Below are 59,769 nucleotides of genomic sequence, written 5' to 3'. Positions count from 1 at the left end.
GATTTGCAGGATTATAGTCTCGCCAGAGACAGGGTGAGACGGACGAATATAAAGCCTCCGAACAGATTGGGTTTTGAAGACTTTGTATCTTTTGCACTTACTGTTAGCAGTGATGATCCAGTTACTTTTCATGATGCCGTTACTAGTCAGGAAAACGACAAGTGGATGGCAGCCATGGTTGAGGAGATGGAGTCTTTGAATCACAATCGCACATGGGAGTTAGTTCCCCTTCCTGAGGGTAAGAAGCCGATTGGTTGCAAATGGGTGTATAAGAAGAAACCAGCAGTAACAGAAAAAGAGGGGGAGAAGTTCAAGGCTCGTTTGGTAGAGAAGGGTTTTTCACAGCAGAAAGGAGTTGATTATGATGAAATCTTTTCTCCTGTGGTCAGGCACACTTCAATCCGAGCAGTACTTGCATTGGTGGCTAGTTGGGATTTGCATTTAGAGCAGATGGATGTTAAAACTGCTTTTTTGCATGGTGATTTAGAGGAGCAGATCTACATGCGGCAACCTGAAGGTTTCACTCAACCTGGAAACGAGCATTTAGTTTGCAGATTGAAGAAATCTTTGTACGGGTTAAAACAGTCTCCGAGACAGTGGTATAAACGGTTTGACTCCTATATGATCAAGATTGGCTACAACCGATGTGAGTATGATTGTTGTGTCTATGTTAAGAGCCTTGATGATGGTTCTTTTATTTTTCTATTACTGTATGTTGATGATATGTTGATTGCTGCGAAGAACATGGATGATGTTATCGGTTTGAAAACTTTATTGAGTCAGGAATTTGATATGAAAGATTTAGGTGCTGCAAAGAAAATTCTTGGAATGGAAATTTGCAGGGACAGAGACTCAAGGAAACTGCGGCTATCTCAACGGGGTTATGTTGAGAAAATGCTAGAAAGGTTTGCGATGAGCAGCGCAAAACCAGTTAGCACTCCATTGGCGAATCACTTTAAGCTCTCATCAGAACAGTGCCCCAAGACAGATAAGGAAGCTGAAGATATGGCAAAGGTTCCGTATTCTAATGCTGTTGGCTGCTTGATGTATGCGATGGTATGTACTCGTCCTGATTTAGCTCATGTTGTTAGTCAAGTTTGTAAGTACATGTCTAAACCTGGTAAGCAACATTGGGAAGCAGTCAAGTGGATCTTTCGGTACTTAAAGGGTACTGTGGGACATGGAATTGTTTTTGGGAGTCAGCGGGATAACCCTTTGGTTGTAGGATATGTGGATTCAGATTATGCAGGTGACTTGGATAATAGAAGATCTACGACAGGGTATGTGTTTACTCTTGGTGGAGGGCCTATTTGCTGGAAGTCTACTGTTCAATCTGTCGTGGCACTATCTACAACTGAAGCTGAATACATGGCAGCGGCTGAAGCTGCAAAAGAAGCTTTATGGCTTACTGGTTTAGTGAAGGAGTTGGGTGTTCAACAAGGTGGAGTTCAGTTGCTTTGTGATAATCAAAGTGCTATTCACTTGGCTAAGAATCAGGTGTATCGTGCTAGAACTAAACATATTGATGTAAGGTTCCACAAGATCAGAGAGTTGGTTGCATCTGGAGAGGTTTTGTTTCAGAAGGTACATACTGATGAGAATGCCGCTGATATGTTCACCAAGCCAGTTACGACAGACAAGTTCAATCATTGCTTGGACTTGTTGAATGTTTCGAGTTGTTAAAGAAGCAAGGTAACCCAACCCACATTGAAGTTTCCAAGGGGCAGGATATTCGCCAAGGTGGAGATTTGTTATGTATGGCTCATAAAAAGTCTCGTTGTGGGGTTACGAATTATGTGGGTTGGGGGTGTGGGGGCGCAGCCCCCGCGGTACGGTACAGGGTTGATTTTGTAATTATGTACCAGGGTTTTCTATTATAAATAGAGATGTAACCTAGACCTAAAATATCATTGAATAAAACTTCTAGCGCCGCCTAGGCACCGAGGACGTAAGCACATTGCCGAACCTCGTAAAATTCTCGTGTTCTTTCGTTTTCTTTACCCGTTTTCGTCAACACATACAATAACACCAATTTATTAAGTAGACTCAAATATCAAGTATACTTCAGATGATTGATTCAGGTGGAATTGCCAATCGGTCAGTAACGTACGTAGATTGGTCTGAAAGTAAGTGGCATCCCATATCGCTCAGGCTGAAGATATAGCATTCGAGTTCCTCAAACACCTTGCAGTACGATCCCTAGTAGTTCCACTTTGTTTGTTATCATTAATAGTAGATTTTGATTTGTGCAGTTCATTGATGACGGCGTACATTACACAAGTGATCCGAAGGTAAAAGAAAAAGGTCAATTATATAAAATGGGTTAAATTATAGAGTAACAAAGAGCTGTTTGTGTTTCATGGTTTGGTTGGCAGAGGAGAATGCTCACCGGGCCATGCTTGTGGAATAATGTGACGAGGCCCTGTTATTTGTTCGCTAGAAAATTTCATTCAGAAAACTTAAACAGATTGTTAATCAATCTCTCTAATTATACAGTGGCATAGCCGTCGGCAAGAGGCCTTTGCTGTAAAATCCCCTCCCATGCCATTGTCAAGTAATCAACACAAAATCCCCCCATGGTTTTCCCAAACCCAATGGTAAGTTTTGAAGATATTATTATTGTTATTATATGGAGATTTTCTGCATAAGTTTTTCCAACTATACCCCTGAGATTATGTAATGTGGAAGTAGGATTAAAGTTTGTTATGCAAAATAGTATATGTTTTTTGTCCACCCTTATTAAGGATTAAAATGTATTTCTCTGTACTTATTCTAAAATCTTGAATCAGTGTCGTAGAAAATATTTAAAAAACATTAATTAATATATAGTTATGTTTTAGGATAAACTATGTGAATTGTCCCATTTTATTTGTATCACCGACTTTGATCATCATTTTTTTTAAAATATAGAAATATTTTATATTATTTTAAATTAGAAATATATATATATATATATATATATATATATATATTAAAGGAACTCAGGCATGACGAGTTTCAAGAAATATATTAAACAATTAGACCCCACGGTATCATAGACCTTGATCCATTCAAAAATAATTTTCGAGAAATTCACCAGGTGAGCATAGCGAGTTTGGCCTATTGGGTTAAATAAATAATCCAGGTGGATTATTGAGCCATTTTTTCCTATATGATATATTATAAATGTAAAAAAAATAAAAAAGATAAGGTGAAAAATGTTAAAGGAATACTCTTTTGTTCTTTATCTCACATTGTTTACAAATAAAGCTTAACACTCCACTTATGACTATGTAAATTAACCCATTAGCTTTCTAGGTCATGTAGGTAAAATGTATCAAATTACATCCAAACTAAAGAGTGTATTATATTAAACGTGCTTTACATGTACGAAGAAATATTGTCACATGTCTCGATAAAATCTCCTATCTTAGTAGAAAGAAAGGAAAACACGTGACAATATTATATAAGAGAGCAAACCAATTACAACCAGAAAACAAACGAAATCATCACCCAAAAAGCAAGCTGAAACCAAAGCCATTATACACGAGCAATATCAGCATTCAGCGGAGCATCAATGAAGGCTGGAGTAGTAAAAAACTGCAGGAGCTAAGCTACTATGGTTAGCATTCTTGGCAAGAGTATCAGCCACCATGTCACCATTAGAATATGCTGAACCTGGACAACCCATTTACGTTGCCCAAGTTCCCACTAGTACGATTGCAATAAATGAGAGCCATCGTATTTATTTTTGAGGATCCGAACTACTTCAAGCCATTGTAATAGCTTATAATTAGGGGTGAGCATTCGATCTACTCGAGTTAAAAATTTTCTAGTTATTTGAGTTGACGAGTCATATTTTACAATTCGGGCTTGATTTGAAATTTTTCGAGTCCATTCGAGTCGATTTTTCAAGTTATTGTTTAAATTTAATTGTAAATATTTATAATATTATTTAATTTCAATTTAAGTGAATTTCTATAACCATATATATAATACAAATATATTTTTTCATTTTTTTATATGTAACATACATGTATCATACAAAGTCCAAAGACTCGACTTAAACTTGAAAACAAATCCACTAATTACTAAAAATTTTGAGTTTTTCGAGTTGCATTTTATAACTCGATTTGAACTTGAAAATTTTTCGAGTTCAGTTGGGTTTATGAAATTATAATTCGAGTCGAATCAAGTCGAAAAATTGATTTTTCGAGTCTAGTTGAATTTTGGTCACCCCTACTTTTAATAGAAAAATCAGATTTTATTATTTTTCTTTAATAACATGAGAGGACTATAAGATACTAATATTTATTTTTAAAAAATTAATTTATAATAACACACAAATATTATAAATACAATAAAATTTGAATTGTTAAAAAAAATTATTTTACTGTATTATTAGATGAACAGTGACCATAAATATTTTTTTAATTTTAGAAGAAAAAGTTAAAACGATATTCATAAAAAATAATTAATGAATTATTTGAGAAGAGACAAGTAGTATGGGCAGGTAGCACGAAGGGCCAGGATGGTCGTCGATTCAATCTATCTTGATGGGATTTTTGCTTTTGTTGAGTGGTATAGAAGGGATTCCTCTAGTAAGTAGCGACAAGAAGCTACATCAATAGCTGAAACTTGTTTTTGGAGAACCTTGGCGCCTATGACTTATCCTGAGGAAACTTAAAAAATATATATATCGAGTTAAAATTCATCATGTGAAGAGGGAAGCGACTCATTTAGCTGACCGTCAGGCTAACTTGGGTGTTAGGCTACACTCTTGTAGTCAGTGGATGGGGGGTCTTCCATTCCAGAAGATATTTTTTTTTCACTTGGCGAACTGATCGTCCGTTCAAATCACCAATTTATGTAAAGCGGGAAAATAATATCAGCCGTTTTTATTGCCAAAATACATGTAAACCAAACCACAACGAAGAGAAAGAGAGAACAGAAAATGGCGCCGAGGGTCTCGAAACGAAAGACGACGGAAGGGGAGGAGGAGCAAGCCAAGCCTCATGTTGTAGAGGCTGTGAAAAGAGTTACTAGAAGCATGACAAGTCAGCCGGTAACCAAAACTCAACCCATCAAGGAGAAACCAAAAGCAGAAGCAAAGGCTAAGACGAAGTCCAGTCCCAAGAGTCGAAAAGAATCTGTGGAGGATGCTGCTAACACAGCCAAAGCTTCGCCTGAGGGTTTGACTTCTGCTGACGGTGGATCCTCCAACAAGACTGTAGTAATAGAACACTGGTAAGTTTCTCTTCACTGTTCCCCCACCCAAATGGAAGATTAAAATCTAAGGGTTTTTTTTTTGCGAGGAAAGAAACGAACACGACACGAGTAGTTGAGGGTGTAATGTTGCCAATATTTTTATTATTCTGATGGCCATTTTGGATTTCTCTAGGTTTAGGGTTTTGAAACGGTTGTCAAACTTTTGGCTAACGTTAAATCATCATTGTTCATAGTATAGTGCTCCTCAAGCAAACAAATAACTGTGCCGTAGCTTGTAAACTTCCCGTGACGATGAAAATATAAATGTCAAATAAGAACATAACGTTTTGAAACTAAACTCTAATTTTGTTGTATCGTTGCCTAGTTATGTCCCTTGTTACTAATAACTGTCCCCTGTTTACTTGTCCCTGTTAGGTCAAGTTGATGGAGCTTGATTCTTCTTAAGTAAGGTCAATGGAGAATATACTACTGGTAGAGTTTCCTTCATTTAGGGGTCAGACACGAGCAGCATGGCTCGAATCCAAACATGTTGGGTCCAAAATTAATAGGTCTAGAATGTTTCCCCCTTCAATTTTGTAACAATAAGGAACATGAAATGAAGTAGCAAGTATCTGTGTGAAAAGAGCAGCAAACCATTTTCCCCTTTTGTTTCGGTTATTTTGACATAGTTTTATTTTAATGGATTGGGTTGAATGAAATTTGTTTGAAATATTTCCTTCTTTATGCTGCTGCTTCAAATCCTTTGTCTTATGATTCCTTTTCTCTAGCAAGCAATGCAATTCATTCAAGACAAGGGCCTTTCAAGTCAAAGATGGTTTGGAGAAAGGTGTTCCTGGCGTCAAAGTGTCGCTCAACCCTGAAAAGGTTAAACCTCATATACCTGGTTTGCAGTGAAAACGTCCTCTTTTTTCCCAAAAAAAAAAATCTTTCAATTATCTATTGTCTGAAGGCATTCATGTTGTGTTATTTCAACTCTATTGAAGCATACATTAGAGGGTTGTTTAATACCTGTAAAAAGTGTGCATACAGTTGTGCTTTTAGATGCATATGCACCATGAAGACATCAACTGTTGATGCTTTTTCTGTTTTACAATTGGTTTTATTAAAAAAAGAAGATGAATGAGTATACTAGTTCATGTTTGAATTCGAATTTGTTTAGCTCCCGTCAGATTCAAAGATACTTCTTATTCAAGATAAAAGACCATTTTGTTTTTGTTGTGTGTTGAAATCGTATTCATACATAATGTTTGCAGTTGGACTGCATTTCTAACCACATTTTGAGCTACTATTTTCAATGTTTAACTTTACTTAACTCCAAACAGATATGTACATGATAGAATGTTGCTTTTAGTTTTTGATCGATTTTACTGGTGTCTAGTTCAATATGTTAAAAGGGGAGATGCCTTGATCATGATCTATGTATGGTTTCTTGAGTTTCATGTCTTTGGCTACCAGTGTTCTTATAGTTTTTGATTTCTTATATGTGCCTGTTTCATGGTCGATCTATCCTCTCATTTGTTTTTCCAAATTTCCAACAGCCAAGAAGAGGATGCTTTGAAATACGAGAGGAACGCGGAGAGACGTTCATCAGTCTGCTGGTAAAACTACATCTTGCAGTATTTATGAGCAGCTAATTTATTTTTGTCTCGCTTAATGTATAGTTGGAGAAATCTTATCTGTGAGAAAAATTAGAGTTTTCATATGAATCAGTTTTCTATAGGATAATAAATCGACTTTCTGCGTCATGGTTCTTGACAGAAAATAGACACAATAGCCTGGTTGTTTTCTGTGAATAGAGACTAATATCTGTTTTGCAGGACATGAAGAGACCATTTAAACCGATGAAGGATCTCGACATGGAGAAGGTGATCTTGGACATCGTCGAAAAGATTAAATGAAGAGACCGTGGTGTATGAAGTTGGGCCTGTTGTAATTGTTTTGCCTGATTCAGTAACGTGTTGGTGAAAACAGAACAGCATTTTGTCTGATCTTCATCTTAATTTTGTTGACCATTAATGTAATGCATTGCTGCCTGAGTGAATGATGTTCTTAGACATGGTTACATTTGACAACATTGGCAGGCTGTGCTTGTAGTCGTGGCCAAGCTACTTCAAGTCTCGCTTTTATTAAATGTGTCGTAGGCCATGTTTGTGTGGAAGCAGGGTTACATCATCTTTTGTTTTGTTTTGTTTTGTTGTTTTTTCTAAGAAAGGAATTCATTATATTCTAATGGCATAGTCAATTACAATCGATTTGATATATTCCGGTTTGTCATAATAAAACCACACCGGATTGAAATTCGACAAAGTCCATTATGGGCAACCCTATTTGTCTCTTGATTTACATAATTTTAACATAGAATTGTAAGCGAGTGGCCCTCAAAGCTCTTTGAGTAACAATCCGATGATTGTAGACACGTCTTCTTTGTTATTAGCATGCCATGTGGACGAAGCTTGTTCTACCTCTGGTAAGGTCGCTGGTGCATCAGCGTTTGTTATGCCATGCGCCTATTGGCATTTTCTACTGCTATTGCTATTACACATGCTATTGATTTCATTAAATCATCAATCCAATTGTGATTTTTTCGCTTCAAAAATTTAAAAAGTTACTTATAGCTACATTTAGCAAGGATTTTTATGAAGGTAAAATACACCTTATATTTATTAGTTCGATTACAAACGATTATTTTTTCAAGTTATAATTTAATAATTCAATTAAAATATTATTATAATCATTGGTTGCTTAATATTAAACAAAATGGTGATAAAATTAATAATAATTTTAGTTTTTAAAATTTATACATTTTATCATTTTAAAATAATTTAATAAATTTAACCCTTTATATCTAATTTTTTTTTATCAATTTAGGGCTTGTTTGCCTCTTAATAGAATCATTCAGCGCTGAATGCTGAACCGTTCAACATTCAGCGCGTTTGTTTCGCACCTATGAATGATTCAGTGCTGACTGATTCAGCACAGAAGTACACTGAATGATTGTCATTCAAACAACAGTCACATTCAGAGCTAATTCATACAAAGCCTCATCAACATTTGAATCATTCAACGCTTAATCATTCTGAAGTAAACAAACAACCCCTTAGTTTTTGTTTTTCTTCTAGAAATGTTATAATATTATTTTCATGTTACTTCTTGGTATAATAACAGTCTAATAATAATTTATTATTATTTTTGTTATAAAATGTATTTGTTGTTTTGATCTGATTAATAGAATGTATAAATTTTAGAGACTAAATTATTATTGTACTATATTATACACATGTTTAAATTCTAACGAAATGAACTATTGTAATAATATATTAATTAAGCAATTAAATTATAACTTAGAAAACAATCTATTATAATAAACTAATAGTACTCCTCTTTTCCTTTTTTTTTATTTATAATTTGTGTTAATTTTATTCATCAGTCTAATCTTTTTTTCTTTAATTTTATTTAACTGACAGTGACACCAATTTTAATGCTAATTGCCGCTCGTCAATTACCTCTCTTTCTTTGTTTATTTTAGTTTTATAATAAGAATAATTATATTTTTATAACATATTTTTTGCCTTTATAGCACACTTGTCTCTGTCTTTATGACATGTTTTTTTTTTCTGTCTTTTGGTAGCTTACGATTTTTTGTCATTGTTTACGGTTTTTTGCCGTTGTTTTTTCTTCTTCTCAGGGTTGGATTTGACATCGTCATAGCATTTATTTGTTATCATGATGACATTCCATACTTTGGACCATCGGATTGATTTGGATACGTGTTTTGCGTTCATAGATAGTTTTCTCACGTCGTTTGACTCTGATTTGCGATTTGTCGGTGGTCTTTTAGTAGTTTAATCTCATTTGTGGTTTATTTACCAATGTAGTCAGATTTGTTCGTATCTTTATGCGATCTAGGTGATTAATTTTTTTCTCAATGATAAAAAGAAAATGTCATAAATATATTTTAAGTTTACGATTATACTTGTAAATCTTTATTATAATTTTAGATATATATATATATTTTAATAAAACTATCAATTTTCTACATAAAAAAAAACTAATAGTAAATAACATGAGATGTATTTTAGCCTTTTTGTAATAATACGGGTCCCACACTTTCTATGTTGGTAAAATTAAGTATACATATATTTTTAAATAAATGATTATTTTTCTCAAGTAGAACTTTGCCTTTTTAACAAAAATGACTTTCTAAAAAGGAGTGCATGAGTTATTCTATTTTACAATATTATATAAAAAAAAACCTAAAGAAAGATATACCCTCACAACATTATTTATTAATGTCTTAAAAAATAATTGTTAATGGAATTCCACCTGATATATATTACAATCCAATGGTAATATCCCATTTGGCATTGCAAAATGCAAACTGTATCCAACTATTTACATTACCTAATGAGTATGGAGAAGGGAATTATAATTATAAATGGACTATGGAATCACCAAATAAATTTATTTATCCCAACTCTATTGGGGAATAGTTTAAAATTTTGCCCATCTCTTTGCCTTTCCCCCTTAGCATTTGCATCATTCCTTATTTTCTATTTATAGGTTACTAATACTGCCATTATACCCTTTGCTTTTGTGATTATATAAAAAATATGACAACCTAATCTTGCTTTATATATTTATTTACTTAATATATTAGTGAGCATATATGCCCTCACCCTCTAATACTTGTGTATTACGCGAGTTCGGTAGGATTCCATGGATACATTGCTCAACTGGGTTGCACAATTTTTGCTTTTATATTATATTACATCATTAAATTTCGAAGGTACAAGTAAATTACATGTAATTTTAAAAGATAAAATTCATTTTTTAAATTAAAATAGTAGCTAACAATCATGAACATAAATATAAAAAATAACAGGCCAATTTATTTATTTGGTATTCTATCTATTTTCATATTTTTATTTTAGTCAGTACATTATTCTTTTGGAAAAAGTTATACCTAACTTCTAACGTTATGTTTTTCTATTTTGATTACTGATCGTTCAGTTTAACTTCCGACTTAACAGAAATGATGATGTGGCATGGTATAATAGTTTTAATCCCTTAATTTTATGCAATTTTCCAATTTAATCTTCGTTAACAAATAATTAAACAAGTTATATTTATTTAATTTTTTTATTAATTTGACATTTAATTTAAAATAATTTATTAATTATCCCCTTAAGATAAATGAAGATGTAGAAAAACGCCTCCATTAAAATTCAAACGTGAAATTTTACTCCGAACAACTGAGCTAATTTCATACATGCATGCCTTCCTTTTCCCTGCGGTACACCAAATTTAGGGTGTACGCATGTTTATCTTAAAATCTGAATTTTCTTCGATTAATTATTCATTTTGTTGATTGTATATATCATTAAATTTTATTTGTATTCGCACTGTATAAAAATTATGTTACGAATACATGTGTGCTCACTTTAAAAAATATTTATAGATCTATCACTACAAAGAGTACTCGTGCCTTAATGTGCATGAAAAGAATATTGGTGTAGTATTTCGAATACACATTCACATGCATAGTGTAAGGTATGTTGACCAAATCATGGATTGGGGGATGGGAGGGTATGTTCCGTTTAGGACATGGTGCCCTTGGGTAAGCATAAAGAGGGACACACATATACAAAGGTTTGGTAGCCAAGGAATTGAGGACCACCGCAGACTCCCAACTAAATCAATATATTCTATAAAATATATAATAGCTGGACATATATAAAATATATTGACAAACACGATTATTTCTCTATTGAGCAGCTAATATATTAATTAGATAAGTTTATTCTAGCCCTATGAATGATATTTAGGAAGGATAAATTTTCTTTCACCCCGTTTTTATCACGTGACACTTGAGATACAAAAATATAAAACTAATTTTTTTTTAGGGAAAAGGTCGAATCTTATTTTCTCTGGAAAAATCTCTCTCCCGATCGATCCTCCTCTTATAACGATCTATATTTAAATAATTGTCCCTAAATATAATTCTTTATTTGCATCAAAAGAGGTTAATCACAATCGACCCGACTAATTCATTATCGTCTTTATTTAGTTCTGTAACCTTAAAGGACTACCTTACACATATAACATAACGATTCATAATTGCTTCAACTTATTATAGTAAGTTTATATGAGATTTGGGGTTGATTAAAAGAAATTAAGAACCAATATTTGTTCAAATTAAGAAGTTGAAATAAATGTGATGAAGAATTTTCATTTTTGCAGCAAAGGCAGACAAAAGCGGCATATTTATTCGGAGTTGGGCAATGTTTCAAAGTTGATGGCAACTGATGAATATGAAAGATTTTGACAACACGGGTTACGAGCTCTTTTGGTCTTTGCCAAGCTGGCTTGCCTTGCCTCACACTGAGTGACTCAGTGTGGACCATCTTATCTGTACTATTTCTTTTTATAGATATAGTTCATGTGATGCCATGTGGGTTTTCTTGATTTTTCACCAAGTAAATGTATACACACAATAAGTATAATTAACATCAACATCAATGACTAATAGATACTAGATTAGGGATGATACAAATTTTCTGATGTGATAATTATGATACCAACCTTATATTTGCTCCTTATTTCTTTTAATCAATACCAATTAGGTGCGGACCTATAAATATTTTTTAGGGTGGATACATATAGGTTAATAACACAAAATTTTTGAATGGATAGTCACGATTAAAATTTTAGGGTGGGTAAAATTTTAGAGTGAACACCATTAGTAAAATAAAGAACTAACCAAATAAAATTCGAATTTCGTACCCACTCTGAATCATGTGTGGCTTCGCCACTGATAACAATAATAGTTATTAATTTATAGATTAATTATATTTCAAAGCTCTAATTAGGTTTTACACCTAACTGTTTAAGGGGAGATACATAAGTTAAAACTGTAGGTATAGAATTTAAGGAGTACTTTGATCATAATTTGAGTATTTTATTTGTAAAGTATACGTGCTAACCAAATTAAAAAATGACAAATTAAAAGAGACGTGTGTATACAAAAAGGACTTCAATAGTAAAAAGAATGTTGTTCTTCTTAAAAATTTTAAGTTCAAGCAGCTATGTCTAGAAGATGTACGTACGTTGTCAATGAATAAGAAAAATTACGGGCATATATCATCTTATAACAATGTCATATTATTTTAAAAAATATGATTAAAATTATAAACATGCGTGGATTTAATCAAAATAAAAATATAATTATTTAATTACTGAAATAACATTCTTATACTTTGTATCGAATAAAAATGTAAGGCAACAGTGCATCATATAATAATAAGTGAATAAATAATATAAGAAAAAGAAGGCAACAAGCTTAAAATTACATTTTAAGCTTTCAAACGACTGGTAGGCAATGATGAGAAACACAGAACAAGATGTATCTCCTTTCACTAATCATACGCATTGATTAGTTAAGCAATTTAATTCAAAAGGAAAATTAAAACCAAAATAAATTAGAAAGTTTCAGCCACGTCCAAATCACGTGGGCATCTCGTGATGCAAGTAAGTGAGTGGGCTACACCCTACATTTCGACTCCAGACATATGCCTGCCCTTTTTTCACCGTTGTTTTCATATCTTAAGTGATGATTATAAGTCAGTAATATACAATAATATTAATGTTTCTCGAAATCTATAAAATCTTACTATTTGTTAAAATAAGGTTTGTTACACAAATTGTTATGACAGTTCTTTCTTAAAAATAATACCCGATATGTTTTAAAAAAAATACCTGAATTTTATTTCAAATAGATATTTATAATTTAAGAATATTATGAAATTAATTTAATATATCAACAACAATTAATTAAGTTATTAAAATAACATTGACTAATCGAATGAAAATATCATTAAATTTTAAATTATATCTATTTTAATAAATTTTAAATTTATTAATAATAATATAAATATATGAATTTAAACGTATCAAATACGAATATAATAAGTTATCATAGAGTGCGAATTTAAGAAGTTATATTAAAAATTTCAGGTGCGAAGTAATAAAATTTTAATAGATACGAAATTAAATAATCAATAAAAAATAAAAAATTAAAATCTAAAATATATAGGAATCTGAAAATTCTAACAGCTGTGACCTCATCCCAAAACCCTCTCTCCGTCTATCCCCGATCTTATGTATACTTGAACGCCATTAAGGAAAAAAAGTGTCGCCAGAATCTCGATTTTAAAACTAAAGAAAAATCATACTTGAGTTACATTTATTTATTATATATGCGCATATATAATGAATTTATTGCCAATTTAAATATAAAAAGGTAAAAAAAAAGAAAAAGATTCTTCCTGCAAACACAGACATACATACCCCACGGGTGGGTGGATGGATGGATGTACCCTAAACTACATCATAAAGGCATCTGTGTACCCTTATTCACATTTAAACCTATGGGGACGAAGGTCCCACAGTATCTAGATTCTCTGGTGCATTTCCCAAATACGCCCTAACCTATCAACATCGTCACTTATCATCCGCTCTTTACTGATTTTATGTGTCCCGTCAGCACACCTATATATATACCCCCCCAATCCTTCCTTCCCTCTCCACCAATATAACAACCTTCATTGGCTTTTTCCCCCAAACACATTGAAACACAAAACCAAAATGGCTGGGGTTTGGGTGTTCAACAATGGTGTTTATCGGCTTGAAAGTGGAGCCCGGAGACGGGTTTTGGAGCACTTACCATCGGGTGAAGTGGTGGCTTCCTACTCGTCCTTGGACCGGATTTTGAAAGGTTTAGGGTGGGAGAGGTACTATGGGGGTGACCCTGACCTCTACCAGTTCCACAAGCATTCTTCCATTGATCTCATATCGCTTCCTAAAGACTTCTCCAAGTTCGGCTCCGTTCACATGTATGATATCGTCGTTAAGAATCCCAACGTCTTCCACGTGCGGGACATGTGACTGTCACACAACTCATCATCATTCATCAAAGCTCTCTCTATGTGTATATTAATTATGTATCATGCATGCATTACGACTCTCTCAGGTGCTTTCGATCTCGTCTGTTAGGGGATTTTTATGGTTAGTATAATATTACCGCATGCTTAGGATTTTAGTAACTTGCTTGCCATGGTGGTTGTGCGGGGCGTTACATGAAGCTGCCAAGGCAATTGAAAAAGAATAAAGACAACTACTGTTTGTACTAGGCTTGTATGATGGATTGCCTTTTGTTACATGCTTGTATATGTACTGCCTAATCTTTTATAGTATATCATAACGATCAAGGCTACATTTCTTGTGATTTTTCCATCAAATCCCATCACTAATTTCTGCCATGTCAGCCTGCGGCTGATGAATTCTACAACAGTTGTGTTGTCGAGGAGACATGACCAACTAAAAAGTGCCGACCCCAATGATTCTGTAAATGATGTTTTGTCAGAATTTGCTTTCTCAAACAACTATTACTAATGACTATAAGTTGAGAACCGATTCAAAAAACTTCCCAACAGATTAAACATTTATATGCGCGTGATTTCGTATTTGTTTTATATGAAGAGAACATAATATGAGTTGAGATATTAATTTGGAGGGTAATTCTTTGCAGTGATGATCATCCAGCTCGCTATGAGTTGTTCCTGAATAAATGACAGCGACAAATATACCTTTGAAACCTTTTATATGGATATATTTGCAGAATATGAATGGAAGGGGAGGGAGAGAAGTACAGACAAAAGTATATCTGAAAGCAAGATTTGACTTTGAATATATATATATATAGAGAGAGAGAGAGAGAGAGAGGGGGGGGGGGAGTAATGGAATCATATAGAAATAGAAAAGAACAAGTATTGGAGTGGGTTATGACGGGGCGCGGGGCTGGATGGCCCAAGCCAAGGGACGGGGGGAGAGCGAGGCATATGGGGTATTCACGTGAAGCAGATCGACACACTTCATCCAAAGCCACGAATTGTTGCTACTGTTCCAATAAGACGTGCCATTTCCCCAAAGTCTCTCTAGTCTCAGGTGTGACTGCACGTGGGACGTATTTCTTTCTCTTTATCTCTAATGACGATGCAAATTGTTGCATGTACTGTAGGCATGCAAATATCATATGTCAATTTATGAATTAATACGTTTTGTTTTCCTTTTCCATGGCTTTCGAATCCCAATTATTAGGTGACCACATTACTTATCATTTTAATGATATCTTTCGACGTTTAATAATTATATTATTTTTATTAAATTTAGAAAAAAAAACAAATTTTATTTTAAAAACACCAATTTTTTATATTATTTGATTAAAAAAACATGAGTAATCACGTTTTTTTTAATATCCGATCCAAGCAAACAAGAAGACCAGAATTGACATCAATTAATCAGCCATAATCCACAATCAAAAGCAAAACAGAAGGTACCCGAACTTCTCTATGGGAGCATTCAACTGTCGTGAGAGTTGCGCTACATGCTCTTAAAGATTGTCCTAAATGAACATTCTTCGACTGTCTGGTCTCAAATCCAACATTATTGAATGGCAAGGAGACTCGTGTAAAGATTGGGTGAATGGATCTCCCCCTCATTGGACCACGAAGGCCTTTCAAGGCTCATTGTGCTTCTTTGGAACATTTGGAATAGGCGAAACAAGTGGATTCATGGCGGGGAACTTCAAAAGGACAGAGATGCCATTATGACAGCTTAGACCCTCTGTTCGGAATTCACCAATGTTTGGCATGAGATTGGGGCAAATCCTCACTTCCACGATCGCACAGAAGCTTGGTCTCGGCCACCCGAGGGCACAATTAAGATTAATGTTAATGGGGCTTTCAGTTCCACTAAAGAAGTTGCTGCTATAAGCATTGTGGCCTGGGACTGCAACGGGATGGTTGTGGGAGGGATGTGCCGTCAATTGTTTCCTCCTTTCATAGCTGAATCGGCTGAGGCTGCTGCCTTCACTCAAGGACTCAAGTTTGCTGTTGAGAGCGGTTGGTCGACTGCGATTATTGAAGGGGACGCGATTTTCATTGTCGACAGACTCACTAAGAGACACGAGGATGTTTCAATCGTCGGATTGCTGCTCAATGAGCCAGAAGATAAACGAGTTATCTTAGTAGTGGCCAGAAGTGGAAAAGGAAATCTTATTGACCTGTAACGTGAACTCACCCATAGGGAGTGCACCTTTGTTTAGAGAACGCAGGCGGTAGTGTAAATGCATTATCTTAGTAGTGGAGAATTGTGAACAAAATCGAATTACATCACTCTAGATCCGAGAAGATGTATCAGCTCCTGCTAATTGTGGAAGAACATTAGGCCTGATCATCGACAACAAACATGACGCTCGCTAAAGAGCTATATTGCTTCATGAATCTCTAATAGGTCGGATTTGGTCCTGCCTCACCATCAGAGTTTACAGTAAACTCTGTTCCAAACAGTGTCACCCGAACCATCAAAATTATTTGTTGCTTCCAAAGCAAGAAAGTGTTGCGGAAGACGGCTATCAGATAGAGCAAAAATCGCAACTGATAATTTGAGAAAATAAAAATGAAGATAAAAAAGAGACACAAAATTTACGTGGAAAACCCCTAAATAATATAGGGTAAAAACCACGGGCAACGGTAGAAGAATTTCACTATGAGAAAATAGGAATTACAACCTCTCTCGATCTACCAAGGAAAAAACAATGATAATTCTCTCTTGATAAAAAGGAGAAAACAACTCTCAAGAAACTCTCTAAATTCTCTCTAGTATTGGAAGAAAGCTAGAATGTTTTGGGATGATTTTGAAGCTAAATGAGCTAGGGTATTTATAGTTGAAACCTAAGGACTAATTTGTAAATACCCTAAATTACAATGGCTAAATTATGATTCTACCATTGTCTAAAATTCAACATTTTCTGCCACCTAAAGCAATTTCCACTTTCGGTGGATTTTTTTCTTTCTTTATTATCACCTTTCGGTGATTGAGAAGACTTTTCAACAATCTCCCACTTGAAGATTTGATTGGAACAATCATATCTTCACACCATTCTTTCTACCTTGTACCTTCATGTTGCTTACGTCTCTGACAGGCCACAAGAGGATCAACACCAGGTAAATTTATCAGCGTTGATCGCCTTCGTCATGAAATCTGCTATGTTGTCTTTGGTATGGATATTCTGTATATCTACCGTTCCTTCTTCCACCTTTTCACGAATGAAATGGTACTGAACTCGTATGTGATTAGTCCTTGAATGAAATGCTGGATTCCTTGATAGATGCAAGGCGCTTTGACTGTCACAAAACAAAGAGACATACTCTTGATTGTGCCCAAGCTCCTCCAATAGCATCTTCAACCAAATTGCTTCTTTACTGGCTTGTGTAGCTGCTACATATTCTGCCTCTGTTGTGGACGTAGCCACAACTGACTGCAATTTTGAAACCCAGCTTACAGCTCCACCAGCAACTTTGAACACATATCCTGTAGTAGATTTGCTTTTATCCAAATCCCCTGCATAGTCAGAATCTACATACCCATTAATTAGTAAGTTTGATCCTCCGTAACATAATGCAACATTTGAGGTCCCTTTGATGTATATTAGGATCCTCTTTACTGTATTCCAATGCTCTTTGCCTGGATTCGCCATGTATCGACTAACCACTCCCACTGCTTGTGCAATGTCTGGTCTTGTGCATATCATAGCGAACATTAAACTTCCCACTGCTGATGCATACGGTACTCGAGACATCTCCATCCTTTCTTCTTCACTGCTAGGACTCATACTGGAGGAAAATTTGAAGTTAATAGGAAGAGGGGTAGAAATTGGCTTACAATCTTGCATGCTGAATCATGACAAGATTTTCTTCAAGTAATTCTTTTGTGAAAGCCAAATCTTCCTATTACTTCTGTCTCGGTGAATTTGCATCCTTAGAATCCTGTTTGCTGATCCCAAGTCCTTCATTTCAAATTTCCTAGCCAGTTGTGCCTTCAATTCTTCAATATGATCTTTGTTGGGTCCTGCAACCAACATGTCATCTACATACAACAACAATATAACAAAATCGTTATCACTATACCTCTTGAAATAAGCACAAGGGTCTGCATTAAGTCTGTTGTATCCAAGGCACATAATGAAGGAATCAAATCTCTTATACCAACACCTCGGCGCATGCTTTAGACCGTACAGAGATTTGTTCAACCTGCAAACCAAGTTCTTCTTTTCGTCTTCTTCAAAACCTTCAGGTTGGAGCATATAAATCTCTTCTTCAAGATTTCCATGAAGAAAAGCTGTTTTAACATCTAGTTGCTCTAGATGTAAGTCCAATGTAGCACACATTGCCAAAACTACTCGAACTGTTGTTAGTCAAACCACAGGAGAAAATATTTCATTGAAATCAATACATTCCTTTTGAGCATATCCTTTGACCACCAGTCTTGCACGATACCTCTCAACTTGATCGTCACCATTTCGCTTGATTTTGAAGACCCATTTGTTACCAATTGGCTTCCTTCCTTGTGGTAGTGGCACAAGGTCCCATGTATTATTTTTATGAAGGGCTTCGATTTCTTCTTGCATCGCCATCATCCACAGTGAAACATCTGAGCTGTTTATTGCCTCCTGGTATGTTGATGGCTCACCGTCCTCTGTTAAAAGGCAGTATGCAATATTACCTTCTATAACATAATCCGAGTGCCAATTGGGACGTCTTCTCACACGATCTGATTGACGAGTTGTTGGAGCTTCAGAACTCTCTGGTTCTTGTTCATCATGTGCTGGTTCTGCTTCAGAAGAATCTCCTTCTTCAAACTCTTTTTCCACATGTATCTGAGTAGTCTCTGACTTTTCAGCGTTATCATCGTCTTCTTTTCTTTGTAGCTTATCTTCTACAAAGATAACATCCCTGCTAATGATCACTTTGCGGGCAGTGGGATCCCACAAGCGATACCCCTTTACTCCATCAGCATACCCCAAGAATTTGCATTTCCTGGATTTTGGATCCAGCGTTGAAATTTCTTGGGCGTTGTACATCACGTACACAATACTTCCAAATACATGGAGGTTTGAATAATCAACTGGTTTACCAGTCCACGTCTCCATTGGTGTCTTCAGCTCTATTGCAGTTGATAGAGCTCGATTCACCAAATAACAGGTGGTATTGACTGCTTCTGCCCAGAATGATTTTTCTAGGCCTGCAACCCTTAACATTGCTCTTGTTCTTTCTAACAAGGTTATGTTCATCCGCTCTGCCACTCCATTTTGTTGAGGAGTGTTCGCCACTGTGAACTGTCTTTTGATGCCTTCTTTCCTGCAAAAGTCATCAAATTCTTCGCTTGTGTATTCTCCTCCATTATCTGTTCTGAAACACTTGATCTTATTTCCAGAATCAAGTTCCACCCGCGCTTTGAAGTTTTTGAAAGTTGAAAACACGTATGACTTCTTCTTAATAGGGTGCACCCAACATCTCCTGGAGTAGTCATCAATAAATGAGACAAAGTATTTTGCTCCACCTAGGGACGTTACTGGTGCTTGCCATACGTCAGAGTGAACCAATTCTAGAACACTTTTGCCTCTAGAATTTGATGTGTTGAATTTCAACCGGTGCTGCTTACTTGTTATGCAATGCTCACACAAAGGAAGTGATACCTTTGTTAAGCCTGGAAGTAGCTTTTGCTCCACAAGGACTTTTATTCCTTGTTCTGACATGTGTTCAAGTTTCTTATGCCATAGCATTGCAGAATCTGAACTACATGAGGCAACAAAGGCTTCTCCTTCTAGCAATGTCTCTCCCTTCAGCATGTACAAGCTTGCAACTATCTTTTCACCTTTCAGCACCACAAGCGCTCCACGGAACACCTTCATGATTCCTTTCCGTGTTTCAATCTTGCTTGCATTATTATCCAACAATCCGACCTTTCATGTGCCGCACATCTCGAACAACTTTAATTGTTCCATCATACATCTTCAATTTGATAGTTCCCACGCCAATGATTTCTAAGGCATAATCATTGCAACTATACACAGATCCTCCTGAGACAGGTTCATAATGATGGAACCATTCTCTTCTTGAGGTCATGTGATATGTTGCTCCCGAATCAATGAGCCATATATCTGCAAATCGTTTTCTTCATTCCACGGTGGTTGACGTTTCACAGCATAGAGCATCTCCATCATCTGAAGTGTTTGCAGTATTGCCTTGTGGATTAGAGTTTTTATTTAGACTCCAACAATCCTTCTTCAAGTGACCCTTCTTTCCACAGTGGTAGCACTTTAAATTCTTCTTGCTCCTCGACTTTGATCTACCATGTTTGTGACTGCTACTTTGGCCACGTTCTGTTGATCTTCCTCTCGTCGTTGTCAACGCTTCTACTTGTTGCAGATTTACTTGTCTGTCTTCCTTGTTCTTACGCCGATTTTCTTCTTGTAGAACAGCAGCTGCAACGTCATCGAATACTAGACTGGTGACATTACTGTTTGTCAAGTTGATGATGAGTTGATCGTACGAATCCGGTAGACTTTGAAGTAGAAGTTCAACACATTCTTGTTCTCCTATTTTACAACTTAAGGATGTAAGCTGAGAAAATAAGGTGTTCAGTGTATTTAAGTGCTCTGTCACTGAAGTAGATTCTGGCATACGGAGAGTGTACAATTTTCTCTTAAGGAAAATTTTATTGTGCAACGATGTGGCCTCGTACAGTTTGGTGAGATGATCCCATATCTCCTTAGCTGTCTTCTTCTCCTCGATACTTGACAATACTTCATCTGCTAATGCTAGATGAAAGTTTGCCATAGCATTTCCGTCCATTTCGATCCATTTGTTGTCGTCTGTGAAATCTACTAGCCTTTCACTGATAGCTGCTAGACAACCGTCTTTCCTCAGGATGGCCTTCATCTTCAATTTCCACAATGAGAAATTTCTCCCATTGAACTTTTCAATATCAAATTTCGTTGTCATTGCTTCGTTTACGGATAGCTCCCACTATTTCACTATCGTGAATAGTTCTCTGGAACCTTCAAAGAATGGGTAATAACTTCTTACTTTCTTATTGGAGGATCCACCTTTTGGTGGCAACCACAAAGACAATAAGCAGATATTACACACTCTAATCTAGCTCTGATACCAATTGTTGCGGAAGACGGCTATCGGATAGAGCAAAATCGCAACTGATAATTTGAGAAAATAAAAATGAAGATAAAAAAGAGACACAAAATTTACGTGGAAAACCCCTAAATAATATAAGGTAAAAACCACGGGCAACGGTAGAAGAATTTCACTATGAGAAAATAGGAATTACAACCTCTCTCGATCTACCAAGGAAAAAACAATGATAATTCTCTCTTGATAAAAAGGAGAAAACAACTCTCAAGAAACTCTCTAAATTCTCTCTAGTATTGGAAGAAAGCTATAATGCTTTGGGATGATTTTGAAGCTAAATGAGCTAGGGTATTTATAGTTGAAACCTAAGGACTAATTTGTAAATACCCTAAATTACAATGGCTAAATTATGATTCTACCATTGTCTAAAATTCAACATTTTCTGCCACCTAAAGCAATTTCCACTTTCGGTGGATTTTTTTTCTTTCTTTATTATCACCTTTCGGTGATTGAGAAGACTTTTCAACAGAAAATACCGTCATCAAGCCGTACACTGACATGCTTATTTGCAAAAATCTGACGTGAATCATATTCGGCGAACAAAACGATAAGACGTTTCAGCCATCTGAAAAGAAAAAAGAAAAAAAGAAAGGTACTAGACACTGTGAGGAGACACAAACATCACGATTCAGCAGCGGCGGCGTCGGAAAACGGACGACAGAAGCTATTGAGTTTAGTCCGGCTATAAATAAAAAAACACAGCTACAAGTAAATCAAACCAAAAGTTCTTCAACCTGCTATTCGTTAATATGGTCTTCATAATCTGGACCAGCGGAAAACTCTCCATTGAAGACTAGGGACTGACTCCTTTGACCTCATTTTCTCAATTGCAATAAGTTTATAAATGATAGCGGATCTAAAAATAATTTTGTATGAAAAAGTCACAAATAATATTTCAAAATGATTATAGTCGATAAAATAAGTCCTAGCTAAGAAGGTAATAAATTTTAGAGGAAATTGTACTTATTATCACTAAGTTATAAAAAGATATTTTATCGATCTTTTAATTTTATTAGATCATTTAATTATTCGGTTGATATCAAATGAATCATTTATCGTTAGTTTGATAAAAAAAATATTCTTTCAATTAAAAAATTAATATAATTTTAAATACTTAAATATGTTCTTAAAATTCCAGTAAATTTTTAAATTACATATGTATTTAATCTTTATAATATTTGATTAAATGTATTTAACGATGTTAACAGTCAATACTAAAAAAATAACATCAAATTAGGAGACGTGAACAAGTTGACTGCTTCGATTGCCACGCAAGAAGTAACGCATATGCAACATGCAAAAAGTGTGGACGCATCGCAAACCAAACAGGCACTCCTTTACAATTTCCATATTATTTATTTTGTTTAGCTTAAAAAATTATCTGCAAAATGTTATGTGGTCGAACATTTTAAGTAATTTTGCACGACTCTTTTCTTCACGCAGCTGAACGGCTTCTCTCCAACGCCAAAGATCCCCTCTCCCTCGCCAAAGATCACCTCTCCCTCGAGGGTTTCATAATGAACTTGATTCACTCAAATTGCATACACAAATCGCAATTCTCATCTTCACCAGTCTCTATACATGGCGTCCCACTGCAGCGAAGGAACAAGAAGAAGCCCTCAGCTTTCAGAGTTTCTAATCTTGCCGCCTCAACGACTGAAGTTGCCGTAGATAATGGAACACTCAGGCGGAGTTTAACGACTTCCACGAACTCCCAGAATAAAGTGTTACCTTCGACGATGTCTAGCAGTGCTATGGAACAACTTGATATCGAACGCGGTGTTTGCATCCCCTTTCGCAAGTACTCTCCTGCGACAGTACGATAATATTATATGCTATTAATCAGATCATGTTTAATTCAATTTTCTTTGCTTTTATTTTATTTTTCCTGTTACTCTCCCAAATTCTTGCTTATAACATATGTATGAGCAAAAAGAGAAGCAAAATATTACAAACTGGGATTCTTTTGAATTTATGAACGTCCATAGGAAAGGCCTTTCCCTTTAGTTCCCTTAAAACACCTCTTCTCTAAGCTCAATAATTGGTGCTGCACGAGTTTACTCCTTTGTGAATATGTCAATGGTTAGGATTTTTATAACTGATCTGAAGCTTCTTATGTAAATATACCCATGTTGTGATTAAGAGCTTTACTGATTCTAAGTGTTTTCACTAGGTTGCCTACCCATATGTGGCAAAGCGCCTGTTAACGGATCCTAATCCAGCTCTTCGTGAACGCCTCATACAGGTACTTATATCTGTTACTTTATTTAGAATGCTCATCGCTCTTATATTCTATTTGATAAAGTGAAAAAGCACTTCCTCTGCATGAGCATTTAAATTAAAGGAATATACTTATTATTACCAATTAGACTCATTGTAACAGCTCTATGTAAAAATATGATCTTGGGCTATACTTACTACTACATCTTGCTTCCAAATTGCTTGTACTACACTTATCACATATAAAGGAATTTGGGACTTCTTATTTGTGTTGCCTCTTTGCATATCATTTCCATTTGCAGGTCATGTATGTACTAGGTTATCATAAACGATCCTTCTTTTCTTATCAAAAATAAAATAAATGATCCTTCTTGAGTAGAGTTTATATTGTTATTATGGTAAATCAATAACTGTTGTTGCCCAAGTTGTTGCATTGAAAAGGTTTCTGAGATTGTAATCAAGACTAAGGGTCCTTTTCTGTCAGGTTCTTTTTAAAGATGGTGTTTTCCAGTGGAAACGGCTGGAAAATCTTATTGTTCTTGCCAAGGAAAATGTGGCCAAAATGAGTAGTAACCCTGCACTGCAAGTGAAGAAGAATGTGTACGAATCTCATCGCTAGTCACTTGTTCATCTTGCTTTAGATTCCATCGAAGAATGAGCAGTTCCATAAAGCTTTCAACTGTTTCTTCTTTTCTTAGGCCCAGTTCAAAAAGCTGGCAAACAGTAAGCAAGTTGGGCTTGACAGACAACATTAAAGATGGAGCTCGCCTTTTCCTCTTTGATGAAGGTATCCGTAGACAGCTTCTTCTTGCTCTGACTGAAGACTCTAAGCTCCATGTTGAAGAGGTTTGTATGAATTTCAGTAGTTGCAATTTGACAGTTAGAATACCTTATGTAAGAAGCTCCTGAATGCTATGTTTTGTCTATCAGCTAGTGGATGTCTATAGACTGGTTGAAGATGAGATAGACGTACCAGCGGTGGCTAGGGAAATTGTAAGAGGTAAGTTTCTTCGAGCTTTTCAAGTTAGATCAGAATATATATTAATACAAGCTGTTGTCATGATAATAAGTTGGTTCTTTAACTGTGTTTCTGGTTGTTAAATCTCGTCTTGGGTAGATTTTCCAAATGTGGTTCGGGGTTTCTTGCTTTCATGGAGCAACTCGGTTTTATCTGATAGATGAAGCAAAATTTTGGCACAAACATTTATTTTGTATAGATAAGTTCCAGTCCATGCGGTGGAACAAAAGAGCAGTTGGTTTATTGAAACTGTGATAAGTGTATGAATGTTGTACCTTATTGAAGGGAGAGTGTGTATATATATATATATTCATTATTGGTGTAGGTGGTTATTACATTTATTAATTACTAGATTTTAACATAAAAATATAAATTTGTTTTATTTAGTTTGGTTTAATCAATAGGAATATAAGATTTTGATATTTTGCTGATGGTCTTTAAAATAATATTCTATAAATTTTACTTCTTAATTTAAAAATAGGTTGTTTATTCCTAAAATAATTTCCCACTAAATGTTCATATTAATCGAAGTTAGCGTGAGATTCCCTGGTTCTTACCATTGTTATGCATTAAAAACCTTGAACCATCATAAGTGTTAAATAAATAAAAGTTTTAATAATGGTCTCAGAGGCATAATCATGCAAACAAATACAATCCAAATCTTTAAAGAAAAGAAAAGAAAAGAAAATAACAAAAATGCAAGGGAAAAATGATATAAATTTAAAGAAGTGACATTGAAATTACCATATATATTAGGATCGTTTCTAAGTCTTTATATTTGGATAAGATAACATTACCAGTCCTGTATTATAATATGATTCGAAATTTGATATACTAACTTTTAAGTTTATAATTCATGAATTATATTTTGTTTTCGTTCAGTTTAAAAAAAAATTATTGAAGAGCCCGGCCCATTTTAGAAAGAGTAGACTTAGGCTATGCCAGCCTAAACAAAGGTTGAAGTTTAATTTTGGCTTATATAACAAATAAGTTATTAAAATATATCATATTTTTCATTTAAATATTTAAATTATTTAACTTTTTCATCTAAGTATTTAAAATGTATCATCTTTTTTGATCAAAATACGTACATAAAGTATTTAATTTTTTTATTCATATATCTAAAATATTCTTTAATTAATGCAACATGCCAACCTTTTTAAAACTTAGATGATTTAGACTTTGGATATCTATTTTAATATAAAAATACTTTATGTATCTATTTTGACTAAAAATATAAATTTCTTTATTTATTTTGACAAAAAATATACTTAAATTAAAAATTATACTTTATATACTTATTTGTTTGTGATATAAGCCTTCAATTTTTCCTCAATTTTCCTAGAAGCTTACAATTTAGCCCAAAGGAGGAAAGAAAAATCGAGAAACAAACTTACTAGCAATTGCAGCAGGCAGGCAATCGAAGAGTGAGAGCATCTGGGTCCCCCCCCCCCCGGCATTCCTCAGCCTCAACCAGGTACCTTGTTCAATTAAATGGATTCTTTAGGATAATTGAAGGCGGTTTTTCAGTTTCATATTATTTTACTAAATCGGTCACTTAGAATGATATTTAGGGAGTGGTCAAATTTCGTGAAATTCGTAATCCATTATGACTCTTCCTAATCATAAATGCCCGACAACACTTGCACTTCCTAAACTATGAAATCGTGAAACTGTTGAGCTTTTTGTTTTGACTTTAGAACATTTTAGTTTAACTCCTCAACTAAGCCTGATTATTTGAATCTCTGGTTAGTATAGTTGAGTTTTTAGTTTTGGTTATTTAATCATTAGAAGGAGAACGGAAGCGAGCTTTTCGGGGGAAAGAAAAACTAAATACTTGAGACAAAATTTGAAAAAAAAATGAATGAGAGTACAGTATAAATTGTGTGAACTGAATTGGATTTTGGTTTTCGTGCAGTACAGCTTTAGCCTTCTTCGATGTGGGAGAGACGATAAAGTACATTTTAGAATCAAATTCATTCCACCATGGCCTTTTTCCAGTTCTCGGCTTTTTGATATTTTGTTAAGGTTTCCTTTTCAGCTTGTAAGTCTGAGATCTTAATATCGGTTAAAGGTTGATTTCATTTCCCAATGCAATTCCTGCTATTATTTGGCATATGAGACTCTTTTGCCCTGCTTGGACTTTAAATTCTCGTTGTGAATTTGATTCATAATTGATTGAAACATCTGTTTCTTTGTTGATTGCTAGAACTATGCCGCGAAAAGTTAGTTATGGAATCGATTGTGTCGATGACCATGATGACTATGACTATGAAATCGGATATGATGTAGAAGAAAATGGTGAGTGGACTTTTTCCCCTCTTTTTTGTCACATCTTAGCTTTACGACGACATACCAATTAGGTGTTGCTTTTTTGTTAGTTAGCTCTATGTTTCATGAAAGGTTTCTCAAATACGAACCTATAATTCAATACTGATCAAAATGGTTAGTAGAAATTATACATTTATCTTTCTGCTTACATACTTAATGGTATTATTTCTTAAAACAGTGAAAGAACCTTATGAGCAAGATACTATCAGACATGGTAGAGTCTCTGGTTTATAGCTCTATGTTGCATAAACCATTAACCAAGGACAGTTTCATGAATTTCATGAAGCTTATAGTTCTCCTACTCATTCCCGTATTAATATAGGTCTGGACATATAAGTATCACAGGTGTTACTTTAATGTGAAAATATGCTGTTCCAAACAGTAGGAACATTTTGTTGTTTATTTTAAAATTCCTTACTATTATTATTATTTCTTCAGCTACCATTGGGAGGCATTTTAATGTTTTTCTTTCGAAAGATAGTGTTTGAGGTATCTTGCAATTATATATTCTAACCATACATGTTTACACAGCCCCGTTTAAATTTGATATCCCATCTCCAGATGATGTGGTTTCCAATGGCCTGCATTCGTCTAAACTGCATCCAAAAGGTATTTTTTGGCTATTGCAATCAGATATGTAGAAAGCGTTCCCTAATTATTGATGTACTAGACATTAAAGAAACTAAAGGACTGTTGTTTTTCAATGAAGAATTGAGGATAGTTCATTTCTTATTGTCATGATTCTGTATTGCTGCAATGAATTGGGATCACAATCAAACTATATCTGATTCACCTTGATATGCATATGCGTCTGAATTCTAAATAGGTGCTGATTTTCTGTTTTGGTTATAGTTTAGCATTTTAAGAGTGGTTTATGCATTAAAGTTCAAAGTCTCTAAAATGGACCTAGAGTTAATGGATATTGTGGAAAACTTTTTCCTTTTTACCGAGTTAAATGTTGTATTGTCTTCTTTCTATGCTTTCATTTATTTGCAGCCCAGAATTTTGGCTTGAAATCTTCCAAAGTTCCCTCAAGTGTGGTTGGGAAGAATAAGGCAGCACAAGTATCAAGTTCTAAAAGGTCAGATAGCTCACATGACTCAACAGCAAATGACAAGAACGATGAGATTATCTTCCTGAAGAATTTAGAAATCAATGTACCATTAGGTTCAGGAACTTCTGCTTCAGTGCCAAAAGGCAGGCTTGAAAATCTGGACGAAAGTATTATCGCGGTTAATATGTCTTCTTGTGGTCCAAGCTCATCGTCGTTGATGCAAAAAGAAAGAATTGATATGATGGATGACGGCAGCTCTTCAAGTCATGGAGGTGAGGCACATAGTCTCACCAATAATCTAAAAAACATGATTTTGGCTTCTGAATCTGGGAACTCAAAAGATATAAGCAGTGGAAGAGCAAATTCACATGCACAGTATAAGCCTGAAAAATGGGCGCTCTCTGAAAAAGCAGAAGATTCTCTGACTCGATTAAATCTTGCAATTGTAAGTTACATTTTAAGTTTGGGCCTAACAATCTTTAAATGTTTTTGGTGTTATTATTTCTCCTCTTAGCATGGTTATGATATAACTCTTCATATGTCTTAGGTTGGGCATGTTGATTCTGGAAAATCAACACTCTCTGGTAGATTGCTTCACCTTTTGGGACGAATATCCCAAAAAGAAATGCACAAATATGAAAAGGAGTCCAGATTGCAGGTGATTTCTGGACTATTTTCTGTGAGTTTGTGAATTCAAGTCCATAATCTGTATTTTTATTTTATTTTTTATTTTCAATCAGGGAAAAGGATCCTTTGCTTATACTTGGGCGTTGGATGAGAGTTCTGAAGAAAGGGAAAGGGGAATCACTATGACTGTGGCTGTAGCTTATTTTGATTCAAAAAGATATCATGTTGTTCTCCTTGACTCCCCAGGGCATAAAGATTTTGTTCCAAATATGATAACTGGGGCAGCCCAAGCTGATGCTGTGATTCTTGTCATAGATGCCTCTATTGGTTCAATTGAAGCTGGTATGGATGGCACAAAGGGACAGACAAGGGAACATGCACAACTCATCAGAAGTTTTGGTGTTGATCAAATTATAGTTGCAATTAACAAGATAGATGCTGTTGACTATTCTAAGGATCGATTTGATTTTATAAAATCCCAGCTTGGGACATTTCTTTGTTCTTGTGGCTTTAAGGACTCCTCGGTTTCATGAATTCCACCAAGTGCTGTCGAAAATCAGAATTTAGTGGCTGCACCTTCTGATGTTCGTTTATCCTGGTGAGGTGTCTTACTGCATGTATTCAAAATACTATAGTATTAGAATTCAGATGTGGTATTAGAATTCAGATGTTGTGTATCTCTGCTGACCACAAAAAAAACAAGAGCAATAATAGTCTAACCAATCCAAATGAAAACTTGTGAGTATTTTTGGTAACTTTTTGTCGGAGATGATATTAGTTGGCCACTGAATTGTGCCTTTTCATGGTATTGGTGAAAATATAAGTTTGCTAAGCTCTTTTTCCAAATTGTAACGACAATTTATTGTTAATGTCCTACCCTGCTTTCATTAGAGACTCATATGTCTTGAGAAATATGATTATCACCTCCAGTCTAGTTGAATTTGTTGTTTCTTATTTGTGTATCTCCAATTTGTGATGGCCACATTTGTTATCTTGATTGCATGAGGTAGGAGAGAGGGCCTTACTTCTATTAATAGCATTGCAGCTTGTTATGTTTCTAATGCGATAAAAATTATGATTTATCTTTTTATTATTTGTTGCATTTATCTCATTGAAATGTAATGTCTTGTACACTGGTTGATGCCCTCATTTAGGTTCAAACACGCATGCCAGGTTCGACTTTGAACTACAAGATTTAGTGTGATGGTGTTCATTACATAAGACATGTATATTTATGTTATGGACTTCTGTACTAATTATTTAATTAAATTTTATTATCACTTAGAAGTGAGACTGTACTATGTCAGAATTCCCATTCATGTGCAAACATTGAAGAATTAACTTGGTAATTTTAATGCAGGTATCAGGGGCCTTGTTTATTAGATGCAATTGATTCCTTCCAGCCTTCTATTAGAGATTTTTCAAAGCCCTACTTATGCCTATATGTGATGTTATAAAATCTTCACAGGGGCTAGTGTCTGCCTGTGGCAAGTTAGTGGCTGGAGCTGTTCGAAGTGGATCAAAGGTATGCCCATTTCTGATGATAGAGGTTGTTTTTGTTTGGAATTGGGATAATATGTTATCGTGGCTTGCTATATTTGATTTACTTTACCTGTACAAAAGTCCCTCTTTGGTGCCCAATGATATTAATTTCTGGTTATAATAGAACATGAATATCATCTGTAACCATGATTCGTTGTGTACAATTGTAGGTTTTAGTTATGCCATCTGCAGATATAGCAACCGTGCGTTCCTTAGAGCGTGATTCCCAAGCTTGTTCAATTGCAAGAGCTGGAGACAATGTAGTTGTCAACCTGCATGGGATAGATGGAAATAATGTGATGGCTGGTGGTGTGTTATGTCATCCTGATTTACCAGTTGCATTTGCAAAACATTTGGAGTTGAGGGTGCTGGTTTTGGATGGTGCAACCCCAATTTTAACGGGTTCTCAGGCAAGTTTCCTCTGTACATTCTCCCGTGTGTGTTTTTCTTTTGTCTGAAATGTTAAGGTTTTACTGAAATCTAAATGGAATAATCAGTTGGATCTCTATGTGCATCATGCAAATGAAGCTGCAAGAGTTTCAAGGATATCATCATTGCTTGATTTAAAGACTGGGAAGGTTGCAAAGAAAGCACCCCGCTGCATTGTTGCCAAGCAGAGTGCAATCGTTGAGGCAAGTCAGCAGGATGATGTTTCTAGTTGCTGGTTTATTTGAGTTATTGGCCTCATAATTGCAACCAAATTTGGTTTGACATGCGTCTATTTTTCTACTTTCAGGTAATTTTGCAAGAATCAATTTGCATTGAAGAGTTTTCAAAATGTAAAGCTCTTGGAAGGGTGTGTCTTAGAACATTAGGAAGGACAGTTGCTGCGGGCATCGTGACCCAAATAGTTGAGCAGCAGCAGTAGTTTCAAACTAAGACTGAAGAGATGGACTTGTGTAATTCAAGATCGATGTGAAAAACAGGAAATGCTTATAAAATGAGGAAAGGTGTTTTGGTCTTACGAATCTAATACCCATTTTCATTTTCTTCAAATTTCCAACAGAGTTATTATGTGAACATTGGAGAGTTTTCTAGCAACAGAGCAGGCGAGAAAGGTTCAATTATCTTTTAATCAAAATTTCTTTACTACCACTTAACAAGAACATTCACCAAACAACATTATCCATCACATTTCAGCTAATAACCAAAAACCAAATTGTAGACGTCATGCGAGTCCAACTAATTTCATTTTCATCTCAAACGGCTTTTACATAAAATTTAAGATTTTACTAGGATCGGCACAAGCAAAAGTGGTTCTCAGCATATACAATATAATATAATACCGAAAAAGATAAGCTAATGTGCTGAGAGTTAGAACTAATATGGGACATTCTTGGGCAAGTTACGAATGACATTATTCTTCATACCAACTTTTGTACGCATTGCATCCACACCCTTTTTATTCATGGCTTTCATCACTTTCATTCTCACTATTTGCTCTCTTGACTGCACGGTTGCTATACCCAAGCTCTTGTACCTGAAAATCAATGCAAAATTGCCTCCTTTAACATATATACGCATAATTATAGTTGTTTGATGGTTGTTGCAATTGCAGTTCCAATCTTGGATGTGCTAGACTATAAGACATGGTGAGAGCGGAAACAAACCTAGAGGCCAGGGCAGTTGTAATGGCCATGTTATTTGCAGGTGATGGACGAGGTTTCTGGCGATAGTAGCGCAAGTACTCTCGGGAACCAAGTGTTCTACTTGTTATTCCCCCATCAGTTCTTTTGGTTATAACAAGCTCCGAGCCACCAACAAGTTCTACAGAGTTGCCCATGTCACCAACGGCAACCAACTGCTTCCCAGTCTCATCCACATAGCTGTTTCCAAAGAAATAATAATAACCAATAACAAATATATATATATATATATAAAGAAAAAGATAAAATGAGAAGCATACCTGCTGCTATAATCATAGAATTCTTCCAACTCTGCTTCCTCATCTTCATCACCATCACCATAATGCACCTTGCAATGACCTTTGGCTTCCATATGTTTCCTAACAGCTTCTAAGCTAGCAAAAGGATGGCACCTTTCATTGCAATACAAACACATGAAATCCCTCTTAACCTGAAACACAACCAACAGACCAAAATTCAATATATTAATATAACAAATTTAGCCAAAAACCAGAAATCACATGCAATATGGTACCTTAAGGCCTAGGTAGGTGAGCAAGCCTTCTGGGTCCTTCAAATACTCAATATCAGGAATGAAGAAACCATGTAACTTATGCATGTGAACCATGCAACTTTCAATTGTATTGTGCTCAAGGTCGCACATAAAACAGCAGCACGGATCTAGCTCCTCCTCCTCCTCCTCCTCTTCATCTTCTTCCATCTGATCACCAGCACCGTGCTCGGTTACATTCAAATGGCGTACAGAATTTGCAGTCTGACCAACCAATTCTTCTTCTGGATCAACTTCCTCCCATTCATCTTCGCTTTCCTCATCATCTCTATCCCTTGGTTGGGGAGGTTTGTTTACAGCACGACGAGGAAGTGGCTTGATAATTGCCTTCTCCTCTTGAGGGTGATTGGTTCCTTGAGAAGCTTGCATGATATGGGCACGTGACTTGAGATGCTGGGAATAAGCCTTGGAACTTCGATAGCCCTTGCCACAAACACCACAACTATAAAGCATTGGGGTTTCATTCTGCTTTTGTTTCTCTTGAGCAAGTGCCGATTGTCTTGCCAGAAATAGAGCTTCCGTAACTCCAGGAACTCCAGCTACCTGATTTAATTAATTTTACAGTTAAAACTCACTTAATTATCATTCCCATAGAGAGATTTCAAGCTTCAACATAGTTATCAGTATTATTCATCTTCGAAAACGATTGCAAAAGATCAACTATAATTTTCTAAAATCTTCAAATAAATAAATAAATCAAAGATCAGGAAAAAAATCAAAGAAATTCAGAAAAATCATAACAAATTAAAAAGAGAAGCGATAAGGAATAGTTAAAAATTGAACCTTGCGCTTGAGATTGTAGCGATGCCATTCAGACTTGTAATGGAGCTTCTGATCTGCATTGTCAAGGAATTCTTTGTTACACGCGTTGCAGGTTAGCCCCGGCATTTCCTCTTTTGTTTTGATCGCAGATAATTATCTAAAAACTGGAGTTTAGTGTTTTGAGGGATGAAAGGAGGGTATTAGGGTTTATCAACTATATATATAAACATTGTGTGCGTATTATTTTCCAGGGTAAAAAAAAACGTAGCGTCCTCCCTAGACGGTGACGGGAGGTTGAGGCTGCTCAGCTAATGACGAATGAGATAAGAAAACAGACCGTTACTGTGAGTCCAATCTAATGGGCCGGGCTTCTTCTGTTACGTTTTCCCATTTGAGTGGGTTGAATTGCAATGATTGGAATAGACTTCAACCTTCAACCTTCAACCTTCAACCTTCAACCTGCAATAAAGATACGAGTAAACTGCAAAAGAAATTCCTACACTATTCTCAAGTATCTTTTTAGTCATTTAACTTTTAAACGTTACAAGTTGATTATTAAATTTATCAAATTATTACAAAATGGTCTCAAGGAATTTTTATTATCATAAGTTTTAATAAATTTAATTTATATTTTATAATAATTTTAATGATCATTTTAATTATAAAACTTTAGTATCCAAAATAAATCATTTAAAGTATAGTTCAGGACCTCTGATGTAATTTACCCTAAACATAAACACAACTCTCTTATTCCTGCCTTCCAAAAGAGAGGAAAAACTCTGCTCTTTTTCTTAAAAGCATAACCATCCAATTCATTTCCAGTCCCGCTGAAAATGGCAGAAAATATAATAATAATAATAATAATACTTGAAAATTTAGGCCAACTGAATTTGGAAACAACGGTTATTAACCGCTCCAGGAAAATTAAAACAACAATCCAAAACGGATGAAATCAAATAAATCATAATGACCTGAGCCTGACGGGGACCTTTTTCTAACGAACCAGCTTATCTTTCATCCTCCGATATGACCACCGTTTCTGGAGCTTCCCCAGACCGAGACCCCAATCTGTGCCGCGTCACCCGACACGCCTTACGACCGCCCCGGGTTTCTCAATTCAGCTTTGCGTAATCATAGTTGGATCTCCAGGAACATTTTTCCTCCCACTCGCGCCATTGTTACTGGTGCCGGCCGTGTGCTCGCCTCTGTCCTTGGCTTTGAGTCCTCCTCCTCTTCTTCATCTTCGGAATGCGGTTCCTGTTCAGGTTTCATCTACCCTTTCTACATATAGATTTTTCAGAATGCGAATTTTCCCTCTAATTTCCTCCTTTTCGTTCAATGATATCAGGGGTGGTGGTAGTAGCTTTTATTCTAGCTTTTTGCATATCCGATATCGAAGTATGCGAATTTTTAAACTGTTCAATTCCACACAAAATAGGAGCATGCCATGTCTGCAGGAAATAACTTTAGTAATAATTTTGATTGTGTTTATGCTTCCCTTTTGCAAAATACATTGCTTTGCACGCCAACCGCTACGTGATTTCGGGGATGCTGCGTACTGTAATTTTATTACTGCGGATGTCTTTCTCGTCCTTTTTCAAAGTGGCCCTAACTTTTTAAATGATAATTAAGAACATTTCCTTCTATAGAAATAGAGGCTAATAGATTAACATTGGAGGAGATAAACATTCCATGTTGCTAGTTGCTACCGTCTATGCTTCTGAAAAAGTTTGTTCCCTAATGACGCGAATTGCGTTTGTTCATTTATTTATTATTTGGTGCAGATGGCACTCATGACAACAATGATGACCAGGAAGTCTCATCTCAAGGGGTTCATGCAATTGAATATGTAAGCGTGCTGCCCTTTATGCTTTAGGTCATGCTTCAAAAGGAACTTCAATTTTTTCTTAATATGTGGTGATACTGGTAAATGTGACTGCTAATTTCGTAACTTTTTTTCCTTATTTTGCTTACTGCCATGGTAGCATGCACACATTCTTGACACAATTGAGGATTGTAATTATCTTAGAGGATGCCTTAGTTTTTCCTTTGTGGGGGCATCAGAGAGTGCCCCAATCTTTTGCAGGAAAGAATGAATCCAAGTGTCTAATAGAGCAGCTTCTCATGGAGGAGTCTTTCTCGAGGTAAAAACTTAGCTTTCTTCTTATTTGGACTTTTTTTCTTATTTTAATCCCTTTCTTCTTCCTCCATAAGGTGTTCTGCTTATACACTATGCGAGTGACACCTAGTAATGCATGTACATTATGACATGTTCAGTGTTTAAATCCTTGGGAAAATTCACATGACATTTTTTATTGTTTACTGATTATCCCTCATTTTTATGTCCATAAGCATAGTTTAAGTTGTAATGGATTCTATTTTGACCAGGCAAGAGTGTGATAAACTAACAGATATCATCAAGTCAAGAGTTGTGGATTCTCAATCAATCTGCGGCTTGGGGTTGGGCGACTAGATGAAACACCTGAGAGAACAGGTGGAAATAGTTTGGCTTTCATAAACTTGAGAGGCACCAGATTTGAAGAATTAATTTCTCAGCACTCATAGTTGACTGATTGTGTTGCTTTTTTTCGTATGTTAAAATTCATGACTTTTGCAACAAAGCTGTTTTGGAAGCAACAAAGTTGTTGGAGGAGAAGAAGTCAGGATCAAATGATAAGTCAGAAGGGCACCATGGGGCCTCTGCTCTGAATTCCGTTATGCTGAAACACGTTTGTAACTCTTTTTTCATATGATCCTCGTGGATTCTTTCTTATAAGGAAAAAGTGCATGCGAAAAAGTTATGAGGGTTTTTAATAAATCATCACGATGATGTTTTCTGTTTCATCAATGATGCTAGGCATTGCTAGCTTTTTAAGTAAGGCTGTGCGGTATTGGGTACCCTTTTGCCTCATATAACCTAATAACTTATGCTGAGTGATCTTTTTCTTTCCCTTCTCTCATTGACTATGTGCCATCTTCTTTATGCTGATATGTTTAACTTGTTTCTTGCCTCGGATAATTTTAAGTTGAATGTTCTTTTAATTCTCCTTCTCGCCTTGTCTCTGTGTCATCTCTTTCTGCTTTGAAGAGTGAAATTATGCTCTGCCTCTGTTTACATACAACTTTTAGGCCGATGTATTTTAATGTGTTCTTTGCTTCTCTTTCTGAATACATGAATGTCCATATGTCTATGATGTTTGTGGTTGCCATACCTTAAATTTACTTGGTTTCATTTGTTATAAAATACCAATATATACATTTAGATGATATCATAAGTCCTGCTTCGCGTGCTTAAATGGTTGTTCGAAGATCTTACAAAGAAAAAAAAACAATCTAAAGCGATGTCATCTGTTATAAAATGCTGACTAGAGATTTTTTTCCCTTATACTTGCCAATTTCTTATAAGGAGTATTTGTGCCAGTTGTTTGGTTTCATAGTTTACTCACATTTGTGAATGCAACAATTTAAAGCGATGTCGTATCCTTTTTTCATTTATTTTTATTGGAGTACTGATTCAAACACCACTTCTGTAGAAGAAAACTAAAAATTAAAATTGTTGATATCTGAATATTATATCAGTGCAACAATATACCCATTTTTTCTCAGTAGGTTTTATTGTTGCAGGATGTTGAAGGTGAAGTGGGATTACCTGTAGACTTGGCCAAGTCATACATGCAAACTTGTCCTCCATGGGCATCACCTTCTAAGAACAATACTGAATTTAGATCTCCATCATCAGTTGTGATGTCACTTTTCAAGGAAGACACACATATTCAATTGGGGGCAATTTCCTGTACTCATCTAAGGTGCTATTATATGCTTATTCCTATGAATGAAATTATGTCATATTCATATATGTATCTCATTCAAATACATGTAAGAAGACTGGTGACTACCGTGGCTTCTTTGGCATATAACATGTGGTTTAATCATATCTGGATATGATATGATTTTCCAGCTGACCTTTTGTGTTACTTTTGCAATTGCTTTTGGGGTTGAGCCTGTGTTTTTTTTAATAGAAGAAAAGAAATTAAATTACAGGTTCCTCTAACCTGAAGCTGTTGAAACTTGGTTAACTGATTGGAAAAGATGCATGCCAGTAATGTGCATGTTGTGTGGATATAACTGTACAAGTGATTGTCTGTGAAATTCTTTTTCCCTTGGTTATGTTTTAATTTGCTTTTTTTTTGTGTGTGTGTGTTTTGGGGGGGGGGGTAACATGAATGTAGAGGAAAAGAAATTCTCTTGCCACCGGCTCATGGAACATCCAAGATGAAATACGAAAAGTGAGATATAAAGCAACGGAAGAAATGCTGAGGAATCTATCATCCTCAAAAATTGATTGGCCTTCAATTCCATTAGAACATAAGAAGGGTCCTGATTCTATGGCTGCCAATAACTTAGGACCTTATAAGGAAGACAATTTACAGATCTCTAAAAGGCCGGTAGATGTGTCTACAGACCTGGCTGCAAAATCAGGTGCTGTATTTTTCATCAGATTGTATTTCCTGATTTTCAAAATTCAGCTAGTCTGTTCAGTTTCTAGGTCATAATGATCAAAGGCGTTACCTCTCCTGCTTTTTCTTTTCAGTTTCACAGCTTACAAAAGATGTATTTCATATTGATGCTTTACAAGACCAGGTATGTTAATGGTGGAATATGAAGCTCTCATGGTGCTCATTAAATTTCTTTAATTGCACAGTTATGCCAATATTATGCCCTTAGTTTATAGCCAAAACTTTCCCATTGTTTTTATGGAGTAGATTTATGTTGATAATTCATTTCATCAATCGAGGTGTCAAGGTGTATGGTATTTGACAAATTTATTCTTTTTCTTGCAAAGGTTATGCAACCCACTCAAAGCATTAAGAAGGAGAAAGGTATTCTTGCATCCCATCTTTCATTTATTGTCCCATATAAAACAATTACTGGAGAAAGTAGTACAATTAATGGCAATTATAGTTTAGTTCGGAGTTTACGTTTTCACTTTAGAGGTATAAATGAAGGTGTAGAAGTATCAGTAGACTCAAAACTATATTCTATCCAGGCATCGTAAGTTTCTATCTTTCACCTAGTACCCAAGTAACTTCACTCGCTAAATTTACTTTTCTGCCATAAAGTTGTGGGTTCGATTAGTAGGCTTATGCAAGTGCCCTCACTTGGCTATTTTCCAGTTAATCACCGCTTTTCATTCATGCTTTTGGATTTGGTCATGAAAGAAAGTAGGAAAACATGGGGTAGTCCTCCAGTGCAATTTGTATTCCCAAATTTAAGATTATCGGTTCATGGACATAAACAGAGCATGTGGTGTCATATTTCTGGAAGATTGTGATGTGGATGCTTTCATTGGAAAGCAATATCAGAGAAGGCAATAAATATATAGAGGACAGCAAATTGGAGTTTTATTTGCCTTCCTTCTCTGATATTGCTTTCCAATAAAAACATCCACATCAGATTGATGAGTTATGGTCTCCTGCAAGATCTTCAGTGGCTCAATGCAAAAGAAGTATTCTTATTGTGTAGATTCTCTGTAAATCTAATGAATTTGTGATTTAAGACATTTCTATATTTCTATTTTCCATTGTGGATAATTGCAGCCACGCTGTAATCCCTTTTTTTTCTCTTTTTTACAGTCTTTATTGCTAATAAATTTTTCCCTCCATAAAATGTTTCTAAGTGAGATTTTTTATCAGATGAGACATTTGAGGTGGGACCGATACTTCAATCAACAGTACATGTGAAGACTGAAGCACATAGGTTGGCATATAATTCTCATTAAATCCCACACCCCCCGCCCAAAAGGAAAAAATCAGCTCTGATATTGAATGATTCCCTTGAAAAATCTCGTCTTTTGTGATAAGGTCAGTGGTCATTTTGCTTGTAACTTTTATCTATTTATGTTACAGTGATGTTGATGCTCCCGAGGCCTATCATTTAAAGAAATCCAACGGGTCTATACAACCATTTAGCCGTACTAGGGAAGGAACTGCTCAGGGTAAGAAACTAGTCATATGAGTTATTTTCACTTTATGCTTATGAAGTTGTGTGCTATCCTATTCCTATTCTTACATCATGTAAATGCTAGCTCACCAGTAACAGTCACAGATGTAAATTATATCAGTTTGCATTATTCAAGTGATCCGAAGATAAAATAAATCTCTACTGTTAAGATGGTCTGTTATTTAATGCTTAATTTCTAATGAGCCTGCTTCACTGCTAAACATAATCTGCAGATTCACGAGTCGAAGATAAAAACTGTTGGACATTAAACGACGGTGGTGGAATATGCAGTCCCCACAGGTTCCCTTCAGGATCCAAGTAATACAGCTACATCTACCTTTTAACCTGCATAGTTTAATTTTGTATATTTTTGATTAATTTTTGTTTAATCAGTCAGTTGTGTCTCTTTTCAGTATGTCTTGTGAAGCGGACAAAGAGAAAAATCATGGACCAATAATTAACGAGGAAGACAAGGCAGGTGCATGCAGAGATGACGATGCGTTTAGAGTTGTGGCACAGGAGAAGCGTGAGCTTTTGCGTGAGCTTTTGCGTGAGGCTTCTACGGAGGTGCCAACGTTAAATGAAACCGATGCTGCTGACTCTGGTTCCCACCGCAGTTGGAGTATGCAGAATGAAGGTTCACCACAAGACCGGAATACACCAACATCAAAAACCAGTCCGGCAGGCAAACGCGACTCTACTTTAGAGCAGCAGCAACAGAGAGAGAGAGTGAGCAGATACAACACGAGAAACAGAGGACGGCACAGATGATGACGCTATACCATGCATGAGCTAACTGTAAAATGATTTGTGTAAACTAGCCGAGGCAAAAGAAAATGACGCGACAAACAGACAGAACATTCGTAAGCGGTAGAGAAATTAACAAATGGTATCAGAACTATTAGGTTCTTAGTTGTACAAGGTGGTTCATATTCAGGTGTCAGATTTTGGGTAGGATCGGGTTTATTTCTTGGCTCATTAATATTCAATACATCAAGTATCGTCATTTAAATATACAGACCCACAACTTAAAATTTAATTGTAAATGATTACTAAACGCATGTCAAAGAATATTAGTTGACCCTATTTCCATATAATCATATGTAATGGGGGTAAGGGGAGGTATGATAGTAGGCTGCCCCCAACGTCAGGTTAAGAACAACTTCCATGGGAGACCTCTAGCATTATGAATTGCCTGCCGTGAGATTCGATCCCACAACCACAAGGTTAATAGCCTTGCGCTCATTGATACAAATCATAGACCAAACCAACCCTTCCTATGTTAAATATAGAATTGGTTTCTGTAGTTTGTTTTCGCGTCAAAATTACAATTAAATAGTCTTGACGATTATTTTTACTTTTTTATCATGTAGACAAGCAATGCACTTCAGTTACAAACATCTGTTTACGTTACAACTGCTACTGTAACATGTTTCAGTACTTTCAGCTTTTCTTATTCAGTAGTTATAAAAATAATAAAAAATAATAATAATAATAATTATTATTATTATTATTTTTTTTTTGTCAATGATAGATGCCTAGTATAAGATCAACCAACATATTAAAGGGGAACCAGTAATTTCTTAAAAAAAATGTGCAACACTTCTTCTTTTATTCCTTTCCGCCACCGAACAGAGAAATCGTCACCACTTTGTTGTACTTTTTGTCGATAACATGGAGGTGGAACCAGAGATTTTGGAACAAGGGAGAATTAGAGGCCAAGCCCAATAATTGCCGAACGGTTTTGAGCCAAGCGATAGGCATGGGCCTGAATCCTTGGGAGGGAGGCGGTTGTTTTCTTAATGCTCTATCACACCACGTGTCCTCTAGTCTCCGGTGTTTTGTAAATTTAAAACCAATAGGGGCCTCTGGTACTTCAGTGAAAAGAGTTGGAAGTACAACAATGGATTCCGCAATAGCCAAGAAAACATGGGAATTGGAGAACAATATCGTTACAGTTGAAACACCAGATCGTTCATCGGATTCTATTTTCTACTACGACGAGGCGGCTCAAGCCAAGTTCCAGCAAGAGAAGCCTTGGGCCAATGATTATCACTATTTCAAGCGCGTCAAGATCTCTGCCCTCGCTCTCCTCAAGATGGTTGTCCACGCCCGATCGGGTGGTACCATAGAGGTGATGGGGCTGATGCAAGGGAAGACTGACGGGGACGCCATCATTGTCATGGACGCATTTGCTTTGCCTGTTGAAGGGACCGAGACTAGGGTTAACGCTCAGGCTGATGCCTATGAGTATATGGTCGACTATTCCCAGACTAACAAGCAGGTTCTTTTTAAATCACTTTTTTTTATTTGTATGATTTTGATTTAAAGCCGGCGTTGATGAAACCCTAAATCTACATAGTATCGGTAATTTTAATAGTTTACCTTAGCCAAGACAAACGGAAAGAGTTGATAATTATATACGGAGAAGGAAATGCCAAATAAAATAAAGAAATGTTCTATGAGTATCCTTTCCTTTCACTGCGATGAGATAATTTCTCATTTTTGTTGCCTCCTCTAGTTGTAGAAGGGTATTTAAAGTTAATTGGATTCAAGTTGAACTAGTTTGTTTTTACTTACATTCTTGCAGTTATATATTTGTATCGGCGGTTTTTGTGTGATGCTAGATAATGTTATGTTTCAGGAAACATGGTAATATTGTTGTCTATGAAAATCATTGCTCTTAAAAAGAATAAGATCTGTGTTGTAGGCTGGTCGATTGGAGAATGCTGTTGGATGGTACCATTCTCATCCTGGATATGGATGCTGGCTATCCGGTATTGATGTTTCAACCCAAATGCTGAACCAGCAGTTTCAGGAGCCCTTCCTGGCAGTTGTAATCGATCCAACTAGGACTGTTTCGGCTGGAAAAGTTGAGATTGGAGCTTTCAGGACATACCCTGAAGGACATGTTCCTCAAGATGACCCTGTCTCCGAATATCAGACCATTCCGCTCAATAAGATTGAAGATTTTGGTGTGCACTGTAAACAGGTTTTACGAAATTCACTAGCCCTTCAAGAATAGTGGTCCTCTCGTTGTTTCTTAATTTGTTATATGTTTTTCCTGCAGTATTATGCATGGATATCACTTATTTTAAGTCGTCTCTTGATAGTCACCTGGATCTGTTATGGAATAAATACTGGGTAAACACCCTTTCTTCTTCACCTATCTTGGCTAATGGAGATTATGTTGCAGGACAAATTTCAGATTTAGGTAACTCTTCTTTGCTTGTTTAATGTTGCTGTACAGATAGTATATTTTCGTTTTTGCTCATGAAATTTTTATTTATTACTAAGTTCTTGGTTGTTTATTCACACTATTTCATCTTACAGCTGAAAAACTGGAGCACGCAGAAAACCAATTGGCTCACTCTCGCATCAGCCCTCTAGGACCCCCTAGAAAGAAGGTCTGTATTATTATTATCTTTTAAAATTTTGTATGCTGAAGCTATTTTCAGGATAATTTCTCTTTCTCTTAATGAATGCAATGTGGCTACCCGCTTATTAGTTGCAGGAAGAATCTCAGCTGGCTAAGATTACTAGAGATAGTGCAAAGATTAGTGTGGAGCAAGTCCATGGTTTAATGTCGCAGGTGACTTAGCTGTTCCATAATTCTTACTTTATCCATTAATTGATTATGGCATTCGGTTTTAACCATTTTATACCTTTAGGTCATCAAGGACATTCTTTTCAACTCCGTACGACAGTCGAATAGGTCCCCTGATGAGCAATCTGATCCTGAGCCTATGGTTGAAGCCTGATACTAACCTCTGGCCAGATGAAATGGTTACCTTGAGCTTGAGAGACTAGTTTTTACAAGAAGAAAATGCATAATACATAGGATTCCAGGCAGCAGTGTTGTTCCCTTACTCTACTGATGTAAAAAGTGAATCCTTCGGGCGGGGTCATTTATCTGTTTTGAACTAAGTTTCTTGCCTAATTCTGTGTTAGTTTATGCATGAATTGTTGAAGAGATCATACTATGGAATCAAATTCTAGTATAGTTTAAAATTGTTGGTTTCCTTGCAAACTGGTTATGGAATCGTGATAAAATTTGCTGAATGGGTTCCTGGGCAGCAGCTTTACAAAACACAAGGGATTTGAGTTGAAAAACTTGCAGCGGAATGAAACACACCGTTGGAATTGTTGAAAGATCTCTTACTCCGCAATAACGTGATGAACCAGGCCTTTGTATAATCCATAACCGAAGCGTACAAACAATTCCCTGTCCAAATCCTACTTTGAATGATTTGATTTAAAAAAAAAATACTTCAGCGTATAAACAATTCTTTGGATTTCAAGTTATTGGATAACGTGATGAACCAGGCCTTTGTATAATCCATAACCGAAGCGTACAAACAATTCCCTGTCCAAATCCTACTTTGAATGTACTTTGATTTAAAAAAAAATATCAGTCACTTCGATGGTTCCGTATAATATTCTAATTCTTTGGATTTCAAGTTGGATTGGATTAAGATGTTACGTTAGATCCTAAATCTCCATAAAAATTAAATCCACAAATTTTACATTCCTAAATCCCTAATTTTAGAATTTATTACCATCGCCTACTACCACCGTTATCGTTGAATGTATATCCCACTCATTATAGACCATCATGTTGGATATTCTTATTGTGGTCGCCAAATCTCTCAATTCCTTAAGTAGGGAATTAGGATTTTAAAGATTTAATTTTAAGATTTATGAATTTAAGATGTTTTTTTGAAAATAGAAAAACAGAAATTCTTAAAAATATATATATGAATTTTATTTTAAAAAAATAAATTAAACTATGTGTTAAAAATTGATTGTTAATGAATTTGTTTTAACTGTCGTCACAAAATTGATCTTAAAATTGGAACTTTGAAAACATTAAGCATATTTTGATGAAAATATTTAAAATTAAAAAATTAATTTAAAAATTTAATTTTTAATTAGGTCTAATAATTTTAGGGTAAAGTACGTAAATGGTCTCTCGACTATAGAACGTTACTTTGTTGAATCCCCTAAATAACAAGTTATAAAATTGTCCCCAATTATAAGACACTACTTTATTGAGTCTTTTTACTATTAAAAGTTACAAAAGTAGTCATGATCTTTTATATGTTCCAACTCGTTATTTTCAATTAAACATTGATGTCGTTTGAGTTGGACATTACCTACTCACTAAGATATGATAAAATTTGATCTCATATACTGTTTGAAATTTATTTTATGGGTCGAGTCTCTATTTATATTATATCTTGAGTTAGTGCTTAAAATATATCATCGTGTCAATATTGAAGCAATAGTTTGCAAGTAAACATCATTAAAATATGATTTATCATATCCAAGTTATCATGTTAACGCTCATTTCAAACATTCATTATTTTTTAAGGAAAATAATGAGTGTAAAATATGAATAGTCAGAAGACTATTATATAAATTTTAATAGTCAATGATGCAACAAAACAACGTCCTCTAATCAAGTGATTATTTTACAACTTCTAATAATGATGTGATTCAATAAATAATTTTTTATAATAAAAACATTGGTGTATTTATCCATAATTTTAATGTATATGCAATAAGAGATAAATAAAAATGAAATAAATTAATAAAAGAGAAACTAAATAGTAACAGCGAGCTGAAATATAATGAGCAATGGCATTAGCACGACAAGAAGAGGAAGGGGAGGAAGGGGAAGGGGAAGGGGAAAGGAGAGAACAGATAAGAGATTGCACTCTAAATAAACACAAATACGTATTATTAATATATTAATTTTTTAATTTACCAGAAAAAAATATATTAGTATTTTAAATAAATAAAAAAAAGTAAGAAGAAAGAAGGAAAGGAAGGAAGTAAAAGAAAACGATAGAGGGAGCCAAAAAGAAATCGATAGACGCTGCGAACAATCCGACCCCCAACCTTTTCCCTTTCAATTGCCTTGTAAAAGTCGCACCTTCGTGGTTTCAATTGCTGCACTGTTCCCTTTGTTTTTATTTTCCGTCCATCTCTAGGGTTTTCATTTGTGCTTTGCGTTTATTCAATCCGCTTTGTTTTGTGGGGTTTCGGTTATTACTTAAGCGGAGTTTGGTCCCTAGGGTTTTGATTCTCCGAGATGAAATTTGGGTATGAACGGTTCCCCTGTGGTCTTAGGGATGTCTGAAACTGGAATTCTGAGTTCTCTTGTTTCTTCTTTCTTTCTATGGGATTTCATGCTTTCTTTTTTTTTTCTCTCAATATGCAGAGATTAAGAGTTCGATTTGCATTATAGAATGCAAATCGGTGGATTCGGATTCATTTTTGGCATCTGAGAAAACTGTAAATTGGGGGTGGAAACAGGTCTCAGTGGTTTATGGTTCTGTGAATGGTGTAAAAATCTGCTTATTGAGCAATGCAACCACAGCAGGGCTCCAGAACCAATTTAGGTGAATTTAAAAGCTCAGATAGTGAAGAAGATTGGGGCTGAGAGATCAAAAGGTATTTTTATAATTGAGTAGGTTTTTGAGCCAGAGCTTAGTAAAAGTGAGTTCGATAAGTCATGTTACCGCATTCTGGAAGGGAGAATCTGCCACGGCATAACCAGTTGATACGCGCAATTTGAAAAATGCGTGTCAGGCCAAGACTCCACCACCACTTCATGAAGCAGGTCCCGCTAAATCTCGATACGAAATGCTAAAAGCTATGCTGGTAGAGATGATGGGCATGAGCCAATTGGATCCTTTGTACCCAACCAGAATCCAAACATGGCCATTTCCTCGAATGGGGTTTTGTCAATGTCATCCCTGAGAAAGGTTAGATCTGGAATACAGGATAGAAAGCTCAGGGATCGGCCCAGCCCGCTGGGGCCAAATGGAAAGGTTGATAGTTTCTCACATCAATCCATGGGTACTGAAGACAATGGCAATAAATTGGGTCTAGAAAATGGGGATTTGACACCATGACCATCAGAGACCATTGCAGCATCCTCAAACAGTTGCCGAGCAGCCTGAAATTGAAAGAGAAGGTTTGGGGCGTTCCACAGGAAAACCAAGGGTGCCTATCAGAGGTCTAACTGAAGGAGCTGTTGTTGAAGATGGCGAGGGGGTGGAGCAGCCAACCACATTGATTTCTCTAGAAATCCTTTGCTTGCACCTCTTGGGATTCCATTTTGCTCAGCTAGTGTCGGTGGTGCCCACAAAGCTCTGCCTGTGGCAAGCAGTGGCGACTTCATTAGCTACTATGACAGTGGTAGTTTGTATGATACTGAGACATTGAAGAAACGTATGGAACAGATCGCAGCAGCTCAGGGCCTTGGAGGTGTTTCATTGGAATGTGCTAGTATGTTGAACGACATGTTGGATGTATACTTGAAGAGACTGATTAGATCATGTGTCAATCTGGTGGGGTCAAGACCTACACGTGAATTGAGAAAGCACTCTGCCCACATGCAACATCCTCAAACCAAGCTTGTTAATGGTTTTACGCCAAGTAGTCACTTGCATATGCAGAGTAGCTCTGGGCCTACAGAAGTTTTGCAGGGCAAGTGGCAGGGGTGCTCAATTTCTTTGCTTGATTTCAAAGTTGCAATGGAGCTCAATCCCCAGCAGCTGGGTGAAGATTGGTCATGCTGCTGGAAAAAATATGTATGCATTCATTTGAAGAATGAAAGCTCAACAAAAATTTGTTTATCATGAAGCGGTTATAAGGATATGCTCATCCCTTTGTGCTCGACAAATGTTGAAGCTGCCAGTTCGTTACATTTACTGACATGAACCAGATTGTTCCCAGTCAGATAAAGCCCTTGCAAGATTAAATTATGGGCTTGAGTTTTGGGATGCCTATACACTTGCTGCAGAGCTGGGACGGATCAGATTATTATTTTTGAGCAACTGAGCTAAAGTGCTTACAACTCGTTGCTCTGTTGTACAATTAGCATGTTGTTGGCCGGCTTCTACAGGTCTCAATCTTTTCTTGTAATTTACAGCCATTGAGGTAGAAGTCTGAGAAAGTTTTGCAGAGGCACTGCCTTGTAGCTTTGTGTAAGGTAATTTATTTGTAAAGAGCTGCAACATTGCTCTACATGTAATTTAGAATCTGAGAATAGATTTTAGTTTCAATAATAACAAGTCGACATCCATTAAATTGTCCACGTGGTTTACATTATAATTTTCCGAATGCCACTGAAAAACGATTTGTGTGGCTTGATTCTCTGTCCTTGTGGATTTTATGATTTGCTAATTGTAATTAATTGTCATTTAAAAGATTTGGTGGCATACAGTTTTCCATAGTGCTCAAGCTTCTGTTTCTTATTTGGTCTCCATTTTACTTGCATGTACCAGAGTGTAGATGGGTTACAACGCACTGTTTTTGCATCAGCATTAACTTTGTTAGCCATTTCTGCTATCCGAGCCATGCAGCAGATATGCAGAGGTTAGGTTGTTGAACCAGTGACTGGTTTTTTCATATTGTGAAAACATCTGAAAAGTAGTAATTTGTGCTTGCTGATGGTTGCCGATCACTGTGAAGGACTTTGATGGACTATATGATATACCAAATCTCCAACTTTGAAGGCGGATCGTCAGAGGCAATGCTTGAAGATCAATGTAATTTGTCATGTGTGTATATATGGGAAACATAGGGCGGTTTCATGTGAACCAAGAAATCTAGCGCGCATTCTGTCCTAGAATCATGTTATTTCCATGTTATCCCCTGGCCATAAAGCTGATATTTTCTATAAATGATATTGGTTTGATGGAGGGATTGTTTTTCAAGTTTTGGTACCTTAATTGATTGTTCAACTTTTACCAACCAGGCAACCATGCCGTTAACAACTTAATTTTGTTTATTCAAGTGCCAATATGAGAAAGTCAAACTTCATGCACCAATCGCATAAGAGGTCCTGTATCGCTGTTAATCAACTTTCAAACTACCTGTAAATTACAATTGCATATACTGGCTTGAGAGAGCCACAACCAAAAATGTCCGAAAAGATATTTTGTTTTACTAGCAATCAAGTAAAGTATAAACAAAAAACATCATGAACCTAACTGATTACTATTTCATTCACATTTCTTTTGATGGGGGAAGGAATTCCAGTGCAGTGCGAAGAGCAGCAGGTTGATTAGTTGATTTGACAACTTGACACAAAATGAGTCTCTCTCTCTCTCTCTCTCTCGCTGGTGAATTATTCTGCACAATCATTTCACATCTTATTCTTAACTATAAAAGAGACTTTGTCCGTGATTTGAGATGAGGGTGGAAAAAGCTCATCACCCTTCAGAAAACGAAAATAAACTTTAAAAGAAAAGTATAGCAAAGGGAAACCCTACAAAAAAAGGGAAAGAAAAGAAAATAGAAGATTCTTCAAGACTTGGACTTGCCTTTCCCTTACCAAGCTGCCGTATGAAATATTCTTGGAAAACGGAGTGGTCAAGGCATCAAAATAATCAAACTTTAATATGTATACATAATTATCGAGGAATAAAGAGAAGAAGAAAGAAACAGTGTAGAAGGGAAGAAAATAGACTGGCTTTGAATATGAAGGGAATGTTGTTCTTCTCCTTTTGATTATTCGAATATGCAGAGAGAGAACGCGAGATTTAAAGCCTTACAGTAGATGGAGATGAAGATGAAAGGATTCTTTTTAGCAGTAAGAAGGAAATATAAAGGAATATAGCAAGTATTTTCCTTCCATTTCTTCACTTATTTCGTCACAACAAAAAGTGTGTTAGAGTGAAAGAAATATCCAAGCTGACGCCGTTGCCAACCAATCCAAACACTTATTAAGAAAAACATGTATAATTCTTTAATTTTATATTTGATAATTTTCTAATGTATTTATCGTAAAAAATTTGGAAGGAAGAGTGGTTTACACTTATTACCCCACGTATACCATTATTGTTGTTTATTATTCCTATATGATTAGTTGATTTAACGTGGCCTAAGTTGAGCGGGCTGGTATATAGTATTGGAGGTCGGTGGCGCCAACTAATGTTCCTAAATTGTGCAAAGACAATATGGGTAAACACCAAAGAAATGCGGTTGAAGAGGTCAAAAGATTTCCAATTTTGTGGGCTGCTTGATTTAACACCCTGTGTGCATGTAAACCATTGGGTTGTGCGATATTGTCGCTCCTTTGCCCTTTGATTTCCCTTTACCAAACTAAGAAAACAAACCAATTTATCTTCATCCATCTCCTTTTCATATACAGCAACTCTTCTTCGTATCAAACCACCTCGTCCATAAATTTTGGTTTCGTTCTCGAGGCGGTAGGCGGTCTTTATCCCCCTTCTTTTTCAAGGTGGTCCTCGTGCCTAGGTATATGTACATACATGCAAGTGATTAACAAAAAGATTAAAAGGAAGTGATTTGTATTTGATATTGATGCAGGATTGTGTTACATATTGGTAATCAGAGAAACGATAATCAGTAAGTAATGACGACCACAAAGAGAGAAGTTGGCACTTCGATGAAAGAGAAGAAGGGACCTTCCCTGCAAACTCGAAGCCTTCTCCGAGAAAACATTCGGCTTCGGTTCAGGTTCCGATGAAAAACAAGTACCAAGCCATCTCAAGCCGACGAAGAAGTCACGCACTGATGTTGCTCCCAAGACTTTAAAGAAACCTGCGAACGAGGACGCCTCCCAAAACCCACTGTTCTCAGGAGAAGATCTTTGATAGGCTACAGCGACTGCTCGAGCTAACAATGCACTTATCTCTCCCGTCGACCTAAAATGGCAGCAGGAGCAACATCCTCGTCTCCTTCTGTTACTTTAAAACCGGCTGCTGCACCCAAGGCACCTTGGAAAGGGTTGCCAAAAAGCTAAATGTTCCAACGAAACCACATGCACAAACGTTATCTTCGTCTAGGAGCTCGCACAAGTCTCCCCCTACTACTAGCACTAAGACTAGGAGGGATCTTCAACTCCTCCTTTGGCTTCGAGGAAACCTCCAAGCAGTCCTGAGAGAAAGGAAGTCATGTCTTTCGGAACCGAGCATGAAAATAAAGAAAATTTGGATATTCAAGTTGAGCCTGAGGCTGAGGAGGTGTGAAAGATGACCAGGGTGAAGGGGGTGATACCGAAACACCAAAAGGTGATCAGGGTGAAGTGGATGATACTAAAACACCAAAAGCTGAAGAATGTGGCAACACCGAAACTGAGCCGTTGCGGTATACGAAGATACTACTCGAGTCACAAGTGTTGTCGATAAAGGAGGACAAGATACTATTGATATTTCTAGTTCAGCTTCGGAGCAACAAAGTGAAACTGGTATTTCTAGTTAGTTTCAGAACAACAGATTAATATGTCTCGTGCAATTTCGGAACAACAAAATGAACCTGAGTCTGAGTCTCGGCTCAGCTTCAGACTGAAAAAGTGGAAGATGAGGTTGAAGAAGTAAAATCAGATCATATTCCTCAACCTGATGATGGATACAAGGAGAATCAAGCCAAGAGGAGATCATTGTTGGTGATGATCCCCAGCAAGAAAAGACTCCTCATAAGGATCGGGAAGCGAACCCCGAAATCGAACATGCAACTAAAGAAACTGAAGAGCAAAAGCAACCCGAAAGCTGGCAGGAGGAGGATAATGAAGGAAGTCAGCAACAGGGGCTTCAAACCAGTAATGAAGAAACGGTTCAAGAATCGACGCAGAGGTAGAGGTAGAGAAAAAGGCAGAGGCAGAGGCAGAGGCAGAGCAAAAGCAGAACCTGAGGCAGAAATAGAGGAAGAAGTAGAACCAAAGGCAGAGCCTGAAGCAGGAGCAGAGGAAAAAGTCGAGGCAAAGGCAGCGTCAGAGACAGAGGTAAAGGTGGAGGTAAAGATAGAGGCTGAGACAGAGGCAAAGGCAAAGGCAGAGGTAAAGGTGGAGGCGAAGACAGAGGTCAAGGTAGAGTCTGAGACAAAGGCAACAAATGTCATCAGCAAGAGCAAGTACAAGGAAAGAAGGAACCCGCAAAACCGTATAATAATTTGATCAAGGAAACAGCCAATAGGCTGGTAAAAGAGAGGAGGAACAGGGTGTTAGCACTGGTTGGGGCATTTGAGAATGTCATAGATAAAGAATCCACTCGCGCCAAATGATCTAATGATTTCCCGAGATTCACACTCAGTTGCGATCAACACTTCGAATGCCACAGCTTATAGATTTATCATCATCATCTACACCTCACGGAGAAATGACGTTGTTTATTTTATTTAAAATTTTATTCTTTCTTCTAACTTTGCCCTGATTCATGTATACAACTCAATGTGGTAAATGGTAATAACAAAAACAACCCAAACGTGCTAAAGCTAATCATCAGTGGGCAACAAATCAGCAACTAAACACGATACACTTTTATTTACATGCATTACGGTGATCTCGGCTACTGATATTTGCTAAAAGAACATTGTAATCCCCTCGATCGGCAGGGCAAAAGCTGGCTTCATGGAGAGATAAAGGAGAGGCTTCGGCCTCAGGCCCACCTTTGCACCACCTGCTTTAATATTTCTCCAAATATGCAAAGAGCACCTAAGCTTTTAGTTTTAAAAAAAATCACAAGTTATTCAGATAAACCTCATCTGCCAATAATTTTATTTTAGCTTCAGTTTACTGATGCGGAAGCTTTAGCCAAACATAAAAAATTTGGTTCATATATTATGTACATGGTTCTGAGTGTGACCTTAGCGAAAGTTATAGTCAAAAACATTAGCATGCATATATTTAAATTTACCTTGGAGTTACATCCAATAAGGATAAACTTAATGCATGTTCCATGTAAATGTAACCATATCCATCTATACAAATTACTATGTTATTTTATTAATCTAGGATGATTACAAATGGTGGTATCTATTCTAAAGATAAGTCTCAATCATTTGATAGGGAACGCTCAAATACCTACTACAGTCGGGGTGTTTGAATCCAAGATCTATAAGAATAACAATCATCAATTTAACCACTGAGATATTGACTTGTGATACAGATAACTATGTAATTGTAAGACAAGAGTGATGTTTCACACATTTTTTTACATGTCCTCTTATTACATGTATATTCTCTGTAGTGTTTTTTTTTTATTTCCGTAAACAAATTATGTATTTTATCGAGTTCATATAAGAAAACGAGAGTTGGTTTATGATTTCATTTTATTTTATGTTGCAACAAATTCATATCTTCGATTGAAATTGATGTTTTGAGAAGATTCAGTTTTTCTCTATTCAAGTCGAAGTTTACTATGCTTCCGTCTATTGATTATTGATTAAGCATGGCCGAATTCCAACACCAAAGGTTTTGAAGCCATACTCCCATTGATTTCAGGAGCTACAGGCTCACTCTGCCACCACATGTGCAGCTCCTTCAGAAATTATCGAAGTTAGCATTTATTGAATGACATCTGAATCTGACAGACGTGCATTATTCAATGTCGCAGTTTGCAGCCAAGCTAGATGGTACTACAAGAAACAAACTCCATTAGCTGCAGTTCTGTTTCTGACCAGAAAAAACGGAGATATATAGTAAAACTGAAATAGCCAAGCTACCTAGGTAAAAGCATCCAGCCATGGGTTACTGGTCGGTCAATATCTTCCAGCTAGATATACAGACACTTTACAATTACAGAGAGCTCCAATGCCGATATCTTGTCTATAAAAGTTGCATTGTCTAAATAATATTTCAATTCAGTGCGGTGAAGAAAACAGAAGACGATGTCTAACAGTACCGCAAGAATCACCTCTCGAAGAACGCAGACAATGCATAGGATATGTTGGGTTTTGTGTGCGAAAAAGATGAGAGGGTCAAATAGGCAGCCGCGACCAGGGCTTGTCCCTACTGTGGAGGCAAGCTGCAAGCTGTGAATATAAAGACTCACTGGAAGTTCTTTTTGCCACTGTTTTTCTGGAAGAAGAGAAAGATCTATTGCAGCACATGCGCAAAGTAGATGTTTGATGCCTGCCCATAAGCTTCTATGACTTTATTTCATTGTAGTTGCCGAGTGTTTAGCATAAAAGCTTATTATAATCGTAATTGTAAGATTAGCGTGGAATTTTATGTTGTTGGCCTTGGCTTGATCTATATGTATTTTGGTTCAGAACCGGAAGACCATTTATGTTTGTATTTGCATTTGCTGTCATCAAAACCAATTATATTAGCTAAACGTTTGTTTAATGCTTATGAACATAGCAACTCGAAGGACTTACAGCATGTGAATATTGTTAACAATGAAAGACAAGAACGCTTGTATATATGGTTCCATGCTTGCAGGCTTGCAGCCAAAACCATTTCAACTTAGAAAGGCTTCTGGCCTACCACATTACCATGGGGATCATAGTTACACGAGATTAATGTATCCCCGCTTCGGCACACGACTTTGGCGCATCCGACCCTCAAGCTATTTCTCCAAATCATTTGAGTATAATGCAGGCACTGATCATTATTTCTGCAACTATTAGTCTTATAGTTGTAGTTCCTTTTCTCTGCTGCCCATGCCGCCACCGCGTCTCTCGGCTTCCAATCCTTGCCGCTTCCCAGAAGAGGTTCTCCCCGTAATCTCTGTTCGAATGAATCAAACCACAATCTCCTTGCCTCTTATGTGCCCACCAGGAAGCAAATTTTGCCAGCTTTTTGCTCCACCTAAGAGGAGGGAGACGGACTCTGCTCTTAATCTGTTGTGAGGGATCAGATACTGCTGGATTGCCTTATTAGAGGCTTTTAAGTAGACGCCTGGACACAATGTGGGAAGAAACTTCGGTTGTTGTCGGAGTATGATGAAGATAAAGAAACAAATGAAGAAAGGAGAAGGAAGCCTCCTAGTAGAAAATATGAAAACTTGGCTCCATCTCCATGGATTTGAGTTAAAGAAACGATTTGATTTGATGAGTGAGTTGATTGGTAATGACGAGTTAAGTTATATAGTTGCATGATAGATAATATGAATGAATTTTTTTTAATAAAGAATCATTTCACATGGTAGGAAAAGCAAGTTGCAATAGATTTGAGGTGTATAACACGCTGTGGAAAGTGGAACAAGAAGATCAGTTTGACTTTTAACTAACATACCGGCTTCTAAATTATAATCATTGCAAGCTAATGATTTCAGACAACATCTCTATTAATCAGGCAAATGAATGTCATAGAAGATGAACATTCTACGCAAAATGTTCGGATACCAAAGCACATGGAAAACTGAAGAGACTTGGTCACTGAAATGCTTCAGCTGGAAGCGGTCTTTGGATTGACACGTGAAACCATGTGCACCAGCTGTGAAGGTGGAAAAAGCAAATGCTTAAAACATCCCATGATCAACTAAATTATTAATCGTAGCATGAATCAAACGACTTTAATAGTAAAAAAATTATTGGTATTTTTTAAGGTTTTAGGTCCGAGCAATAACAATATCAAGTGCGTGTGTCTAATATTAAATTGTTGAGAGTTATCCTTAAATAAATATCTATATTTATCTCATATTAATAAAAAAAAATATTAATAGTCAGAACTGTTGCCTGGATGATCAAATAAAATACTGCCTTAACACGTCAGTTCAGATGGAAGACGCATGTTTGCCTTTTCCATGTTTCTAAACTGTTAAATATATTCTTTTATTAGTTATTGGAGTATTGTTCATATTCTTTTCCATTGTTAATTAAATTAGAGGAAGTTGTCAATCTGACTTGATCATCAAGACAGTAAAACTACCAACGAAATCTTAAGATACATTTAAATTGCAAACACCGTCGACACCTTTGCATTTGAACCAAAAGCAACTAATAACTATTCATAGGAATGAGTGTTTGATCGAGTCGAATAAAAAAATTTCGAGTTATTCAAGTTGACTTGAAATTTTTTCTAGTCGAATTTAGTCAAATCGATTTTGGAGTTCTGTTTAAATTTAATTATGAATACTTGATATTATAATATTATTTGGTTTCAATTTAAGTGAGTTTCTATAACCATATATAGAATACAAATACGTTTCTACAAAAAATTCATATGTGGCATGCATATCATACAAAGTCCAATGATTCGACTCAAACTTGAAAATAAATTCACTAATTACTAAATTTTGAGTTACTCGATTTGAACTCGAAATCAATTCGAGTCAAGTTTTTTCGAGTCGAAACAAGTCGAAAAATCAATTTTTCGAGTCGAATCGAATTTTACTCACCCCTAACTACTCGGGAAATCGGAAATGCTAGGCATACGAAAACACCATTATCTTATTTGGTTAATGTTTTAAATACTATTTGCTTGTGCCGGGTGAGCGTTTGATCGAGTCGAGTCAAAATATTTTGAGTTTGCGAGTCTTATTTTACAACTCAGAGTTGACTTAAAATTTTTTCGAGTAGAGTTGGTTTTTCGAGTTTCTATTTAAATTTAATTGTATATATTATAAAATTATTTTTATTCTAATTTAAGTGACTCTCTATAACTATATATATAATACAAATATATTTATTCATATTTTTTCATATAATATACATATATCATACAAAGTCAAATGATTCGACTCAAATTTAAAAATAAATTCACTAATTGCTAAAAATTTTGAGTTATTCGAGTTGTATTTTATAAATAGATTTGAACTTGATTTTTTTTAGTTAAGTCGAGTTTATGAAATTGCAACTCGAAGTCAATTCAAATCAAGTTTTTTCGAGTCCAGTCGAGTCGAGTCTTGCTCACCCCTAGCTTGCGGTTTTTTTATGAAACTATACAAATAATCCATTTTGTTTGGGTCGATATACTTTTATTATTAATTTAAAAATTAAAGGTATATAATCTCAAACTTTATCAATCTATTCGATTTTAATCTCTCAGAAATTAATCTTTAACGAAAGTATTATATGACAATTGAAAATTAAAAAAATCCACGTTGCTCTTCTTCTTACCGAAGGAAACAAATGTTTTTTCTAAATCAACCTAAAACTCAATTATCATTACAAGTAAACAAATGAAGTATTACATGACAATTAAAAATTAAAATATATATATATATATACTTTCTTCTTCTTCTTCACCAAACAGCGGAAAGGAAACTCAAACCAATGCTTTTTCTAAATCAACCCAAAAAACTCAACTACCATTACAAGTAAACAAATGAAGGACTCAACGACACAAGAGATAACTTTGTTACGTTTTCATAGCGGCCATTGGAGCTTTTATACATCTCGTCGCCGGTTGATCGTCGTTTCCTCTTCACATGGACGAATACAAAGCGTGATCGGATTTTGCTGTTTCAACGGAGGGTGGAAAGAGAAAACAGTTTTGGAGAGAATGAAAAAGTTGAGAAGATAATGATGAACCATAAAATAGTGAAGGGAGAAATTGAGGTAAAACCTAAGATTTACGCAAATCCGAAAGAATCTCAATAAGTGGTAAGAAGTCGGGGAAATTGGACAAGACTCAACCTGCAAGTGCAAAGTCGATTTCTTCAAATCATGTCAGAAAGAATCTCATTCGCAGTTGGTCTCTGAAGCATCAACGAAACCGGTTTTAAGGGAAAAAGTCCACATGAGAAAAACCTCCAATCAATAAGCCGAACAATATGACTCCAAAGAGAAATAAACATGGGAGTTGCATCCGTGAAGACCGGAAAAGGTTTAAAGTTACAAAATGAGATCGAGGATGCTTCATAGTTAGGTAATCCCGATATCGGACCATTGTTACTCAAGTAAGCTAGAGATTTGGTTTCTTCAGGAGACAATCCCTTGAAAGCTCTTGAATGAGCACTTCGAGCAGCGAAATCATAAGAACTTTGTGTCATCGAGAAACATAGCTTAGAACTGGTCATGTGTTTGCATGTTACTGCAGCAATATATTGCAGCTTAGGCCAGTACAATGAGGCAGTTCCTCTTCTCGAGCAATCGATTGAGATTCCAGCGATTGAACAAGGCCAAGAGCATGCTCTCGCTAAACTTGCTGGTGATCATATGCAGTTGGGCGACACGTAAGCAATGTTAGGGCAGCTCGAGAAAGCCATAACTTGTTATACCACTGACCTCGAAGTCTAGAAACAAGTCCTTGGAGAAGCAGATCCCAGAGTCGGTGAGACCTGCAGGTATTTGGCTGAAGCTTACGTGCAGGTGCTACAATTCGATGAAGCTCAAAGGCTATGCCAAATGGCTCTCGGCATTCACAGAGAAAATGGTTCTCCAAAAAACAACTTCTTCATGCTTCGAATATCTGATTACATGTAATATTTGTTTTGCTTAATATGTAACAAAAATGTGAAGAAAACAAATGACTATAAATTAATAGCAATGGCAGCCTTTGGTTTTGGGTTTAAGAGATAAAAGTAACAAACATGCTTCCCGAATGATGAAAATTGACTAAGATCCAAATCCAATTTTCACTCTCTATCAAAGGTGGAGAAAAGAGGATTTTAATGGATTTGTTTTTGCAAGAGGAAGGAGGATGATGACTAAAATCGAACAGATCGATAACGTTAGGGATCAAAATCGAACGTATCGGTAACGTTCGGGATCATGTACCCTTAATTTTTAAATTGGTGATTGAAGTCGGTCAAATCGGGAAAAATGACTATTCACATAATAACAATAATAATAATAATGACTAAAATCAATCAAATGATAATGTTAGGGATCAAAATTGAATTTATCGATAACGTTAGGGATCATGTACCCTTAATTTTTTAAAATTAGTGATCAAAATCAGTCAAACCGAGAGAGAAAAAAATATTCGCGTAGTTTTCCCTTTTTTCTAATAGGAGAATGAGAGTGATTTTTTTCCTTGTTATAAATAGGAGTGGTTTTAAATACATATAAATGGTTGTCCCTTATTCTCATATGTAATGAGGTAAGGGAGAGATAAGATAGTAGGCTGCCCCCAACACTAGGTTAAGAGTAGCTTCCGTAGGAGACCTCAAAATTATGAAATGCCCTCCATGAGACTCGATCCCATGACCTCAAGGTTAAGAACACTAAATACATAACTGAATGTTAATAGACAGATTAATATGTAAATCTTTGACTACTATACCTGTATAATCTTAAGTATTATTAAAATATTTGAAATTGATGGGTTCTAACTAAAGCTAACTTATAGAGTTAGTTTGATCTTGGGTTCTAACTAAATTGATGGGTTCTAACTAAGTCATTGTGCTGATTGATCTTGGGTTGGATCTTTACAAGTGGACTTTGCCTCTGCCTGATCTTATTTTTAACTTTGTTTGTAATTGTGAAAAGCAGCATTGAGATTGGATTATATTCTTTATTTATTCTCATGGATGAGATTATTATTGGAACCTTCCAGATTTGAGGTTCACATAAGCACCGATTCTTCCATTCCAGAGTAACCTATACTTTTCCTGATCCAAACTTCTCGTATGCATGCCTCGGCTATTAGCAAACTTTTGTCTATAAAATTGTTGCAACAGGAATCTGAGAAGGACTATCTAGTATTTACTTCAACTCCAATAATTAGCAGCGCAAGCGATTCAGAGCTTCCCAGTAATCAAAGAAGAGACTAGAAAATAAGATAGAATTGAAGATGTGCTTGGCGTTCGTATGTGATGAGGACGAAAGGGTGATAGCGAGGCAGCCGGCACCGGGAGCTTGTCCCTATTGCGGAGGAATGGTGCAAGCCATGGATGTTGAAAGCCAGTGGAGATTCTGCTTTTTGCCTCTGTGTTTTAAGAACAAGAGGAGGTATTGATGCACCTCTTGTGCAAAGCGATTGATCGTTCAATGATTTTTCAAGTTCTCTTGTTATCGATCTTAGATCTATTCAGTTCTCTCTACTTTTCTCGTTCCATCTTCATCGGTATATATATGCTTTTCTTTAATTTCAATAGTAATTTAATTGATTGATCCTGAAATGTATTTAATTTTTTTGTTTCTGTTATGTCTATTTTTGAAGTGAATCATTTGAACAATTTTCATGGTATCGGGTTTAAATCCCCTTAACTACAACATTTCAATAAATTTTTTCAAGCAAAGCGACGTTTTATTTTTATTGAGCATCAAAATAGTTGTATCAAAACGACGTCGTTTTGGTGAGGCATCAACGTTAGCAACGTAACGACGTGGAATTACCATGTCATTGTGCCATTAAATCATTAATGACGAAATGGTATAAATGCACTTAAAAGCAAACGTTAGTGTTAAAATTGACAAAATTAAAATATTGGTAGTATAAACGAGTTAGAGTTTAAAGGTTAATGGGTATTTTAAGTAATTAACCTATATTTTTATTGAGGGATTTAACCCAAATGAACTCTGTAACGTAATAGATTATATGCAATTAATTTTTGAATCGATAACCTAAATTAATTAGATTGAAAAATAAAAGGGATTATTCGTATAATTTATTCTATTTTTAGAAAAGATAAAAAAAATTATTGCACCAATTACCAAATCTTTTATATATATCACAACAATTTACAAAAGCAAAAAGTAGGGTTGTAAAATTGAAACAGAATTTTATTGCAAGAATATCAAAACTTTTATCTATATTATAATTTTTAATTAAATTAATGTTATAAATTAATTAAACATCAACTTAATTAAAAAGTTAAAAAAAAATTATATGTTAGAACATATATTATTTTGTAATCACCTTAGTTTAATAAAAAATAATTTATGCCTTAAAAATAAGAATTAAAACTAAATTAACCCATGATTTTTATTAAAATAACAAATTTTAAAAATATATTGTTTTCTTAAAAAAATTACCATAATAATTTAAAATTAAATTTGTACCATATCAATTAGGGTAAAGTATATAAATAGTCCCTAAATTTTTAGGATATTTG

The 59,769-nt window shown here is 35.8% G+C and overlaps 5 protein-coding genes, 1 long non-coding RNA gene and 4 pseudogenes across 6 annotated transcripts; 8 read left to right on the top strand and 2 right to left on the bottom strand.

The window, feature by feature from the left end:
* Positions 1-4,692: 4,692 nt before the first annotated feature.
* On the top strand, positions 4,693-7,367 carry LOC120193810. Its single transcript, XM_039196243.1, has 4 exons — positions 4,693-5,226; positions 5,976-6,072; positions 6,747-6,806; positions 7,026-7,367. The coding sequence occupies exons 1-4, from the start codon at positions 4,934-4,936 to the stop codon at positions 7,104-7,106; spliced, it is 531 nt and encodes a 176-aa protein (XP_039052174.1). The 5' UTR covers positions 4,693-4,933; the 3' UTR covers positions 7,107-7,367.
* Positions 7,368-13,812: 6,445 nt separating this feature from the next.
* Positions 13,813-14,422, top strand: LOC120194065 (flowering-promoting factor 1-like protein 2). Its single transcript, XM_039196466.1, has one exon. It carries the CDS (start codon positions 13,852-13,854, stop codon positions 14,149-14,151), a length of 300 nt encoding a protein of 99 aa, XP_039052397.1. The 5' UTR covers positions 13,813-13,851; the 3' UTR covers positions 14,152-14,422.
* Positions 14,423-23,459: 9,037 nt separating this feature from the next.
* On the top strand, positions 23,460-24,790 carry LOC120193789 (protein ACTIVITY OF BC1 COMPLEX KINASE 1, chloroplastic-like). Its single transcript, XM_039196221.1, has 5 exons — positions 23,460-23,556; positions 24,016-24,131; positions 24,230-24,377; positions 24,462-24,531; positions 24,649-24,790. The coding sequence occupies exons 2-5, from the start codon at positions 24,094-24,096 to the stop codon at positions 24,711-24,713; spliced, it is 321 nt and encodes a 106-aa protein (XP_039052152.1). The 5' UTR covers positions 23,460-23,556; positions 24,016-24,093; the 3' UTR covers positions 24,714-24,790.
* Positions 24,791-25,947: 1,157 nt separating this feature from the next.
* LOC120193962 lies at positions 25,948-27,117 on the top strand. Its single transcript, XR_005522923.1, has 4 exons — positions 25,948-26,026; positions 26,468-26,593; positions 26,759-26,850; positions 27,059-27,117. It is a non-coding gene; the product is annotated as an uncharacterized LOC120193962 (long non-coding RNA).
* A 21-nt stretch (positions 27,118-27,138) lies between these two features.
* On the top strand, positions 27,139-31,042 carry LOC120193961 (annotated as a pseudogene).
* Positions 31,043-31,256: 214 nt separating this feature from the next.
* LOC120193793 (cytoplasmic 60S subunit biogenesis factor REI1 homolog 1-like) lies at positions 31,257-33,265 on the bottom strand. Its single transcript, XM_039196225.1, has 5 exons — positions 33,083-33,265; positions 32,264-32,842; positions 32,010-32,179; positions 31,714-31,929; positions 31,257-31,583 (listed from the first exon to the last, which is right to left on the bottom strand). The coding sequence occupies exons 1-5, from the start codon at positions 33,185-33,187 to the stop codon at positions 31,424-31,426; spliced, it is 1,230 nt and encodes a 409-aa protein (XP_039052156.1). The 5' UTR covers positions 33,188-33,265; the 3' UTR covers positions 31,257-31,423.
* Positions 33,266-33,419: 154 nt separating this feature from the next.
* Positions 33,420-40,037, top strand: LOC120194233 (annotated as a pseudogene).
* An 859-nt stretch (positions 40,038-40,896) lies between these two features.
* Positions 40,897-43,003, top strand: LOC120193816 (annotated as a pseudogene).
* A 3,110-nt stretch (positions 43,004-46,113) lies between these two features.
* On the top strand, positions 46,114-46,735 carry LOC120194022 (the record flags this gene model as incomplete). The annotated part of the gene is made up of 1 exon (XM_039196424.1): positions 46,114-46,735. A coding segment is annotated over one exon (603 nt), but the record flags the coding sequence as incomplete, so codon positions are not given.
* Positions 46,736-53,138: 6,403 nt separating this feature from the next.
* On the bottom strand, positions 53,139-53,921 carry LOC120194020 (annotated as a pseudogene).
* Between the last annotated feature and the right edge of the window lie 5,848 nt (positions 53,922-59,769).

The sequence above is a fragment of the Hibiscus syriacus genome, unplaced genomic scaffold, assembly GCF_006381635.1.
Source record: "Hibiscus syriacus cultivar Baekdansim isolate YM2019G1 unplaced genomic scaffold, ASM638163v2 tig00116997_pilon, whole genome shotgun sequence".
In the NCBI taxonomy this organism is placed as follows: domain Eukaryota; kingdom Viridiplantae; phylum Streptophyta; class Magnoliopsida; order Malvales; family Malvaceae; genus Hibiscus; species Hibiscus syriacus.
Note: the sequence above shows the minus strand (reverse complement) of the source record. Positions and strands in the feature narration are given on the sequence as shown.

Coding starts and splice junctions, on each gene's coding strand:
- LOC120193810 (XM_039196243.1), top strand. CDS start 4,934: ATGGCGCCGAGGGTCTCGAAACGAAAGACGACGGAAGGGGAGGAGGAG. Junction 5,227..5,975: donor ACTGTAGTAATAGAACACTG/GTAAGTTTCTCT, acceptor CCTTTTCTCTAG/CAAGCAATGCAATTCATTCA. Junction 6,807..7,025: donor AGACGTTCATCAGTCTGCTG/GTAAAACTACAT, acceptor TCTGTTTTGCAG/GACATGAAGAGACCATTTAA.
- LOC120194065 (XM_039196466.1), top strand. CDS start 13,852: ATGGCTGGGGTTTGGGTGTTCAACAATGGTGTTTATCGGCTTGAAAGT.
- LOC120193789 (XM_039196221.1), top strand. CDS start 24,094: ATGAGTAGTAACCCTGCACTGCAAGTGAAGAAGAATGT. Junction 24,132..24,229: donor CTGCAAGTGAAGAAGAATGT/GTACGAATCTCA, acceptor TTCTTTTCTTAG/GCCCAGTTCAAAAAGCTGGC. Junction 24,532..24,648: donor GGCTAGGGAAATTGTAAGAG/GTAAGTTTCTTC, acceptor CGTCTTGGGTAG/ATTTTCCAAATGTGGTTCGG.
- LOC120193793 (XM_039196225.1), bottom strand. CDS start 33,187: ATGCCGGGGCTAACCTGCAACGCGTGTAACAAAGAATTCCTTGACAAT. Junction 32,843..33,082: donor GCTACAATCTCAAGCGCAAG/GTTCAATTTTTA, acceptor TAATTAAATCAG/GTAGCTGGAGTTCCTGGAGT. Junction 31,930..32,009: donor TTCTATGATTATAGCAGCAG/GTATGCTTCTCA, acceptor CTTTGGAAACAG/CTATGTGGATGAGACTGGGA.